At 42.7% G+C, this 72,089-nt stretch overlaps 4 protein-coding genes and 3 long non-coding RNA genes across 7 annotated transcripts in view; 6 read left to right on the plus strand and 1 right to left on the minus strand.

The window, feature by feature from the left end:
• The first annotated feature begins 15,698 nt into the window (after positions 1-15,698).
• Positions 15,699-20,120, plus strand: LOC115550966 (uncharacterized). Its single transcript, XM_030366376.1, has 5 exons — positions 15,699-17,477; positions 18,268-18,344; positions 18,452-18,517; positions 18,629-18,694; positions 19,629-20,120. The coding sequence occupies exons 1-5, from the start codon at positions 16,898-16,900 to the stop codon at positions 19,662-19,664; spliced, it is 825 nt and encodes a 274-aa protein (XP_030222236.1). The 5' UTR covers positions 15,699-16,897; the 3' UTR covers positions 19,665-20,120.
• Positions 20,121-24,224: 4,104 nt separating this feature from the next.
• Positions 24,225-30,144, plus strand: LOC115551263 (probable polypeptide N-acetylgalactosaminyltransferase 8). Its single transcript, XM_030366907.1, has 11 exons — positions 24,225-24,494; positions 25,095-25,422; positions 25,631-25,797; positions 25,987-26,173; positions 26,941-27,138; positions 27,251-27,365; positions 27,517-27,702; positions 27,920-28,057; positions 28,290-28,382; positions 28,471-28,641; positions 29,485-30,144. Exons 1-11 carry the CDS (start codon positions 24,332-24,334, stop codon positions 29,602-29,604), a joined length of 1,866 nt encoding a protein of 621 aa, XP_030222767.1. The 5' UTR covers positions 24,225-24,331; the 3' UTR covers positions 29,605-30,144.
• A 1,868-nt stretch (positions 30,145-32,012) lies between these two features.
• On the plus strand, positions 32,013-34,232 carry LOC115551265 (uncharacterized). The gene is made up of 4 exons (XR_003978016.1): positions 32,013-32,145; positions 32,378-32,470; positions 32,559-32,729; positions 33,573-34,232. It is a non-coding gene; the product is annotated as an uncharacterized LOC115551265 (long non-coding RNA).
• Positions 34,233-36,100: 1,868 nt separating this feature from the next.
• On the plus strand, positions 36,101-38,320 carry LOC115551266 (uncharacterized). Its single transcript, XR_003978017.1, has 4 exons — positions 36,101-36,233; positions 36,466-36,558; positions 36,647-36,817; positions 37,661-38,320. It is a non-coding gene; the product is annotated as an uncharacterized LOC115551266 (long non-coding RNA).
• Positions 38,321-40,188: 1,868 nt separating this feature from the next.
• LOC115551267 (uncharacterized) lies at positions 40,189-42,408 on the plus strand. The gene is made up of 4 exons (XR_003978018.1): positions 40,189-40,321; positions 40,554-40,646; positions 40,735-40,905; positions 41,749-42,408. It is a non-coding gene; the product is annotated as an uncharacterized LOC115551267 (long non-coding RNA).
• Positions 42,409-54,763: 12,355 nt separating this feature from the next.
• LOC115551264 (probable polypeptide N-acetylgalactosaminyltransferase 8) lies at positions 54,764-63,242 on the plus strand. Its single transcript, XM_030366908.1, has 11 exons — positions 54,764-55,012; positions 56,888-57,215; positions 57,367-57,533; positions 57,995-58,181; positions 58,843-59,040; positions 61,005-61,101; positions 61,182-61,367; positions 61,644-61,781; positions 62,502-62,594; positions 62,681-62,851; positions 63,002-63,242. The coding sequence occupies exons 1-11, from the start codon at positions 54,850-54,852 to the stop codon at positions 63,119-63,121; spliced, it is 1,848 nt and encodes a 615-aa protein (XP_030222768.1). The 5' UTR covers positions 54,764-54,849; the 3' UTR covers positions 63,122-63,242.
• Positions 63,243-71,862: 8,620 nt separating this feature from the next.
• Positions 71,863-72,089, minus strand: part of ptprq (protein tyrosine phosphatase receptor type Q) — a 33,096-nt gene continuing 32,869 nt past the window's right edge. The window contains exon 50 of the mRNA XM_030366153.1: positions 71,863-72,089. This exon is cut by the window's right edge and continues 341 nt beyond it. The gene's annotated coding sequence lies outside the window, so the exon portion shown is untranslated.

The raw sequence follows: 72,089 nt of genomic DNA on the forward strand, positions 1-72,089 counted from the left end.
TTGCGAGACAACCTATTGTTATTGTACGAATTCTTATTATTATTATTATTATTATGCTGCCATTGGAGTCAATGGTAGCCCATAGAACCGCTTGGCGAAAAGTTGTGAAATTTGGCACACTGGTTCAGGACAGCCCCATTAGCCCATTAAGCCAATCTCAGGTCGCTAGCCCAACAGCTCTAGCGCCACCAACAGGTCAAATTTGGGCATGCATTCATGTTCATAACTTTCGAGCTATTCGACCAATATTCACAAACCAGGTATCATTGGATTTCTTGAACCAAGCCCAGTTCAACACACCCTATGACGTCATTGTGCCATTACGTATATTTCCGCCATCTTGGTTTATGTCAAAAACCTTTAAAATGCTACTTCTATCACAAATCTTGTCCAATCATCTCGAATCTTGACACACATGATCTTCTGGCCATGCTTGATAAAAAACATCGAATAGATTTGTCAAATTCAAAACCGTTTGTCCGCTAAAGCCAATCAAATTTAACCGCCAAGTTGCCAAACCGGAAGTAAGCCCATATCTCAGAAGCCCTTTGACCTATCATAACCAACCTTGGTAGAGAGACCCATGACCGCATCACGGTGACACTGAATGAATTTGGTGACCCTTGACCTCTAGGTGGCGCTGTTATTAATGTCGATGTGTTTTGACTCCTCTCTCTTCACATGAGTACATTTAAAACTTATTTTCAATGTCTGGTGATACTATCAGACCTCCCCATATAGCTCATATATTACGTCTTGCAGAAATATCCGCGACAGCCAATGATATTCGAGCGCGAAGCCGGAAAACCGGAAACATGCCAATATCTCTGCAGCCCTTTGACATATCATAACCAAACTTGATACATTGACCCATAACATAATCATGGGGACACTCAAAGAATTTGGTGACCATTGACCGCTAGGGGGCGCTATAATTAATGAAGACGTGTTTTAACTCCTCTCTCTTCACATGAGTACATTTCAAACTTATTTTCAATGTCTGATGATACTGTCAGACCTACTCATATAGCATATAAATTATTTCTCATTGCAACATCAGAACTTGGCCGCCATGTTGAAAGTTGTCAAAATCAGTTGTAAATTCCCACAGGCCACAAATTATGTCCAATCTTCATGAAACTCTGCATATATGATCTTCAGACCAAGCTGAACTAATGTGTTAAACAGCTTTCTCAAATTCAAAACCGTTTGGCCGTGACAGGCAATCAAACTTGACGGCGCTCATTAATGGGTAGACACTGCACTCGTGTGGCGATAAGCGGTACTTAATGTATAATGCAACAATGACTATATTTACCATTCCGCCCACTTAAAATATAAACTGCAATTCCCACTGGATCAGATGCTTCACGAACCACCTCCAGAAGGGATGCTTGTTTACATGGTGTCTCTTTTAGGGATATTGTTCCGAATACCCCTATGTATTTGTGACATTTGTTCTGTCAGGCAGACTGCATTGCGCCCTTACCTCTAGGTGGGGTCCTTTTTCCCATTTACTCATCCCACCGGCTGTCGGTATTGCCGATTTCCGAGGCGGTCGTCATGTAGCCCCCAGGCCAATTGCGTCCATCCGGCAGAATTAGCCTACCGAGTCCGATTATGCTTGACACCCACATTGCTGCTCGCAGCTATATTTATTATTATTATTATTATGCTGCCATTGGAGTCAATGGCAGCCCATAGAACCGCTTGGCGAAAAGTTGTGAAATTTGGCACACTTGTTCAGGACTGCCCCATTAGCCCATTAAGCCAATCTAAGGTCGCTAGCCCAACAGCTCTAGCGCCACCAACAGGTCAAAGTTGGGCATGCATTCATGTTCATAACTTTTGACCTATTCGACCAATTTTCACAAACCAGGTATCATTGGATTCCTTGAACCAAGCCCAGTTCAACAAACCCTATGACGTCATTGCGCCATGACGTATATGTCCGCCATCTTGGTTTATGTCAAAAACCTTCAAAATGCTACTCCTATCACAAATCTTGTCCAATCATCTCGAAACTTGGCACACATGATCTTCTTGCCATCCTTGATGAAAAACATCGAATAGATTTGTCAAATTCAAAACCGTTTGCCCGCTAAAGCCAATCAAATTTGGCGGCAAAGCCGCCAAACAGGAAGTGAGCCGATTTCTCAGCATCCCTTTGACATATCATAACCAGACTTGGTATATAGACCCATGGCCTCATAAAGGTGACACTGATTTAATTTGGTGACCTTTGACCTGTAGGGGGCGCTGTTATTAATGTCCATGTGTTTTGACCTCTTTCCCTTCACATGAGTACATTTACAACTTATTTTCAATGTCTGGTGATACTATCAGACCTCCCCGTATAGCTAGTATATTATAACTTGCACAAATATCCGCGACAGCCAATGATATTCAACCGCGAAGCCGCCAAACTGGAAAAACGCCAATATCTCAGTATCCCTTGGACAAATCATAACCAAACTTGATACCTAGACCCATAACATCATTATGGGGACACTCAATGAATTTGGTGACCATTGACCTCTAGGGGGCGCTATAATTAATGAAGACGTGTTTTAACTCCTCTCTCTTCACATGAGTACATTTCAAACTTATTATCAATGTTTAATGATACTGTCAGACCTCCCCATATATCTTGTAAATTATTTTGTTGATATTGTTCCGAATACCCCTATGTATTTGTGACATTTGTTCTGTCAGGCAGACTGCATTGCCCCCTTACCTCTAGGTGGGGTCCTTTTCCCATTTACTCATCCCACCGGCTGTCGGTATTGCCGATTTCCGAGGCGGTCGTCATGTAGCCCCCTGGCCGATTGCGTCCATCCGGCAGAATAAGCCTACCGAGTCCGATTATGCTTGACACCCACATTGCTGCTCGCAGCTATATTTATTATTATTATGCTGCCATTGGAGTCAATGGCAGCCCATAGAACCGCTTGGCGAAAAGTTGTGAAATTTGGCACACTTGTTCAGGACTGCCCCATTAGCCCATTAAGCCAATCTAAGGTCGCTAGCCCAACAGCTCTAGCGCCACCAACAGGTCAAAGTTGGGCATGCATTCATGTTCATAACTTTTGACCTATTCGACCAATTTTCACAAACCAGGTATCATTGGATTCCTTGAACCAAGCCCAGTTCAACACATCCTATGACGTCATTGCGCCATGACGTATATGTCCGCCATCTTGGTTTATGTCAAAAACCTTCAAAATGCTACTCCTATCACAAATCTTGTCCAATCATCTCGAAACTTGGCACACATGATCTTCTGGCCATCCTTGATGAAAAACATCGAATAGATTTGTCAAATTCAAAACCGTTTGCCCGCTAAAGCCAATCAAATTTTGCAGCGCAGCGGCCAAACCGGAAGTAAGCCCATATCTCAGCAGTTCTTTGACATATCATAACCAACCTTGGTACATAGACCCATGACCCCATAAAGGTTACACTGGATGAATTTGGTGACCTTTGACCTCTAGGTGGCGCTGTTATTAATGTCGATGTGTTTTGACTCCTTTCTCTTCACATGAGTCCATTTAAAACTTATTTTCAATGTCTAGTGATACTATTAGACCTCCCCGTATAGCTAGTATATTATTTCTTGCAGAAATATCCGCGACAGCCAATGATATTCGACCGCGAACCCGCCAAACCGGAAACACGCCAATATCTCAGCATCCCTTTGACATATCATAACCAAACTTGATACATAGACCCATAACATCATCAGGGGGACACTCAATGAATTTGGTGACCATTGACCTATAGGGGAAGCTATAATTAATGAAGACGTGTTTTAACTCCTCTCTCTTCACATGAGTACATTTCAAACTTATTTTTAATGTCTGAGGATACTGCCAGACCTCCTTATGTAGCTTATGAATTATTTCTCATTGCATCAGAACTTGGCCGCCATGTTGCAAGTTGTCAAAATCAGTTGAAAATTTCCACAGGCCACAAATTATGTCTGTGTTGTCTCTCCTGGCACTCATTTAATATTCTTACATTGATTTCTTAAATATGTATATGTAAAAACGGATGTGAATAATTACTTTACAGTTAAAATAAGCCAATGTATAAATTCATATTATTTTGCCGTTTTAGGTTTGTTATTATTTCACTTCCGGTTTAGTCACTTCCTGTGACGTAATTTCCTGTTAAAAATCTTACCTCTGTAGAAGGAATGGCAGACATGTGCATCTTCTGATTGTAATCCGCTAGCATCCACATGAAAGCATCTAAGAGGCAATGCCGTAAGTTTGTTTAATCAATGCAAGACATGTTTAAGATAATATATTAGAGTGGATTTATTTAAAAATAATGTTTGATGTGTTGTTAAAAACGTTTTGGTTAGCAATTGTGTACAAACTAAAATCAATGCAATTGGCATCAGAATGTCTTCATGCAGTGTTAGACAGTTCATATTATTATTTACAACTATGTACAACATGCTGTTTAGTCAAATGTACATTCAGTATTTTTGTATTCTTTTATTTGCAGTTTTCACCGTCTGTTCATGAGGAATTGTGACAGTAAATGGTCAACCTTACTACGACTCTGTCTTCATTGGCTACGGTTTAACTCTGTGTTAAGTCAGGGTTACAACACACTGCACGAGAACACTACAATGTCCAATCTTCATAGAACTTGGCAAAAATGATCTTCCGACCAAGCTGAACAAATGTATCAAACCGCTTTCTCAAATTCAAAACCGTTTGGCCGTGACAGCCAATCAAACTTGACGACGCTCATTAATGGGTAGACACTGCACTCGTGTGGCGACAAGCGGTACTTAATGTATACTACAACAATGACTATATTTACCATTACGCCGATTTACAATATAAACTTCAATTCCCGATGGATTAGATGCTTCACGAACCACCTCCAGAACGGGTGCTTGTTTACATTGTGTCTCTTTTAGGAATATTGTTCCGAATACCCCTATGTATTTGTGACATTTGTTCTGTCAGGCAGACTGTATTGCGCCCTTACCTCTAGGTGGGGTCCTTTTCCCATTTCCTCATCCCACCGGCTGTCGGTATTGCCGATTTCCGAGACGGTCGTCATGTAGCCCCCTGGCCGATTACGTCCGCCCGGCAAAATTAGCTTACCGAGTCCCATTATGCTTGACACCCACATTGCTGCTCGCAGCTATATTTATTATTATTATGCTGCCATTGGAGTCAATGGCAGCCCATAGAACCGCTTGGCGAAAAGTTGTGAAATTTGGCACACTTGTTCAGGACTGCCCCATTAGCCCATTAAGCCAATCTAAGGTCGCTAGCCCAACAGCTCTAGCGCCACCAACAGGTCAAATTTGGGCATGCATTCATGTTCATAACTTTTGACCTATTCGACCAATTTTCACAAACCAGGTATCATTGGATTCCTTGAACCAAGCCCAGTTCAACACACCCTATGACGTCATTGTGCCATGACGTATATTTCCGCCATCTTGGTTTATGTCAAAAACCTTCAAAATGCTACTTCTATCACAAATCTTGTCCAATCATCTCGAATCTTGACACACATGATCTTCTGGCCATGCTTGATAAAAAACATCGAATAGATTTGTCAAATTCAAAACCGTTTGTCCGCTAAAGCCAATCAAATTTAACCGCCAAGTTGCCAAACCGGAAGTAAGCCCATATCTCAGAAGCCCTTTGACCTATCATAACCAACCTTGGTAGAGAGACCCATGACCGCATCACGGTGACACTGAATGAATTTGGTGACCCTTGACCTCTAGGTGGCGCTGTTATTAATGTCGATGTGTTTTGACTCCTCTCTCTTCACATGAGTACATTTAAAACTTATTTTCAATGTCTGGTGATACTATCAGACCTCCCCATATAGCTCATATATTACGTCTTGCAGAAATATCCGCGACAGCCAATGATATTCGAGCGCGAAGCCGGAAAACCGGAAACATGCCAATATCTCTGCAGCCCTTTGACATATCATAACCAAACTAGATACATTGACCCATACCATAATCATGGGGACACTCAAAGAATTTGGTGACCATTTACCGCTAGGGGGCGCTATAATTAATGAAGACGTGTTTTAACTCCTCTCTCTTCACATGAGTACATTTCAAACTTATTTTCAATGACTGATGATACTGTCAGACCTACTCATATAGCATATAAATTATTTCTCATTGCAACATCAGAACTTGGCCGCCATGTTGAAAGTTGTCAAAATCAGTTGTAAATTCCCACAGGCCACAAATTATGTCCAATCTTCATGAAACTCTGCATATATGATCTTCAGACCAAGCTGAACTAATGTGTTAAACAGCTTTCTCAAATTCAAAACCGTTTGGCCGTGACAGGCAATCAAACTTGACGGCGCTCATTAATGGGTAGACACTGCACTCGTGTGGCGATAAGCGGTACTTAATGTATAATGCAACAATGACTATATTTACCATTCCGCCCACTTAAAATATAAACTGCAATTCCCACTGGATCAGATGCTTCACGAACCACCTCCAGAAGGGATGCTTGTTTACATGGTGTCTCTTTTAGGGATATTGTTCCGAATACCCCTATGTATTTGTGACATTTGTTCTGTCAGGCAGACTGCATTGCCCCCTTACCTCTAGGTGGGGTCCTTTTCCCATTTACTCATCCCACCGGCTGTCGGTATTGCCGATTTCCGAGGCGGTCGTCATGTAGCCCCCTGGCCGATTGCGTCCATCCGGCAGAATAAGCCTACCGAGTCCGATTATGCTTGACACCCACATTGCTGCTCGCAGCTATATTTATTATTATTATTATTATGCTGCCATTGGAGTCAATGGCAGCCCATAGAACCGCTTGGCGAAAAGTTGTGAAATTTGGCACACTTGTTCAGGACTGCCCCATTAGCCCATTAAGCCAATCTAAGGTCGCTAGCCCAACAGCTCTAGCGCCACCAACAGGTCAAAGTTGGGCATGCATTCATGTTCATAACTTTTGACCTATTCGACCAATTTTCACAAACCAGGTATCATTGGATTCCTTGAACCAAGCCCAGTTCAACACATCCTATGACGTCATTGCGCCATGACGTATATGTCCGCCATCTTGGTTTATGTCAAAAACCTTCAAAATGCTACTCCTATCACAAATCTTGTCCAATCATCTCGAAACTTGGCACACATGATCTTCTGGCCATCCTTGATGAAAAACATCGAATAGATTTGTCAAATTCAAAACCGTTTGCCCGCTAAAGCCAATCAAATTTTGCAGCGCAGCGGCCAAACCGGAAGTAAGCCCATATCTCAGCAGTTCTTTGACATATCATAACCAACCTTGGTACATAGACCCATGACCCCATAAAGGTTACACTGGATGAATTTGGTGACCTTTGACCTCTAGGTGGCGCTGTTATTAATGTCGATGTGTTTTGACTCCTTTCTCTTCACATGAGTCCATTTAAAACTTATTTTCAATGTCTAGTGATACTATTAGACCTCCCCGTATAGCTAGTATATTATTTCTTGCAGAAATATCCGCGACAGCCAATGATATTCGACCGCGAACCCGCCAAACCGGAAACACGCCAATATCTCAGCATCCCTTTGACATATCATAACCAAACTTGATACATAGACCCATAACATCATCAGGGGGACACTCAATGAATTTGGTGACCATTGACCTATAGGGGAAGCTATAATTAATGAAGACGTGTTTTAACTCCTCTCTCTTCACATGAGTACATTTCAAACTTATTTTTAATGTCTGAGGATACTGCCAGACCTCCTTATGTAGCTTATGAATTATTTCTCATTGCATCAGAACTTGGCCGCCATGTTGCAAGTTGTCAAAATCAGTTGAAAATTTCCACAGGCCACAAATTATGTCTGTGTTGTCTCTCCTGGCACTCATTTAATATTCTTACATTGATTTCTTAAATATGTATATGTAAAAACGGATGTGAATAATTACTTTACAGTTAAAATAAGCCAATGTATAAATTCATATTATTTTGCCGTTTTAGGTTTGTTATTATTTCACTTCCGGTTTAGTCACTTCCTGTGACGTAATTTCCTGTTAAAAATCTTACCTCTGTAGAAGGAATGGCAGACATGTGCATCTTCTGATTGTAATCCGCTAGCATCCACATGAAAGCATCTAAGAGGCAATGCCGTAAGTTTGTTTAATCAATGCAAGACATGTTTAAGATAATATATTAGAGTGGATTTATTTAAAAATAATGTTTGATGTGTTGTTAAAAACGTTTTGGTTAGCAATTGTGTACAAACTAAAATCAATGCAATTGGCATCAGAATGTCTTCATGCAGTGTTAGACAGTTCATATTATTATTTACAACTATGTACAACATGCTGTTTAGTCAAATGTACATTCAGTATTTTTGTATTCTTTTATTTGCAGTTTTCACCGTCTGTTCATGAGGAATTGTGACAGTAAATGGTCAACCTTACTACGACTCTGTCTTCATTGGCTACGGTTTAACTCTGTGTTAAGTCAGGGTTACAACACACTGCACGAGAACACTACAATGTCCAATCTTCATAGAACTTGGCAAAAATGATCTTCCGACCAAGCTGAACAAATGTATCAAACCGCTTTCTCAAATTCAAAACCGTTTGGCCGTGACAGCCAATCAAACTTGACGACGCTCATTAATGGGTAGACACTGCACTCGTGTGGCGACAAGCGGTACTTAATGTATACTACAACAATGACTATATTTACCATTACGCCGATTTACAATATAAACTTCAATTCCCGATGGATTAGATGCTTCACGAACCACCTCCAGAACGGGTGCTTGTTTACATTGTGTCTCTTTTAGGAATATTGTTCCGAATACCCCTATGTATTTGTGACATTTGTTCTGTCAGGCAGACTGTATTGCGCCCTTACCTCTAGGTGGGGTCCTTTTCCCATTTCCTCATCCCACCGGCTGTCGGTATTGCCGATTTCCGAGACGGTCGTCATGTAGCCCCCTGGCCGATTACGTCCGCCCGGCAAAATTAGCTTACCGAGTCCCATTATGCTTGACACCCACATTGCTGCTCGCAGCTATATTTATTATTATTATTATTCCAGCACTAAAAGTGCTACTACAGCCCAAACCGTAAATGGTGCACACACGCCAATTACATGACTAGATCCAGGTACGTGAAGACTATGCAGACGACAAAATCCAGACATGCCGGCCACTAGGTGGCGCTATACCAAGGAATACGCGTTTGGGGCTATAACTCCCACACCGAACCTCCCACAGTCAAAAACTTGTACGCACATATTCACTGGAGTCTGCTGCATCTTTTGGCATAGGCCACGCCCATTTGCGTCCATAATTTTTTTTCGCAAAATCGCGAAAACCGCAAAACTGTTTTTTCCCTACTCCTCCCACATTTCTCGACCAATCAACACCAAACTTTGCACACGACATCATCAGACGGAAACGAAAAGAAAAACTCAAACACTTTTTGATCTGACCTTCGATTACGAAACGGTAGCATTTTGAATATTTGTTTATTAGCTACGTTTTACGTCGAAACGCAAAAATTCAAAAAATACCAAAATTAGACATCGGATCAAGTCCAAATTTTAGACACATGTCGGTGCTACCCTTAATGCCGTTCAATAAAGATTTCGGAATATTTCGCCATTAGGGGGCGCAATAAACGAGGAAATTGTATATCTTCTAATTGGCCAAAGGAATGTTCTTCAAACTCAAGGGAAACCATCAAGGGGCAAACCTGAATCTATATAGAAAATATGGCCAAGAATTATTAATGTGGGCGGGAGTTTTTGGCAAAGGAAAATTGTCTTGGGAAAATTTCGCCAACAGGGCGGCGCCAAAAAACGACGACATTGTCTATCTCCTATTTGGCCAATGGAATGTTCTGAAAACGCGTTTTAGGCTATAACTCCCACACCGAAGCTCCCACAGTAAAAACCTTTATATCCACATGTTGTTCACGGTAGCGTTTTGAATACTTGCTTCGCGTTGTGCCGGCGAAATGCACATTTCTTGTCGCGTTGTGCCGGCGAAATGCACACTTCTTGGACCCCTGCATAACTGCTTGCAGTTCTAGTTAGGGGTCCAAGCCAACAGGTTGGATCCCTATTGTTTTTGTAAGGATTTTTCTTCCTATTATTATTATTCCCAGCTAGAAGTGGTACCACAGCCCAAACCGTAAATGGTGCCGACACGCCAATAGCATGACTAGATCCAGGTCGGTGAGGTGACGGCAGACGACAAAATCCAGACATGCCGGCCACTAGGTGGCGCTATACCAAGGAATACGCGTTTGGGGCTATAACTCCCACACCGAACCTTCCACAGTCAAAAACTTGTACCCACATATTCACTGGAGTCTGCTGCATCTTTTGACATAGGCCACGCCCATTTGCGTCTATAATTTTTTTTCGCAAAATCGCGAAAACCGCAAAACTGTTTTTTCCCTACTCCTCCCACATTTCTTGACCAATCGACACCAAACTTTGCACACGACATCGTCAGACGAACACGAAAAGAAAAACTCAAACACTTTTTGATCCGACCTTCGACTACGAAACGGTAGCGTTTTGAATATTTGTTTATTAGCTACGTTTTACGACGATACGCAAAAATTCAGAAAATACCAAAATTAGACATCGGATCAAGTCCAAATTTTAGACACATGTCGGTGCTACCCTTAATGGCGTTCAGTAAAGAATTCGGAATATTTCGTCATTAGGGGGCGCAATAAACGAGGAAATTGTATATCTTCTAATTGGCCAGGGGAATGCTCTTCAAACTATAAGGGAACCATCAAGGGGCAAACCCGAGTCTATATAGAAAATATGGCCAAGAATTATTAATGTGGGCGGGAGTTTTTGGCAAAGGAAAATTGTCTTTGGAAAATTTAGCCACAAGGGGGCGCAAAAAAACGACGAAATAATATATCTCCCAACTGGCCAATGGAATATTCTGAAAACGCGTTTTAGGCTATAACTCCCACACCGAAGCTCCCACAGTCAAAACCTTTATATCCACATGTTGTTCACGGTAGCGTTTTGAATACTTGCTTCGCATTGTGCCGGCGAAACGCACATTTCTTGTCGCGTTGTGCCGGCGAAATGCACACTTCTTGGACCCCTGCATAACTGCTTGCAGTTCTAGTTATACTTCCCGCGCTAAAAGTGGGCCCACAGCCCAAACCGTAAATGGTGCCGACACGCCAATTGCATGACTAGATCCAGGTCCGGCACCGCTACTCAGATAACAAAATCCAGACACGCCGGCCACTAGGTGGCGCTATACCAAGGAAAGACGCGTTTGGGGCTATAACTCCCACACCGAACCTCCCACATTCAAAACCTTGTACACACATATTCACTGGAGTCTGCTGCATCTTTTGGCATAGGCCACGCCCATTTGCGTCTGGAATTTTTTTTCGCAAAATCGCGAAAACCGCAAAACTGTTTTTTCCCTACTCCTCCCACATTTCTTGACCAATCGACACCAAACTTTGCACACGACATCTTCAGACGCACACGCAAAGAATGCATAAAAACACTTTTTTGATGCGTCCTTTGATGACGAAACGGTAGCGTTTTGAATATTGGTATATTAGCTAAATTAGACGTGGAATATCAAAAATCCAAAGAAATCCAAAATTAGACATCGGATCGAGTCCAAATTTTACACACATGTTGGTGTTAACCTTATCGTCGTTCGATAAAAAATTCGGAAAAATTCGCCATTAGGGGGCGCAATAAACGAGGAAATTGTATATCGTCTACAAAATTTCGCCGCAAAAACGCTACACTGACTTCTCGCTACTCCTACCACAGTCAAATCCTTTGTATCCACAGGTTCAGGGTAGCGTTTTGAACACATGCTTCGCGTTGTGCCGGCGAAACACACATTTCTTGTCGCGTTGTGCCGGCGAAATGCACACTTCTTGGACCCCTGCATAACTGCTTGCAGTTCTAGTTTTTAATTGTATTCTTATGTCACTTATTTTTTGAACTTTTCGCTTTCAATGGATGCTGAAAATGTATAACTTTGTGTCATACATACCTAGAAGTATTAGTTTGGAATTCTATGAATGCATTTATCTATGTGCCTTATTGACTCTATGATGATAAGACATGATGATTGTATGACACGTTGGTTATATGTCTACTGTTGTATTGCTGACAGTGGCCTGTGTAAACTATGAGACCCACCAAAGTGAATGCCGTTCCATAAATAGGTGAACTTGATGTTGTTTTACCTCCATAAGAGTTTTCCATCTACTAATCGGTTGGTGGTGTTGATGATTTTTTTCTATTTTGACTTTTTTTTCGGTGTGGTACGTGGTGTTTATTGCTTAGAGAATGCTCATCTGAGATGAACAAGGAGGGAATTGTGAATTAAATAAGCATGTTAGCTGTCATATCCTAACATAGCCACAATCGAGCAGGACAAACGTATAAGCTGTAATAACTGCACATAGCCACAAGGGAAGCAGCTGTAATAACTGCTCATGGCCGCAAGATGGCAGCATCACCAGAAATATGAAGAAGCCAGAGGCGGGCTCTCAAGACCATAGCCAATCAGAGCACGTACTACATCATATAGGCCACGCCTACTTCATATCTATACAGAGCAGGACCCAGAAGGAGAAGCCCCTGACTGCAACCCGCAGACGGAGCCCACATTGAGGGGCGGGCACTCAGTCCATATTGAGGGGCGGGCAATCAGTCCTCTTTGGGGGAGAAGCCCCTGACTGCAACCCGCAGACGGAGCCCACATTGGGGGGCGGGCACTCGGTCCTCATTGAGGGGCGGGCACTCAGTCCTCATCGAGAAACCGATTTAAACTACAGTTGGTCCATTATCCGCACAGACATGTTCGTAAATGAAGAATACCTGAATTAACGTCTTCAAGACGTTATAGGCTCACAAGCATTTATCAGTCCAACTGCAAGATCACCCTGAATGCAAACCCTGTGCCTTGGTGTTTTCTTTTGTCTTCAACAGACAAGAATTTGACAGCGGATTTTCCATCCTCCGGGGTGATGTCGAGTGCTACAGCAGACCAGGTTGGTGTAAATCTGTCTCATCTGAACACAGTATATCTTAGCCAGCGCTTGGTCTGATTGTGCTATACCCTGGTTTTCAAAGTCAGTCTGAGTTTGATCCAAGGGTTATTGTCCTCCTAAACCTGTTCTGTGTCTGTGTCACACACTCAGATGTATTCTACGTATGCACTGGTTTTTAAAGTCTTTCCGAGTTTGATCCTAGGGACATTGTCCTCCTAAACCTGTTCTGTGTCTGTGTCACACACTCAGATGTATTCTACGTATGCATTGGTTTTTAAAGTCTTTCCGAGTTTGATCCAAGGGATATTGTCCTCCTAAACCTGTTGTGTGTCTGTGTCACACACTCAGATGTATCCTATGCACTGGTTTTCAAAGTCTTTCTGAGTTTGTTCCTAGGGACATTGTCCTCCTAAGCCTGTTCCATGTCTGTGTCACACTCAGATATATTCTAATTATATATATTTATATATACACAGTGCTGGTTGAAACTTTGAACCTCTTGAGCCTTTTAGAGTTCAGTTCAACCATTATTATTGTAACACCTGTATTTTTTATCTGAAATAACAGTTGTTTTCTTCCGGAAATCTATTGCGTAGTCATAAGAATAAAATGATACAAATTATTTGCCAATTTTTATATTTGCCAAGGTTAGTGAACCATGAGCTCCATTGCTGAAATCGATCAGGTAAACACAATCAGGTGGGACAAATTGAGTGATGAAATGGACCAATGTAATGAGAGATCTTTATTGAACAAATTGGGCAGCACTATATAAAACAAAGATATATTATAAACTTGGTGTAATATTTTAAGTAAAATAAGGGAATATCTCTATATAACTAGTAAAAATCACTAGTCACTTAGTCTTCTCTAATTCATTTATTTCTATATGAAGCCTGTTGATGGTATTCTGGGGCTTAAACCAGAATTCTCCTTTAAGTTAACCTTTACTCTGAGGAATCTAAAATTGTGGATTCGATTTCCAGCTGCCATCGATGTGCCCTTGAGCAAGGCATATAGCCCTAAGTTGCTCAAGGGTAGACTGGCCCTGAAATAATTACAATATTTTGAATAAAAGCGATAGCCAGATGTATAAATAATGTTCAGTCCCGAATGCAGACATTAATGTCCTTTGCAATATCTGTGTTTTAGGTTGCAGCCACGCTCTCTCATATAGACTCTCCTGAGCCAATTAAAATGCCTGAACCTGAACCCTCTTCATCCTCAACTGAACAAATAACAGGTCCGTCAGTCTTCATTGACTAATCCAACTTCATTCCCTAATCCCATCCGTCATGTTTTCAAAATTAGGCAAAATAAAATCCTAGGAGCTCTACTTAAAGTAAACTGGGGTAGTGGTGTAATTATTGAGACCGTGTAAATAGTGATCACTGCTATAATGGTCCCTATACTCATTTTTGCTACTACAGAGGAAAGCTTCAGATCCAGTGGTCAGACCTCCAGTATGACACAAGGCAACCCGCCATGTGAGGTTGGTGTGAATACAATTATGTCTATTTTTGTAAGAATCTTTATGGGATTACTATGGACTTTTTCCTGATTTAAAGGGATCTTGAGTTTTGGTTTGAAGTCTTGATCTGTATGCAATATAACTGACTGAAAACATTCAAAAACCCTTAAGTCACCTCTGTCTCATTGTGTGTGCTTTCACAGCATTTTTTAATTGTATCAGCTTTAAATGGAGGTATAGAAAGGGCAGGACTAAAATGGGGTCTGCGTAGGGATGGGCAATATGGTTTAAAATCAATATTTTTGGACATAATCCCGATGCACAATATACATTCACGGCCACTTTATTAGGTACAGCGGTTACATTTCTTGGTAACGCATATAATTTATCAGCCAATCACTTGGCAGCAACTCATTCACTATGATGTTTGTTAGTGATGTTTGTAGTGTGAAATGGAAGGTCTTGCAGTAGTCTGAAACAGTACATAATGAGAGCCTGTTTGTGTGTGTTATGAATTCATGTATTGCACATTTTGTTACTGTCTTAACAGGTGCATAGACTGTGTCATGAAGTAGTTCGCATTGACAGATGTTGTTTATACTGTTCACCCATGCCCTCATTCAGATGTCAAGGCCTGAGATGCAAAGGTGATTGTGTTTATATGCGACATCCACACATCCACATGCACACACACACAAACACACACACACACACACTTAAGACAGTGATAGCAGACAGGCCATTATTCACATAATGGTGTATGAATAAAGCTAAACCACCTAAAATAATTGTAATTTCTGATCTAGAATGCCGTCGTGTTTGGCACAAATCCTGTCTCCTTAAGGCCTCTGAAGACTGGGACATGTCTGAAGTAAGAGAACGATTGAGTATAAAACATATATTAGTAGTGGAATCATCAATGATTAAGTGCCAAATCATAATGCGGTGGTTTGGTTACTTTGGTTTGGCTCCTTTAACAAGAATTATTGAATGTAATGAATCTAAACTGAGTTTTACTTTTTTAACTTTTACTGAGGAAAAAAATAGGTTTTTAATGATATTCAAATTGTTTGACCACTTGTATTTTATTAGACCGATATCAGCTCTTGCCACCTTTTTTAGGCAGTCTTGTAATTATCCTGTTGTGTGCTTTATAGAGTGATGCGTCTTCTGGGGAGCACTACAATCCCAACAATTCCTCTGAGAGTTCTGATGCGGAATCAGAATCCGATGCTGAATCTAAGACTCCGCCGGATGTAGATGAAGACTCGGATGAACATGGTGGAAGTAATGGAAAACGGCAATTGAAAAGCCAAATCAATTATTGCTTCATTTGCAAGAAACCCCAAACAAAATTTGCTCGGCACTTAAAAGACATGCACACCAGAATGCAGATGTCGCCAAGGCGTTATCACTAGCTCCAAGTTCATGTGAGAGAAAGACAATTTTGGAAAAATTGCGGAATCTTGGTAATTTCTCACATAATACAGAAGTCAAAGCCACTGGATCCGGGGCTCTAAAATTTAAAAGAGAATCTAAAACAAGCAATGTCTCTGAGGCATATGATTTCTGCACCCACTGCAAAGGGATGTTTTCCCGTAGATAACTATGGAAACACATGAAGCGATGCCTGCTCAATTCGGCAATGAATGAGGAAACAAGTGCAGGAAGGAAAAAAAATACAAGTTTGTCTAAATATGGAGCATCTGAAAGTGCATATCAAGAGCTCTTGGCATTGATCGAAAAAATGCACAGAAATGAAGTGTATGACGCAATCATACATGACTTCTTTGTTCTTCGGTTTGGGAAAACAATGTACAACAAACATGGACTTGACTAGTCTAAACACGACTACATCCGCCAGAAACTAAGAGAATTAGGTAGATTGCTTGTTGCTTTGAGAAATACGTGAACTATAGACTCAGCAGTCAAACCATCCAATTTCATGACTTATTAAGGCTGTGAAGAAGGTCGCTGGCTTTGATGAAGTAACTGGAATCTACAAATCACCCAGTTTGGCCCTTAAAATTGGGCACTCCCTCCGGCGGGTTAGTGAACTGATTATGTGCCAGTTTCTTATGGATGAGGATGACGAGGGGGTCGAGTCAATCAGAAGGTTCCACAAATTGTACGACACCCAGTGGTCAGAATTTGTTTCCCACTCAGCCTTGACAAATTTGAGCGATGCTAATTACAATAAGACACAACCATCCCTCTAGCAGAGGATGTTCAGAGACTTCATCTCCATCTTCATCAGGAGGCAGATTTCGCTACAGAGAACCTGAACAGTACATCATCCACAGGTACTTCTGCAGCCCTGGCTAAAATAACACTATGCAAAGTCATTCTATTCAACAGGAGGATGTCTGGTGAAGTCTCAAAGATGACTTTAAAACATTTTCTGGATCGGGATAACTCAAAAATGAACGATGACATAACCACAGGACTGAACGAAATCGAGAAGAGACTTTGTCAGCAGCTCAATAGAGTCGAATTGAAGGGGAAAAGGGGACGCAAAGTCGCGGTCCTCCTCACACCCGACATGACTGCTTCATTAACTCTCCTTGTCAGCAAAAGCAAAGAGTGTGGAGTCGATGATGGCAATGGACACCTCTTTGTAATTCCCCACTGTCAAGGTTTCTTCAGAGGACAAGACTGCCTCTGTAAAAATGCTCGTGCTGCTTGTGGAGCTGTTAACCCGTGCAGTTTGACCTCAACTAATCTGCCCAAGCATATCGCCACAATTAGTCAAGTCATGAATCTAAAAGACAATGAACTGGACCAGCTTGCAAACTTCTTAGGCCATGACATACGGGTGCATCGGGAATACTACCGCTTGCCCCAGTCGACGATTCAGCTTGCAAAAATATCTAAGCTGCTGATTGCCATGCAGGGCGGGTGTGTGAAAGACATCCAAGGGAAGTCACTCCACCAGATAGGCGGTATGTAGTAGTCCTTATTTACTTTTGGTGGTGGGGGGTACGGGATTTCGGGCACAGATGTAAATTGGACAATGGTCAGACTGCTCCCACCAGATTTCACTTACCATGTTTAATTATATATTATTTAGTGTGAGACAGAATGTCCAAAGTCCTCATACTCAGTTTGTTGATGATGTCTCAAACTTCTGCTGAGACACTTGTAAATGTATGTCAAACCTTGACCTGTTGGTGGCATCAGAATTTGACCCTAAAGCGTGTGTATGTAAAACTACCACTAAAAATGCTTGTATATACCAAACTTACCAAGCTTCTTCAGTAGTACAAATATAATCCCTACACATAAAACAAGATATTAAAATGTTTGTAACTATACCAGGTGTTTATTTAACAAGATGGATACAACACTTGCCTTCTGGCATCAAATTTCTGCTGCTAGTGCTGTCTCTACCCAGAGTCACTTCCTTGATCAGTAAAATTCCACTACAGAAAGCAAGTGCTCTCATGTAAACACATGCAATGTATTGCTAAAATCAGCCAATTAGTAATGTATTTCCATGGACTATCCACAAACTTTTTCCATCAACTGAATTTGAGGTGTTTTGTAGAGGCTTTTACTGGCTTTCCCAAATAAAGGAAGTGACGCTGGACTGAGAAAACACTGGTCAGGTTATCAGTGTAGTTAATAGTATATTTATACAATTTCAATAAACATGAAACTGCTGTGGTCCCTTCACAGCTTTGCTGCTAGACCCCCAATAACCAATTGTAAATATATGTTACGATGTGCAAGATGATTTTCAGGTGATGTGGAAGATTTCGCCCCTACTCCCAATCATCCAGGTCCTCCTCCTGAAATTTGCATCCAAGGTATAGTCAGTGAATTCCCATCCCTGCCACTGCCCTCTGCTGTTTTGCTGCCAGGCCCCAAATAAAAACATCTTAATGTCTGTCCTTATAATCTAAACTATTTATAGGTGACATGGAAGAATTTGCCTCTGTTGCTGATGAATCTGGTCACCCTCCTAAAACCGGCCTTCAAGGTATTGTCATAGTGAATCTCCATGCTAACACCTGTCCTGTGCTGCTTTGCTGCTAGGCCTCTGGGTACCAGTTCTGAATGTTGGCATTGCAATCTAAAATATGATTTTCAGATGACATGGTTGATTTCGCTCCGGTGCCTGTTCAATCTGGTAATTCTGAAGAAACTGGAATCCAAGGTACTTAGTTTCCATGTCCACAGCAGTCATATTGTAGACCATGTGCTGTACACTTATTCTGATGAGGGGTAATTAAATTCTTGATCTGTTTCAATATAATGCAAACCCTCGCTCAGAGCTCACTGGTATCACGAAGGCGGTTATCAACCTCCTATGTTGAACTAGGGTTTCAGCTTCAGGCTCTGCACGTCCCTATGAAAAGGGGCGTTTGAAAGGGGGGGCGTTTGACCTGTCATTTGTCTCTGCTTCCAAACGAAATGGACTGATCCGCTAACTTTACACAAACGGACTGATTGCGAACAGCTGACAAAAAAAAGTGTGTCGCTGACTTAATTCAAGAGGAAGATTTTGTCAGTCTGAATTATCACAAAACAGCCGAAAAAAGAGCCGAAAACAAACGCTTAAGGAGAGTTGAATGCTGTCAGAAAATTAGGCTACTGAATTAATTAATTTATTTTACCGATCATTCCCGCATTGCGTAACATGATGCAATTTAACGGTAAACTCGGATTTAAAAACATTTAAACACCATTTAGCTTAATTGATTTATAGGCTACTTTGCTATATTTATAGAAACACGCCTAATAGTCCCACACATAAGAATTTAATTTAAGTCTGAAACTGTCCCCAAATGAATAGCCTATGTGGAAAATCACTTTAGTTTTGAGCCACATCAAAATGAAGACAATTTTGATTTAGGCTAAAAGTCTTTTATTTGTGTTTGGTTATGATCCTAAGAAATCATAGAATGTATTTTTGTATGACAACTATTTACAGCAGCCAATCTCTGATTTCCCCAACAATGGGTGTTTTGCCCCCTGGGTACTATGGAGATAACCTAAAGATGTTTTAACTCAATATTTGAACTTCAACAGACAGGACCTGGAGCTACCATTGTATACAAAGTTAAGATTTGTTGCTCTTTTCAATACAGGTAAACACATTCCATCCGAGGGGAGGCGCTGTGTGAAGAGACCGTGGTCGGAAACTGAAACAAAAGCTGTGATGAAGCACATGAAGCCATACATTCTGAACGGACTTCTGGTCACGAGCGCTCAATGTGCATTCTGCAAAGAACACCCTGCATTAGAAGGACGCACAATTCAAAATATTCGTGATTTTGTAAGAAATAATGGCCTAAAGAAAAAATAAGTAGTATTCACACATGGAATAGTTGATGTTTTGCAGTTGTTTCAAGAATCAAGCTAAATTCAGACAAGTTAAGTTACGTTTTTTGGTCGCTGGTGGTTCGCGGTTTTGAGTGACTTACGTTTGAGATGTGTTCAGTCTGATTTTATGAAGCTTTTCTTTGAGAATTGTCAACACTGCTTTAGTATCCTCACAATCCTGTTTGCAGTCTGTGTGTCAACTAGTGTCCTTGAAATAAAGGCCTAAAGAATAAAAAAAGATATTCACACGTGGAATAGTTGATGTTTTGTACAGTTTTTTTCAAGAATTTCAATGTCAATCAAGCTAAATTCTGACATCAAGTTAAGTTCTCCTTTTTTTCGGTCGCTGGTGGTTCGCGGTTTTGAGTGGTTTGCGTTTGAGATAATGTGTCCGATTTTATCAATCTTACCTTTGAGAGTTGTCAACACTGCTTTAGTGTCCTCACAATCCTGTCTGCAGTCTGTGTGTCGACTAGTGTCCTTGCAGGCCTGTTCTAAAACTTGGTCTGTGTGTCAACTAGTGTCCTTGCAGGCCTGTTCTAAAACTTGGTCTGTGTCGACTAGTGTCCTTGCAGGCCTGTTCTAAAACTTGGTCTGTGTGTCGACTAGTGTCCTTGCAGGCCTGTTCTAAAACTTGGTCTGTGTGTCGACTAGTGTCCTTGCAGGCCTGTTCTAAAACTTGGTCTGTGTGTCGACTAGTGTCCTTGCAGGCCTGTTCTAAAACTTGGTCTGTGTGTCGACTAGCGTCCTTGCAGGCCTTTTCTAAAACTTGGTCTGTGTGTCGACTAGTGTCCTTGAAGGCCTGTTCTAAAACCTATGTCCTCACAAGCCTGTATGGGGAATAAGTCCTTGTATACCACCAAAATGTCTGTGTAAATCTGTGTGTCACTATCTTTTGAAATATGAGGAAACGTTCCTTTTTAAAGTCAGATATATTTTTGTAAAACAAAAAGAAAAATTTTGATACATTTTTTATAGCTCTAGCACCTCTGGAAAGGGGTGTCCCCGTAGGCCTGTACTGAGCATCATTTGCAGACATTTTTCAAAAGTGTCCTTGTAATCCTCCGTACCTGTGTGTGTGTGTGTGTGTGTGTGCAGGCCCATCGCGAGAAGGCAAGCAAGCCAAGCAATTTCTTGGGGCCCCGAGCGCAAAGCTCAAAGCCGGACAATGATGTCGTAGTAAAACCCTCAGGTCTACTCCGCATGTATTAACTGTGGCTAAACATCAACTGCACTGAAGTCATCATAACTTCAGAAGTTCTCATTTTCAAATGATTATGAATACTATTATTGTTATTTGAAGCCGTGTCAGTCTTGACTGTGGGTGGTGTGGTCTGATAGTGTCTATAATACAGTAATATTTTTGTCGACATTATCAAACGGAATAACTTTTATTTTGAAGAGCACAGGGCAACGAAGCACACTAGAAAATAAGAGGACCCGCCCACCGGAAACCAGATATTGAGTGGTAAATTCCTTTTGTTAGGTAGGAAAGAAAAACGAATAAACAAACTGAAATCTTGATTTTCGTTTTTTTGACAAAACGAAAAAACTGCCTGTTTTCTGGTTTCTGCTTGTGTCAATTATTCCCAGAAAACAGAGTAATAAAACCTACCTTGCTCGAGTTAAGCGCCCGTGGTCGACTCGCTCGTTGAAACGGGGATCCGTGTGTGTGCCACGGAACATCAGTGTCATTTACTTGCATTGGAACGAATTCCGTGGCCACATCACGGAAATCAACGTGTTTCCGTGATGATCCCACAGATTTCGATTTAAGCGTCCGTGGTCATTTCATGGATTCCTGTGAGACCAGGTTGCATTAAATTAACAGGGCACAGACGGGATGATTGTCATATTATAATAAAGATATTCGCAATACATACATTATATTCACATTTAAGGGATTTAAGTTGCATTAGTAAGGTTGAAGGCTTAAAAAACATTTTCCACTGCTGCAGGACACGCTTTGACCCTGCCGCCCTTGGTTTCAAGCGCTGTTGAGAACTGGCTTGGGTCCCACACTGGATCGACTGATAGAGCTCGATCTCACTGATGAGTTGTTACTCATTCGTTCACCATTCGTTCATCATTCGTGAAGCTTTTTGAATCATTCGTTCACCATTCGTTTACCAGCAGTGATGGGCAGTAACGCGTTAGAAGTAAGGAGTTACTGTAATCCAATTACTTTTTTCAAATAACGAGTAAAGTAAGGGATTACAATTGCAAAAATAGTAATTCGATTACTTTTACTTTCCTGCAAGCAGCCTCCGTTACTGCGTTACTAAACCGTGATTTATTTTTGCCATAGACAGTAAAATAATTTGGGATTTTGCCGTGTTTGCTTTGTGAAACTGTCTCATGACAATGACGTAGCTTATAGCAGTCGACGTCTAGAAGTAAACAACAGACACGTGTGTGCAAGACTCTTTCTTGTGTTAGGCGCAGATGGCTAATTTGCATACGCGCACAGGATTTGCTGGCTCCGCAAGACAAATAATATAACATATTTAATACTCTCTATCCATCTATCTATCTATCTATCAACGCATGGGTCTAGTTTTAATGTGTATGTATTTTGTGTATGTCCAGTTAGACTTGTTGTCTCCCTTGTTATGTGTGGTCTTGTAGGCTATACTGTGTGAGCCGAATCACCGTCCTAAATGAATTCCCGACGTGTAGTTTGGTATTAATAAAGACTTGACTAGGCTATTTATCTATCTAGGCTATTAGTCAACAGTTATCCGCCTAAGGCGAAGTGAATAGTGGGGAATAGGCGACGAGACCGAAGGTTTATTTGTTGTTATCAGCTGACATTTTGCGATGAAAGAAATATAGAGTTTGAGATGTCAATCATGGGATATTGCCAAACATCCCGAGATAGCGAACCAATCAAATTGCGCCATCTTAGGAGGTTCACGTGTAGCATATACCTATAAATGATATCTATGTATTTATCTATGAAACACATCCTTCCACACACACACAGTTCAAACACATACTCTTATTTTACATTAGAACAGCCTAAATGTGGCATGCAACAGCATTTTCTGTTTTGGTTAACGCATTACTCCTCTCTGCACTGCAACTGTTAAAAGTTGTAAATGTTAATAGAGACTTTGGTTTTAATTATTTTATGGCTGTATTTTATTTACATCTATTCGAATGAAGGTTTGTATACACACCAAAATTATTTTCTTTAAATGAGACTGTTGCATTTAATTTATTTTTTGTTTGCAATGTGCATAGTTAAAATGATTGAGATTAATAAAACAAGTTTTATAAAAGAATATTCAGGTTGTGTATAGCTAGTGTGTTTTTGAAAAGTAACTAAGTAAAGTAATTAGTAAAGTAACTAATTACTTTTGAAAATAAGTAATTTGTAAAGTAACTGGATTACTTTCTTGGATGAGTAATCAGTAACTAATTACTTTTTCCAAGTAACTTGACCAACACTGTTTACCAGTAGTGAAGCTTTTTGTGTACCTTCATGTAAAGTCATGCGTCAGACTGAGTTGTTACTCTTTTGCGAACCATCATTCACCAGTAGTTAAGCTTTTTGAATCATTTGTTTACCAGTAGTGAAGCTTTTTGTGTAGCTTCATGTAAAGTCACGCGTCATACTGAGTTGTTCCTCTTTCACAAACCATTCGTTCACCAGTAATTAAGCTTTTTCAATCATTCGTTCAGCCGTAGTAACGCTTTTTCAATCATTTGTTCACCATTCGTTTACCAGTGATGATTACAGTAGTCCCCTAGTCTGTTTACCAGTAACTCCTGAGTAGTTACTGAATAACTGTCACTTAGGGCCCCAATAAGGGCCCCAGTTAGGGCCCTGGTCTTTCATCATTCATTACTCATTCGTTCCTCAGTAACTACTGTGGCATCCCGCCCCGTAAACCTCGGCCCGGACCAGCCCGAGGGTTGGTCCTGGATGGCCGTTACCACCGTCACCCACCAGCCGGCGACGGAGAGCACCGACCAAACCCCAATCAGCTTGATTGGGGGACACCTGGCCGAAAGCCGAGGAGCCACTATAAGAGGACTGACATTTGGGCAGACCAGAAACGGGAGCGAGGAAGGAGGAAGCGCTCGTGTCCGCGAGAGGCCAGAGGCTCACGGAGGCCCTAGAGGCCGCGTTTACTTTGTTTGATTTAAGTTGTCTGCAATAAATGCCTTTAATGGCTTAACCCACACTGCCAAGCGTGTTTTATACCTGGAACCCGGCTCACTCGAGGAGCGGGTTGCCACACTACCCACGTTATTGCGTACCTTATTGTAAGGTGTTGTTGGCTTAATTTCAACAGCCAGATCAAGTCAGTGATAGAATTGGCCTTATATTTTCTTTAACAGAACAAGACCAACAGGATGGTTGACAAAACATGGGACGCCAGTTCAAGGACAAAACCAACCTGTAAGTTAGGAATATTATGCATACTGTATTTGGCCATTCACAATATTTTAAGTCACAATGAAGGTTGTGTGGATAAAGCGCTTCCTCCTGATACTGGCTGGAATATGTTCTATATATTACATAGTTCCATCATTTATTAACCGAGATGGTACAATTGAATCATTTGGACATGGCAGTCCTGGAATGGTTTCTGATTCGGAGCAAAGTGTTAAAGATCTGTGTAAGTGGACTCTTTACATGTCTATAGCCAGTGGCGATGGTAGCATTTTGTATGGGGTGGAAAAAAAGTGGCATTATGAAATTTAAGGGTGGTGTGATGTGCACGTTGTTTTTGTGGATTATGTGTTGTAGCTACAGTATATCATTATCACTCCAGCACAATAGAGGTTCTAATCATTATTCTACGTGTTTGATTTGTATGGAAGGCCAATTGAGCAAAAAACGTCTCAGAAATCTCCGCCCCCCAACCTCCGCCCCCCAAACACACAAACCAAAAGACACGGTATAACTTATAATAATGGCTTGTATTGTGTAAGGCTTTTTTATTCACATAAGGGCAAGCACAGTACAGGTGCGGCTTTCAGTCACCACTTGAAACTCGTACATTCCACACGCTGGGCATTAAGCCAACTAGGGGTACAGGTTAGTGATAGAGCCAAATGGAACTGTCATGGCAATATCGCAGCGACTTAGGTGGAGCATAGGGGTTAAATATGTACGTCTATGCTGAATGTGAATGCCTGAGGCACTCTTCCTTATTTTTCTTTCAATGCCTTTGTTCAGCTTATCACTAACTCTTACATTTTCTCACGTCATACAGTTAATTTGGTAAAAAAACTCCATCAAAAACAAGAAGCCATGCAGAAGCTTCTTGAAGAAGATCTAGACAGACAGAGAAAAATAGAAGAAAAACCAATTGCAGTGGTCAAAAAGGAGGACGAAGAAAAACCTGGGAAAATTGAACAGCCAGGAAATAAAGGGAATAAACTTTTCCCAAAGTCTCCCCTGTTCCAGAACTGGGGTGGAGAGAATTTGTCAGAAGACGAACAAAAAGAGGCACAAGCTTTTTTTGAGAAATATGGATATAACGTGTTTCTCAGCGATCGCCTACCCCTTAATCGACCTCTTCCAGACACCAGGGACCCAAGGTTGACCTTTTACTTATTTGAATGTGGAATATAAAGTGTGTGTGTGTGTGTGTGTGTGTGTGTGTGTGTGTGTGTGTGTGTGTGTGTGTGTGTGTGTGTGTGTGTGTGTGTGTGTGTGTGTGTGTGTGTGTGTGTGTGTGTGTGTGTGTACATATGTGTGGGAGTGCATAGGAGTTTTTTCTAAATTATGTTTTGGATGTTAATCTAGATGCTTGAATAAGACCTACCCAAAGGATCTGCCCAGCATTGGAGTAGTCCTTATCTACCTGGATGAGGCCCTGTCAATCCTCAAGAGAGCCATCCGAAGTATTATCGACCGCACTCCGAAGTCCTTGCTGAAAGAAATCATATTGGTGGATGACCACAGCACCAATGGTTTGTCTCTGTTTTAGGTTTAAGAAATTATAGACAATTAAATAACTACTTCTGTAAATAAATGTTTATGGGAATAAACATTTATAGTTGATGCAATATAGCCCTTGCATCAACTACATTTCTAATTATTAATTCAGCAGTATTATCAATAGCTGTTATTTACACAGAGATTACCCCCCTCCCCCACAGACGACCTGAAGCAGGACTTTGACATGTACATCAAGACCATTGAGGACCAGAATCCAGGCCTCCTCATGACCAGAGTGAGTCACAGTGAGCAGCTGGGACTGACCACGGCTAGGATCTCTGGATGGAAGGCCGCCACGGCTGACGTGGTCGCCATCTTGGATGCTCATATTGAAGTCCATGACCTGTGGTGAGGGGGTACCAAGTCACTATCATATGACGTATATAATTGTGTAGTCTGACTTTGAGTGCTGCTGGAGTGGGGATCTGTAAGCTTGTAACCAGTGGCGGTTTTAGCAAATTGGGGGCCCAAGGCGAAGATATGTATGGGGCCCTCCGTGTCCGGTCTTTAAAAGAGAAAGGAGAAAAAAAAAATACTGACCTAATGGTGGATAGGCAGGTAAAGCTAATCTAGGTGGAAGTAAAGGTTGGAGATGAGAAAATAGACCATCCCCTTTAAATACACCTTCATACACTTCTTTACGCCAAAAATAAAATGGAAAGCAGAGAACATCAAAAGTGTAGCACTACACAAACTAATAGTCACAATGATCAAAGATGAGTTATATTTGAAACAGTATGCTATGATACACAGAAATTTGTCAATAAACCTATTGAACTGGACCTCCAAAGGTTTGTTTTTTTCGGTAGGGTGGCAATCATTTTTGGAATTCTCCAAGGAAATCTTTCAAAATTTTCAAGATTTTACATTTCAGAAAAGTGGTCATCTTTGTTTTCAGGTGAGCGCAAGTCTTATTCAGGGGAGCTCTGCTACAACCTGGCTACTTACACCCTGATTAAATGATTGAATTTAAACAACAACACATCAATGGCAAAGTCTATCAAACCAATGGAAAAGGACTAAGAACAATGAGTCATCCTGTGACCAAGTTCTGTGTCAATAACTTTTGTAAGTAATCTTTTGTTGTTTTATCTCAATCTATTTCTGTGCTGCAGGGCTGAACCATTGCTGACGCAGATTAAAGGGGATCGGAAGCTGATTGTGTCTCCGGTGTTTGACAGAGTCAACTACTATGATCTTGAGATTGTAACATACTTGCCTGCATCCCATGCGTTTGACTGGGCTTTGTGGTGCATGTACGAGAGATTTAGGCCTGAGTGGTACAAACTAAATGACCCCTCCTTGCCTGGGAAGTAAGTTTCACCTGAAAATAGCTTTTCTTGATCTGCATTAACAAATATATCTGCACTAACTCAATCCTGAACAATGACATATTGAGCCATTTCATCGGTTTGACCTTTTAAGGAGTCCTTCCATAATGGGTATCCTAGTCGCAGATCGGACGTATCTTGGTGAAATTGGAGTTCTTGATGGAGGAATGAAAGTATACGGTGGAGAAAATGTTGAGCTTGGGATTCGTGTAAGTATACCACAGGAATACCCAAAGTTTGCTTATGAGGAAATAAGTCGATAAAGCCTACAAGTGATTAACTGACGTACAGTATGTTACTGGGTTAATTATTATATCGGGAATGGCTGAATTGTAACAATGCCCATTAATTATTTCGTAGGTTTGGACATGTGGGGGAAGTATTGAGGTTGTTCCATGCTCCAAGATAGCCCACATTGAGAGGAACCATAAGCCATACATGCCAGACCTCTCCATCACAATGAAAAGGAATGCTTTGAGGGTAGCAGAGGTTTGGATGGATGAGTACAAACACAACGTCAATCTGGCATGGAATCTGCCCTTCAAGGTACAACAGTTTAACCTAAAAGGTCATACCAATTTAGACTGATCTGCGAACATAATGTACAGTGTATTTTAGACTTTGTTTCTGACTTCTTTGATGAACTTTGTTAAAAAAAGTTCATTAATCTTAATAAAAATGTATTAAGATTAAGACAAAAACACACATTCTTTGGCTTCACTGATGAAGGCTTATTATCAAACTAAACGCTTTTTTTCTACAGGATCACGGTATTGACTTTGGGGATGTGTCTGAGCGAAAAGAACTAAGAAAACGGCTGAATTGTAAACCTTTCAAGTGGTACCTGGACAATGTGTATCCACTGCTGGATAGCTGGGACGATATCCTGGCCTATGGAGGAGTGAGTTGTCTTAACTATATGAGGGACAGGGTTGAACATGTGGAGAATTTTAGAGCCAAAGAGATATTATGAATCATCTCTGGTGGAAGAATGATTATGATGAAATATCAGAAGGTATTTCCTCTGTCTGTTACAATAGTATTTTCCTTTGGGCAAGGTTGATACTGAGGCCTACTTGCCACTGCAGTATCAAGCCTTTGAATAAGGTTAGACGTATTTCTCCCATGTTTAGCTGAAGAACCTCGATGCCAACATGTGTGTAGACCAAGGTCCAGTTCCAGGCCACACACCGATTGCATATCACTGCTACTACTATATGCCTCAAGTGAGTCAAAGGACGTACTATTAATATGTTGGATGAAGTATCTCATGAAAGTGATGACATGTTTTCTTTTGGTTTTCTTTCTCATCAGTACACATATTTCCGAGGGACTGGTGAGCTTTACATTGGTGGGATCAAGTCCCATAAGTACAATGCTAATCGCTGTTTGACGGACAGTGGTAACAATGACAACGAGCCTGGCCTGAACGACTGCCACGATGCTCTTCAGAAACAAATTGCAATTTACTGGGACTTCACCCAGGTACTTATATTGTGTTGTGGGTGATTTATTGTGAAAGATGTTGTTTCGGCAGAGAAAACTTAATACACATATTATATGCGGTAACTGTGGTTCTATTTAATGATCTATGCAATACATTATAAACATAGTTTCTTAGCAGTATTGTATGCATTATCGTTATCGACTTGTGTTCCTAATATGCATGTGTCCCCCCGTTTATATACATTGCCATGGACTGTATTATGCGTTATGTGTTTAGTTTACGTGTGTTTAAACAGATGGACGCACACACGAGCGCACACATTCATTCATTATTTTACGCATACACAAACGCGCGCCCGCATTCATTCATTCTTTTTAACACTCACTCGCGGTAAAACAATGTTTTCCAACGATCAAATACTCATCAATCCTAAAAGTTATGAGCATTTACATGGTGTCTGTTTCAAGAAAATATGTGTTTGCTGTACGTTGTTTGTGTGGCTAGGTAGATGAGAGAAGCAAAGTGTATGCGCGAGGTGCACAAGCAACATGCATGCGCCCTTAAAATAGCATCTGAAGAACGCGCCACTGACTTTAAACCAGGTATTTCCTGGTTTGCGGCGCAAGTGATTTCTGAAACTGCAAAATAGCACCAGGGAACGTTTGCGCCAGAACACGCCTCCTCCTTTTGCCGAACCGCCCCTTGGGGCGCAAGATCATTCCCTAATTTACCGACGTGTGGCGCAGTAGGGAAAACAACGCTCTGCGCCAGTTGCAAACTAGCAACGACACATGCGCCAGTGAGAAAGTCAATTGAGCCGGATGCAAGATATGGCCCACAGTGTTCCCTGATGTGTTGTTTTGTTTCTCTCTCTTTTTCAGGGTAAAGAATTGAAGAACAAACAGACAGGGAGATGTTTGGAAATTGTAAAGGGCAAACTCTTGTTACAAGAATGTACAGGCCAAAGATGGGAAATCCAAAATGTTATCAAACCTTTCTAATATATGTCGTCAATGTGGACTGCAACTACATTGATGATCATTAATAAGCCAATTTACAAAAGTCCATTTACTACTATCCACTATGCTGTATGCCAATGTATAACCTTTTTTTATAATACTCTTATGTAACTTTGACACAAAGAAAGAATGTAAATTTTTCTATGAATATATAATACATTTCCAAAAACACTGTAATCTCTTTTTAAACAGATGATTTGTTTCAGTTAAAAAGTGCCTTATATTGTTGAAATGTTTGTATTTGCTATAAAGCTGTAACAAGCGATGTGATAATTGGTGAACCTATCTTGAAAAGCTGGGGGCTTTCCAGCTTCAAGCAAACCGTGGCTATGGGGTCCATAAAGGTAGCACCTGTCTGAGTCAGAACCAATGATATTGCAGACGCTCACATGCCTTTTCCTAAAGGAGGAGTTTAAGTTGGGATAGAAGACAATATTTTCTTGCTCTATTTTAGGGGCTCCATGGGACATCTACTTTTTTTATTAAATGTATTGATTCTTCGGTAAACCTAACTTGATTGAATTCTCTTCATGTTTTCCCTTATTTTGTTAAGAGTTTATTCCTTGTAGATAAGTACACACAATTCCTTCTCATCAGCACACATATTTCCGTGATTCTGGTAAACTTTTACATTGGTGGGATAAGTCAAATGATAATTGTACGTTATACGGCAACACTGTATAACAACAAGATTTTGCAACACTGCAAAATCTCCTTCTACCATCTCAAAAACATCGCCAAGCTCCGCCCCACTTTAACCCTGCCAGATGCTGAGAAGCTCGTCCACTCCTTCATCTCCTCAAGACTGGACTACTGCAATTCACTGTTCACTGGGATCACTGGCAGGAACATCCAAAAGCTGCAGTACATCCAGAACAGCGCTGCCAGGATCCTGATGAGAGTCAGGAAATACAACCATATAACCCCCATTTTACACTCACTGCATTGGCTCCCTGTCTCATCCCGCGTCAACTACAAAGTCCTCCTACTTACCTACCAATGCATAAACGGTCATGCCCCCCCTTGCCTGCAAGAACTCATCATTCCCCAAACATCAACCCGCCCCCTCAGATCCAATAACAGTCTGTCCCTGCAGATCCCAAACACCAGGCTACGCACCATGGGCGACCGAGCCTTCGCCGCTGCAGCCCCTCGACTGTGGAACAGCCTCCCGGACCACTTAAGGGCAACACAAACACTAGCCTGTTTTAAGACTGGCCTAAAAACCTTTTTATTCATAAAGGCATTTCCTACTTTTTAAAAATAAAAAAATTGTATACTAGCACTCTGAGATTCTGCTAGAATGAAGAGTGCTCAACAAATAAAATGAATTATTATTATTATTACTGACAGAGAACAGCAACAAAGACAACAAACCTGGCCTGCTGACAGCTGCCAAAAATCTCTTCAGGAAATCATTCGATATGACTGGCACTTCACCCAGGTACATATAGCCTATTGTGTTGAGGGTGTCTGAATATGAAAGGTGTCATTCGTGAATGAAGCAGAACAAGATTTGACTAACGTTCATGTACAACAATGGCATGCAGTGTTCTCTGGTTTATGGCTGTTTTCTCTATTTTTTAGGGTAAAGAATTGAAGAACAAACAAAATGTTAGTTACAAATCTATTTAGATTTAATGTCTAAAGCCTGACACCTAAACCAAGGGTTTTTTCCACACAAATCGGTTGTATTTGTAGAGAACAATGAGAACTAGGATTGGGCACGCAAACCCGCATGGGGTTTGAAATGTTCTTTCTGATTGTATAGGGCAGGCCTATTCAACTAGCGGCCCGTGGGCCAAATGCGGCCCCTCTTAATTTTTTTCTGGCCCGCAAGAGGTTGCATGCAAAAAATAAATTAAATAAAGGAGAAACATAGTTGCATGCAAATCAGGTTTCCGTGTGTAGGCGGTGATACTAGCCAGTATCAGTACCCCACAACCAGGAACTGGCATCACTTATTCTGACAATGTTTGGCTCAACCGATACGTGTGAGTCTAGCTTTTCTCATAGGAATGCCATCAGAACAAGGGAGTGTCTCAGGATGAACCAAACTAGGCAAACCAGTCGGTGCAATCTTTCTCACTGACTCAGTGGCTCAAAATGTCTCATCTGTACAGTAGTTCTGTTTTGTGATGATTCAAACAACATTGTTGAATTCTAAATACGTGTCCAAAATATGTGAGAACAAATTTAATTTAGACTGATCTGCGAACATAATGTACAGTGTATTTTAGACTTTGTTTCTGACTTCTTTGATGAACTTTGTTAAAAAAAGTTCATTAATCTTAATAAAAATGTATTAAGATTAAGACAAAAACACACATTCTTTGGCTTCACTGATGAAGGCTTATTATCAAACTAAACGCTTTTTTTCTACAGGATCACGGTATTGACTTTGGGGATGTGTCTGAGCGAAAAGAACTAAGAAAACGGCTGAATTGTAAACCTTTCAAGTGGTACCTGGACAATGTGTATCCACTGCTGGATAGCTGGGACGATATCCTGGCCTATGGAGGAGTGAGTTGTCTTAACTATATGAGGGACAGGGTTGAACATGTGGAGAATTTTAGAGCCAAAGAGATATTATGAATCATCTCTGGTGGAAGAATGATTATGATGAAATATCAGAAGGTATTTCCTCTGTCTGTTACAATAGTATTTTCCTTTGGGCAAGGTTGATACTGAGGCCTACTTGCCACTGCAGTATCAAGCCTTTGAATAAGGTTAGACGTATTTCTCCCATGTTTAGCTGAAGAACCTCGATGCCAACATGTGTGTAGACCAAGGTCCAGTTCCAGGCCACACACCGATTGCATATCACTGCTACTACTATATGCCTCAAGTGAGTCAAAGGACGTACTATTAATATGTTGGATGAAGTATCTCATGAAAGTGATGACATGTTTTCTTTTGGTTTTCTTTCTCATCAGTACACATATTTCCGAGGGACTGGTGAGCTTTACATTGGTGGGATCAAGTCCCATAAGTACAATGCTAATCGCTGTTTGACGGACAGTGGTAACAATGACAACGAGCCTGGCCTGAACGACTGCCACGATGCTCTTCAGAAACAAATTGCAATTTACTGGGACTTCACCCAGGTACTTATATTGTGTTGTGGGTGATTTATTGTGAAAGATGTTGTTTCGGCAGAGAAAACTTAATACACATATTATATGCGGTAACTGTGGTTCTATTTAATGATCTATGCAATACATTATAAACATAGTTTCTTAGCAGTATTGTATGCATTATCGTTATCGACTTGTGTTCCTAATATGCATGTGTCCCCCCGTTTATATACATTGCCATGGACTGTATTATGCGTTATGTGTTTAGTTTACGTGTGTTTAAACAGATGGACGCACACACGAGCGCACACATTCATTCATTATTTTACGCATACACAAACGCGCGCCCGCATTCATTCATTCTTTTTAACACTCACTCGCGGTAAAACAATGTTTTCCAACGATCAAATACTCATCAATCCTAAAAGTTATGAGCATTTACATGGTGTCTGTTTCAAGAAAATATGTGTTTGCTGTACGTTGTTTGTGTGGCTAGGTAGATGAGAGAAGCAAAGTGTATGCGCGAGGTGCACAAGCAACATGCATGCGCCCTTAAAATAGCATCTGAAGAACGCGCCACTGACTTTAAACCAGGTATTTCCTGGTTTGCGGCGCAAGTGATTTCTGAAACTGCAAAATAGCACCAGGGAACGTTTGCGCCAGAACACGCCTCCTCCTTTTGCCGAACCGCCCCTTGGGGCGCAAGATCATTCCCTAATTTACCGACGTGTGGCGCAGTAGGGAAAACAACGCTCTGCGCCAGTTGCAAACTAGCAACGACACATGCGCCAGTGAGAAAGTCAATTGAGCCGGATGCAAGATATGGCCCACAGTGTTCCCTGATGTGTTGTTTTGTTTCTCTCTCTTTTTCAGGGTAAAGAATTGAAGAACAAACAGACAGGGAGATGTTTGGAAATTGTAAAGGGCAAACTCTTGTTACAAGAATGTACAGGCCAAAGATGGGAAATCCAAAATGTTATCAAACCTTTCTAATATATGTCGTCAATGTGGACTGCAACTACATTGATGATCATTAATAAGCCAATTTACAAAAGTCCATTTACTACTATCCACTATGCTGTATGCCAATGTATAACCTTTTTTTATAATACTCTTATGTAACTTTGACACAAAGAAAGAATGTAAATTTTTCTATGAATATATAATACATTTCCAAAAACACTGTAATCTCTTTTTAAACAGATGATTTGTTTCAGTTAAAAAGTGCCTTATATTGTTGAAATGTTTGTATTTGCTATAAAGCTGTAACAAGCGATGTGATAATTGGTGAACCTATCTTGAAAAGCTGGGGGCTTTCCAGCTTCAAGCAAACCGTGGCTATGGGGTCCATAAAGGTAGCACCTGTCTGAGTCAGAACCAATGATATTGCAGACGCTCACATGCCTTTTCCTAAAGGAGGAGTTTAAGTTGGGATAGAAGACAATATTTTCTTGCTCTATTTTAGGGGCTCCATGGGACATCTACTTTTTTTATTAAATGTATTGATTCTTCGGTAAACCTAACTTGATTGAATTCTCTTCATGTTTTCCCTTATTTTGTTAAGAGTTTATTCCTTGTAGATAAGTACACACAATTCCTTCTCATCAGCACACATATTTCCGTGATTCTGGTAAACTTTTACATTGGTGGGATAAGTCAAATGATAATTGTACGTTATACGGCAACACTGTATAACAACAAGATTTTGCAACACTGCAAAATCTCCTTCTACCATCTCAAAAACATCGCCAAGCTCCGCCCCACTTTAACCCTGCCAGATGCTGAGAAGCTCGTCCACTCCTTCATCTCCTCAAGACTGGACTACTGCAATTCACTGTTCACTGGGATCACTGGCAGGAACATCCAAAAGCTGCAGTACATCCAGAACAGCGCTGCCAGGATCCTGATGAGAGTCAGGAAATACAACCATATAACCCCCATTTTACACTCACTGCATTGGCTCCCTGTCTCATCCCGCGTCAACTACAAAGTCCTCCTACTTACCTACCAATGCATAAACGGTCATGCCCCCCCTTGCCTGCAAGAACTCATCATTCCCCAAACATCAACCCGCCCCCTCAGATCCAATAACAGTCTGTCCCTGCAGATCCCAAACACCAGGCTACGCACCATGGGCGACCGAGCCTTCGCCGCTGCAGCCCCTCGACTGTGGAACAGCCTCCCGGACCACTTAAGGGCAACACAAACACTAGCCTGTTTTAAGACTGGCCTAAAAACCTTTTTATTCATAAAGGCATTTCCTACTTTTTAAAAATAAAAAAATTGTATACTAGCACTCTGAGATTCTGCTAGAATGAAGAGTGCTCAACAAATAAAATGAATTATTATTATTATTACTGACAGAGAACAGCAACAAAGACAACAAACCTGGCCTGCTGACAGCTGCCAAAAATCTCTTCAGGAAATCATTCGATATGACTGGCACTTCACCCAGGTACATATAGCCTATTGTGTTGAGGGTGTCTGAATATGAAAGGTGTCATTCGTGAATGAAGCAGAACAAGATTTGACTAACGTTCATGTACAACAATGGCATGCAGTGTTCTCTGGTTTATGGCTGTTTTCTCTATTTTTTAGGGTAAAGAATTGAAGAACAAACAAAATGTTAGTTACAAATCTATTTAGATTTAATGTCTAAAGCCTGACACCTAAACCAAGGGTTTTTTCCACACAAATCGGTTGTATTTGTAGAGAACAATGAGAACTAGGATTGGGCACGCAAACCCGCATGGGGTTTGAAATGTTCTTTCTGATTGTATAGGGCAGGCCTATTCAACTAGCGGCCCGTGGGCCAAATGCGGCCCCTCTTAATTTTTTTCTGGCCCGCAAGAGGTTGCATGCAAAAAATAAATTGAATAAAGGAGAAACATAGTTGCATGCAAATCAGGTTTCCGTGTGTAGGCGGTGATACTAGCCAGTATCAGTACCCCACAACCAGGAACTGGCATCACTTATTCTGACAATGTTTGGCTCAACCGATACGTGTGAGTCTAGCTTTTCTCATAGGAATGCCATCAGAACAAGGGAGTGTCTCAGGATGAACCAAACTAGGCAAACCAGTCGGTGCAATCTTTCTCACTGACTCAGTGGCTCAAAATGTCTCATCTGTACAGTAGTTCTGTTTTGTGATGATTCAAACAACATTGTTGAATTCTAAATACGTGTCCAAAATATGTGAGAACAAATTTAATTTAGACTGATCTGCGAACATAATGTACAGTGTATTTTAGACTTTGTTTCTGACTTCTTTGATGAACTTTGTTAAAAAAAGTTCATTAATCTTAATAAAAATGTATTAAGATTAAGACAAAAACACACATTCTTTGGCTTCACTGATGAAGGCTTATTATCAAACTAAACGCTTTTTTTCTACAGGATCACGGTATTGACTTTGGGGATGTGTCTGAGCGAAAAGAACTAAGAAAACGGCTGAATTGTAAACCTTTCAAGTGGTACCTGGACAATGTGTATCCACTGCTGGATAGCTGGGACGATATCCTGGCCTATGGAGGAGTGAGTTGTCTTAACTATATGAGGGACAGGGTTGAACATGTGGAGAATTTTAGAGCCAAAGAGATATTATGAATCATCTCTGGTGGAAGAATGATTATGATGAAATATCAGAAGGTATTTCCTCTGTCTGTTACAATAGTATTTTCCTTTGGGCAAGGTTGATACTGAGGCCTACTTGCCACTGCAGTATCAAGCCTTTGAATAAGGTTAGACGTATTTCTCCCATGTTTAGCTGAAGAACCTCGATGCCAACATGTGTGTAGACCAAGGTCCAGTTCCAGGCCACACACCGATTGCATATCACTGCTACTACTATATGCCTCAAGTGAGTCAAAGGACGTACTATTAATATGTTGGATGAAGTATCTCATGAAAGTGATGACATGTTTTCTTTTGGTTTTCTTTCTCATCAGTACACATATTTCCGAGGGACTGGTGAGCTTTACATTGGTGGGATCAAGTCCCATAAGTACAATGCTAATCGCTGTTTGACGGACAGTGGTAACAATGACAACGAGCCTGGCCTGAACGACTGCCACGATGCTCTTCAGAAACAAATTGCAATTTACTGGGACTTCACCCAGGTACTTATATTGTGTTGTGGGTGATTTATTGTGAAAGATGTTGTTTCGGCAGAGAAAACTTAATACACATATTATATGCGGTAACTGTGGTTCTATTTAATGATCTATGCAATACATTATAAACATAGTTTCTTAGCAGTATTGTATGCATTATCGTTATCGACTTGTGTTCCTAATATGCATGTGTCCCCCCGTTTATATACATTGCCATGGACTGTATTATGCGTTATGTGTTTAGTTTACGTGTGTTTAAACAGATGGACGCACACACGAGCGCACACATTCATTCATTATTTTACGCATACACAAACGCGCTCCCGCATTCATTCATTCTTTTTAACACTCACTCGCGGTAAAACAATGTTTTCCAACGATCAAATACTCATCAATCCTAAAAGTTATGAGCATTTACATGGTGTCTGTTTCAAGAAAATATGTGTTTGCTGTACGTTGTTTGTGTGGCTAGGTAGATGAGAGAAGCAAAGTGTATGCGCGAGGTGCACAAGCAACATGCATGCGCCCTTAAAATAGCATCTGAAGAACGCGCCACTGACTTTAAACCAGGTATTTCCTGGTTTGCGGCGCAAGTGATTTCTGAAACTGCAAAATAGCACCAGGGAACGTTTGCGCCAGAACACGCCTCCTCCTTTTGCCGAACCGCCCCTTGGGGCGCAAGATCATTCCCTAATTTACCGACGTGTGGCGCAGTAGGGAAAACAACGCTCTGCGCCAGTTGCAAACTAGCAACGACGCATGCGCCAGTGAGAAAGTCAATTGAGCCGGATGCAAGATATGGCCCACAGTGTTCCCTGATGTGTTGTTTTGTTTCTCTCTCTTTTTCAGGGTAAAGAATTGAAGAACAAACAGACAGGGAGATGTTTGGAAATTGTAAAGGGCAAACTCTTGTTACAAGAATGTACAGGCCAAAGATGGGAAATCCAAAATGTTATCAAACCTTTCTAATATATGTCGTCAATGTGGACTGCAACTACATTGATGATCATTAATAAGCCAATTTACAAAAGTCCATTTACTACTATCCACTATGCTGTATGCCAATGTATAACCTTTTTTTATAATACTCTTATGTAACTTTGACACAAAGAAAGAATGTAAATTTTTCTATGAATATATAATACATTTCCAAAAACACTGTAATCTCTTTTTAAACAGATGATTTGTTTCAGTTAAAAAGTGCCTTATATTGTTGAAATGTTTGTATTTGCTATAAAGCTGTAACAAGCGATGTGATAATTGGTGAACCTATCTTGAAAAGCTGGGGGCTTTCCAGCTTCAAGCAAACCGTGGCTATGGGGTCCATAAAGGTAGCACCTGTCTGAGTCAGAACCAATGATATTGCAGACGCTCACATGCCTTTTCCTAAAGGAGGAGTTTAAGTTGGGATAGAAGACAATATTTTCTTGCTCTATTTTAGGGGCTCCATGGGACATCTACTTTTTTTATTAAATGTATTGATTCTTCGGTAAACCTAACTTGATTGAATTCTCTTCATGTTTTCCCTTATTTTGTTAAGAGTTTATTCCTTGTAGATAAGTACACACAATTCCTTCTCATCAGCACACATATTTCCGTGATTCTGGTAAACTTTTACATTGGTGGGATAAGTCAAATGATAATTGTACGTTATACGGCAACACTGTATAACAACAAGATTTTGCAACACTGCAAAATCTCCTTCTACCATCTCAAAAACATCGCCAAGCTCCGCCCCACTTTAACCCTGCCAGATGCTGAGAAGCTCGTCCACTCCTTCATCTCCTCAAGACTGGACTACTGCAATTCACTGTTCACTGGGATCACTGGCAGGAACATCCAAAAGCTGCAGTACATCCAGAACAGCGCTGCCAGGATCCTGATGAGAGTCAGGAAATACAACCATATAACCCCCATTTTACACTCACTGCATTGGCTCCCTGTCTCATCCCGCGTCAACTACAAAGTCCTCCTACTTACCTACCAATGCATAAACGGTCATGCCCCCCCTTGCCTGCAAGAACTCATCATTCCCCAAACATCAACCCGCCCCCTCAGATCCAATAACAGTCTGTCCCTGCAGATCCCAAACACCAGGCTACGCACCATGGGCGACCGAGCCTTCGCCGCTGCAGCCCCTCGACTGTGGAACAGCCTCCCGGACCACTTAAGGGCAACACAAACACTAGCCTGTTTTAAGACTGGCCTAAAAACCTTTTTATTCATAAAGGCATTTCCTACTTTTTAAAAATAAAAAAATTGTATACTAGCACTCTGAGATTCTGCTAGAATGAAGAGTGCTCAACAAATAAAATGAATTATTATTATTATTACTGACAGAGAACAGCAACAAAGACAACAAACCTGGCCTGCTGACAGCTGCCAAAAATCTCTTCAGGAAATCATTCGATATGACTGGCACTTCACCCAGGTACATATAGCCTATTGTGTTGAGGGTGTCTGAATATGAAAGGTGTCATTCGTGAATGAAGCAGAACAAGATTTGACTAACGTTCATGTACAACAATGGCATGCAGTGTTCTCTGGTTTATGGCTGTTTTCTCTATTTTTTAGGGTAAAGAATTGAAGAACAAACAAAATGTTAGTTACAAATCTATTTAGATTTAATGTCTAAAGCCTGACACCTAAACCAAGGGTTTTTTCCACACAAATCGGTTGTATTTGTAGAGAACAATGAGAACTAGGATTGGGCACGCAAACCCGCATGGGGTTTGAAATGTTCTTTCTGATTGTATAGGGCAGGCCTATTCAACTAGCGGCCCGTGGGCCAAATGCGGCCCCTCTTAATTTTTTTCTGGCCCGCAAGAGGTTGCATGCAAAAAATAAATTAAATAAAGGAGAAACATAGTTGCATGCAAATCAGGTTTCCGTGTGTAGGCGGTGATACTAGCCAGTATCAGTACCCCACAACCAGGAACTGGCATCACTTATTCTGACAATGTTTGGCTCAACCGATACGTGTGAGTCTAGCTTTTCTCATAGGAATGCCATCAGAACAAGGGAGTGTCTCAGGATGAACCAAACTAGGCAAACCAGTCGGTGCAATCTTTCTCACTGACTCAGTGGCTCAAAATGTCTCATCTGTACAGTAGTTCTGTTTTGTGATGATTCAAACAACATTGTTGAATTCTAAATACGTGTCCAAAATATGTGAGAACAAATTTAATTTAGACTGATCTGCGAACATAATGTACAGTGTATTTTAGACTTTGTTTCTGACTTCTTTGATGAACTTTGTTAAAAAAAGTTCATTAATCTTAATAAAAATGTATTAAGATTAAGACAAAAACACACATTCTTTGGCTTCACTGATGAAGGCTTATTATCAAACTAAACGCTTTTTTTCTACAGGATCACGGTATTGACTTTGGGGATGTGTCTGAGCGAAAAGAACTAAGAAAACGGCTGAATTGTAAACCTTTCAAGTGGTACCTGGACAATGTGTATCCACTGCTGGATAGCTGGGACGATATCCTGGCCTATGGAGGAGTGAGTTGTCTTAACTATATGAGGGACAGGGTTGAACATGTGGAGAATTTTAGAGCCAAAGAGATATTATGAATCATCTCTGGTGGAAGAATGATTATGATGAAATATCAGAAGGTATTTCCTCTGTCTGTTACAATAGTATTTTCCTTTGGGCAAGGTTGATACTGAGGCCTACTTGCCACTGCAGTATCAAGCCTTTGAATAAGGTTAGACGTATTTCTCCCATGTTTAGCTGAAGAACCTCGATGCCAACATGTGTGTAGACCAAGGTCCAGTTCCAGGCCACACACCGATTGCATATCACTGCTACTACTATATGCCTCAAGTGAGTCAAAGGACGTACTATTAATATGTTGGATGAAGTATCTCATGAAAGTGATGACATGTTTTCTTTTGGTTTTCTTTCTCATCAGTACACATATTTCCGAGGGACTGGTGAGCTTTACATTGGTGGGATCAAGTCCCATAAGTACAATGCTAATCGCTGTTTGACGGACAGTGGTAACAATGACAACGAGCCTGGCCTGAACGACTGCCACGATGCTCTTCAGAAACAAATTGCAATTTACTGGGACTTCACCCAGGTACTTATATTGTGTTGTGGGTGATTTATTGTGAAAGATGTTGTTTCGGCAGAGAAAACTTAATACACATATTATATGCGGTAACTGTGGTTCTATTTAATGATCTATGCAATACATTATAAACATAGTTTCTTAGCAGTATTGTATGCATTATCGTTATCGACTTGTGTTCCTAATATGCATGTGTCCCCCCGTTTATATACATTGCCATGGACTGTATTATGCGTTATGTGTTTAGTTTACGTGTGTTTAAACAGATGGACGCACACACGAGCGCACACATTCATTCATTATTTTACGCATACACAAACGCGCGCCCGCATTCATTCATTCTTTTTAACACTCACTCGCGGTAAAACAATGTTTTCCAACGATCAAATACTCATCAATCCTAAAAGTTATGAGCATTTACATGGTGTCTGTTTCAAGAAAATATGTGTTTGCTGTACGTTGTTTGTGTGGCTAGGTAGATGAGAGAAGCAAAGTGTATGCGCGAGGTGCACAAGCAACATGCATGCGCCCTTAAAATAGCATCTGAAGAACGCGCCACTGACTTTAAACCAGGTATTTCCTGGTTTGCGGCGCAAGTGATTTCTGAAACTGCAAAATAGCACCAGGGAACGTTTGCGCCAGAACACGCCTCCTCCTTTTGCTGAACCGCCCCTTGGGGCGCAAGATCATTCCCTAATTTACCGACGTGTGGCGCAGTAGGGAAAACAACGCTCTGCGCCAGTTGCAAACTAGCAACGACACATGCGCCAGTGAGAAAGTCAATTGAGCCGGATGCAAGATATGGCCCACAGTGTTCCCTGATGTGTTGTTTTGTTTCTCTCTCTTTTTCAGGGTAAAGAATTGAAGAACAAACAGACAGGGAGATGTTTGGAAATTGTAAAGGGCAAACTCTTGTTACAAGAATGTACAGGCCAAAGATGGGAAATCCAAAATGTTATCAAACCTTTCTAATATATGTCGTCAATGTGGACTGCAACTACATTGATGATCATTAATAAGCCAATTTACAAAAGTCCATTTACTACTATCCACTATGCTGTATGCCAATGTATAACCTTTTTTTATAATACTCTTATGTAACTTTGACACAAAGAAAGAATGTAAATTTTTCTATGAATATATAATACATTTCCAAAAACACTGTAATCTCTTTTTAAACAGATGATTTGTTTCAGTTAAAAAGTGCCTTATATTGTTGAAATGTTTGTATTTGCTATAAAGCTGTAACAAGCGATGTGATAATTGGTGAACCTATCTTGAAAAGCTGGGGGCTTTCCAGCTTCAAGCAAACCGTGGCTATGGGGTCCATAAAGGTAGCACCTGTCTGAGTCAGAACCAATGATATTGCAGACGCTCACATGCCTTTTCCTAAAGGAGGAGTTTAAGTTGGGATAGAAGACAATATTTTCTTGCTCTATTTTAGGGGCTCCATGGGACATCTACTTTTTTTATTAAATGTATTGATTCTTCGGTAAACCTAACTTGATTGAATTCTCTTCATGTTTTCCCTTATTTTGTTAAGAGTTTATTCCTTGTAGATAAGTACACACAATTCCTTCTCATCAGCACACATATTTCCGTGATTCTGGTAAACTTTTACATTGGTGGGATAAGTCAAATGATAATTGTACGTTATACGGCAACACTGTATAACAACAAGATTTTGCAACACTGCAAAATCTCCTTCTACCATCTCAAAAACATCGCCAAGCTCCGCCCCACTTTAACCCTGCCAGATGCTGAGAAGCTCGTCCACTCCTTCATCTCCTCAAGACTGGACTACTGCAATTCACTGTTCACTGGGATCACTGGCAGGAACATCCAAAAGCTGCAGTACATCCAGAACAGCGCTGCCAGGATCCTGATGAGAGTCAGGAAATACAACCATATAACCCCCATTTTACACTCACTGCATTGGCTCCCTGTCTCATCCCGCGTCAACTACAAAGTCCTCCTACTTACCTACCAATGCATAAACGGTCATGCCCCCCCTTGCCTGCAAGAACTCATCATTCCCCAAACATCAACCCGCCCCCTCAGATCCAATAACAGTCTGTCCCTGCAGATCCCAAACACCAGGCTACGCACCATGGGCGACCGAGCCTTCGCCGCTGCAGCCCCTCGACTGTGGAACAGCCTCCCGGACCACTTAAGGGCAACACAAACACTAGCCTGTTTTAAAACTGGCCTAAAAACCTTTTTATTCATAAAGGCATTTCCTACTTTTTAAAAATAAAAAAATTGTATACTAGCACTCTGAGATTCTGCTAGAATGAAGAGTGCTCAACAAATAAAATGAATTATTATTATTATTACTGACAGAGAACAGCAACAAAGACAACAAACCTGGCCTGCTGACAGCTGCCAAAAATCTCTTCAGGAAATCATTCGATATGACTGGCACTTCACCCAGGTACATATAGCCTATTGTGTTGAGGGTGTCTGAATATGAAAGGTGTCATTCGTGAATGAAGCAGAACAAGATTTGACTAACGTTCATGTACAACAATGGCATGCAGTGTTCTCTGGTTTATGGCTGTTTTCTCTATTTTTTAGGGTAAAGAATTGAAGAACAAACAAAATGTTAGTTACAAATCTATTTAGATTTAATGTCTAAAGCCTGACACCTAAACCAAGGGTTTTTTCCACACAAATCGGTTGTATTTGTAGAGAACAATGAGAACTAGGATTGGGCACGCAAACTCGCATGGGGTTTGAAATGTTCTTTCTGATTGTATAGGGCAGGCCTATTCAACTAGCGGCCCGTGGGCCAAATGCGGCCCCTCTTAATTTTTTTCTGGCCCGCAAGAGGTTGCATGCAAAAAATAAATTAAATAAAGGAGAAACATAGTTGCATGCAAATCAGGTTTCCGTGTGTAGGCGGTGATACTAGCCAGTATCAGTACCCCACAACCAGGAACTGGCATCACTTATTCTGACAATGTTTGGCTCAACCGATACGTGTGAGTCTAGCTTTTCTCATAGGAATGCCATCAGAACAAGGGAGTGTCTCAGGATGAACCAAACTAGGCAAACCAGTCGGTGCAATCTTTCTCACTGACTCAGTGGCTCAAAATGTCTCATCTGTACAGTAGTTCTGTTTTGTGATGATTCAAACAACATTGTTGAATTCTAAATACGTGTCCAAAATATGTGAGAACAAAATCTTTTATAATGATTTGATTAAAAGTGAAGAAGGAAGGAATGCGTCTGACAAGTTTATTCCATGTAGTAGTACTATATATATTAAGTTAACACTACTTTAAGTAAGATCTATTTGTAGCGATTCATTCACGTAGTTTTACTCTGTGTGACCCATGAACCCCCAGTGGTTTTCCTTTTCGTCCCACTTGTTAAGGAGGTTGAATAGCCCTGGTATAGGGTGTATGCACTAAGCTGTGTGACGTACTTCCTGTTTCAAATAATACAGCTCGGCCGGTTCCGGTGTTACACCGAATTCTGCGACCCGTCGAAATATGTGACCCCAGAGGGCGCTGTTGCACATTTTCTGCAACATGCACGAGTTTGAAGCTAGACTCGGAATGGGTACATTCGTTTTGTGACACCGGGCAATACTTTCTTTCTTGAAAGCGTCTTACTTAGCATCTTATGGGGGAAAGAAGCAACGGCGATTGACCGTACTAAACACCTTATCCATACTATGGGTCTGTGAAATGCTAATGAAATCAAATGTATTTATTAAGCACATTTAATACGGTGTGCAATTATTTATTTATGTTTTTGTTATAATGCCCACCGTTTTTATTTGTATGCCCACCGTTATTATATTTTTTACTGCCGTTTATGAAATAAATATGAACTAATGCCACAATTATTCATGTCTGCGATCATCAGAGTCCACAAGCAACGCAGGTCGCAATCAACGATGCCACAATCAATCTAGCGCACCGTCGAATTCTGCGCCCACTGTAAATGCAGGGAAAATGAGGCAAACCCCAACCAAATGTTTTCAGGTCATTTGTCGTCCTCATATCTGTATTTGGACACAATTATTCATGTATGCGATCATCACAGAGTCCACAAGCAGCAGGTCGCAATCCACGATGGGTCACAATTCATGACAGCAGACCGTCGAAATCACACTGTAAATGCGGGGGAAATGAGTTAAACCCCAACCAAATGTTTTCAGGTCATTTGTCGTCCTCATATCTGTATTTACGTTGTGGTGGTTAACTTTCTGATAACGGTTGTCAATCTGTTTATATGTCACGGAATTCAATTTGGTTCCAATCAGACACATCCAACGTCATACTTGTTTACATGATGAAGGAGGTAGGTAAAGTGACCCATCGTGGATTGCGACCTGCTGCTTGTGGACTCTGTGATGATCGCAGACATTAATAATTGTGTGCACATACAGATATGAGGACGACAAATGACCTGAAAACATTTGGTTGGGGTTTAACTCATTTTCCCCGCATTTAAGGTGTGGTCGCAGATTTCGACGGTCTGCTGTCATGAATTGTGACCCATCGTGGATTGCGACCTGCTGCTTGTGGACTCTGATGATCGCAGACATGAATAATTGTGTGCACATACAGATATGAGGACGACAAATGACCTGAAAACATTTTGTTTGGGGTTTAACTAATTTCCCCCGCATTTACAGTGTGGTCGCAGATTTCGACGGTCTGCTGTCATGAATTGTGACCCATCGTGGATTGCGACCTGCTGCTTGTGGACTCTGTGATGATCGCAGACATGATTAATTGTGTCCAAATACAGATATGAGGACGACAAATGACCTGAAAACTTTTGGTTGGGGTTTGACTCATTTTCCCCGCATTTACATTGTGGTCGCAGATTTCGACGGTCTGCTGTCATGAATTGTGACCCATCGGGGATTGCGACCTGCTGCTTGTGGACTCTGTGATGATCGCAGACATGAATAAATGTGTGTAGGCCTACATACAGATATGAGGACGACAAATGACCTGAAAACATTTGGCTGGGGTTTGCCTCATTTTCCCTGCATTTACAGTGTGTGCGCAGAATTTGACGGTGCGCTAGATTTATGGAGGTAGATTTGTGTCTTTATTATGCAATCAAAAATAATAGGTTTGAGAGCAAAACTTTCCACACTGCAATCAAAAAATAGATTTGAGAGCAAAACTATCGACACTGAAATCAAAAAATGTTTTATTTCAAGATAAATTAATGTGATAAAAAAAATATTAATGGGAATCCAAAAGTTTTGTTCGCAAACCCAAACGTTTTGTTTGCAAATCCAAAAGTTTTGTTTGCGAATCCAAAAGTTTTGTTTGCGAATCAAAAAGCTTTGTTTGCGAATCCTAAAGTTTAGCTTGCGAATCCAAAAGCTTTGCTTGCTGTTGAGCTGAATCTCGTGGGCGGGACCTACACCGAAAGATGTAAGACACGTCTCTATTGGCCAGTCTCGATCGGAGTGACAGCTTGGCAACATCCGAAAAGCCGCTGCCCCCCGACCGCCTCCAGAAGCAGATTGTCGGCCTGACGGACAGGGTGTTCGTTTGTGCCTCTCAATCCGCGGCGGCGGTCAACAACATCTCCCTGCTCTCCTCTGCCATGGTCTCCTTGTCGGCTGACAGGGAGGCCTACGGGATATTCAGGGCGCGCAAGCGCGCGCACGGGACAAGCTCATAAGGCGAAGCCTAGACGGCGTAGCCTACATGAAATAGAACTCCCTCTCTCGTTACTAACTGTGGATGTTGCCAAGCTGTCACTCCGATCGAGACTGGCCAATAGAGACGTGTCTTACATCTTTCGGCGTAGGTCCCGACCCCCTATGGAGGTAGATTTGTGTCTTTATTATGCAATCAAAAATAATAGGTTTGAGAGCAAAACTTTCCACACTGCAATCAAAAAATAGATTTGAGAGCAAAACTATCGACACTGAAATCAAAAAAAAATTTATTGCAAGATAAATTAATGTCCTCATCCTCATCGTCATCCGCTTATCCGGGGTCGGGTCGCGGGGGGAGCAGCTCAAGCAGGGGGCCCCAGACTTCCCTTTCCCGGGCCACATTGACCAGCTCTGACGGGGGGATCCCGAGGCGTTCCCAGGCCAGTGTTGAGATATAATCTCTCCACCTAGTCCTGGGTCTTCCCCGAGGTCTCCTCCCCACTGGACGTGCCTGAAACACCTCCCAAGGAAGGCGCCCAGTGGGCATCCTTACCAGATGCCCGAACCACCTCAACTGACTCCTTTCTAAGTAAAGGAGCAGCGGCTCTAATCCGAGTTCCTCACGGATGGCTGAGCTTCTCACCCTATCCCTAAGGGAGACGCCAGCCACCCTTCTGAGAAAACTCATCTCGGCCGCTTGTACCCGCGATCTCGTCCTTTCGGTCATCACCCAGCCCTCATGACCATAGGTGAGGATAGGAACGAAGATCGACCGGTAGATCGAGAGCTTTGCCTTGCGGGTCAGCTCTCTTTTCGTTACAACGGTGCGGTAAAGCGAACGCAATACCGCCCCCGCTGCTCCGATTCTCCGGCCAATCTCACGCTCCATAGTACCCTCACTCGCGAACAAGACCCCGAGGTACTTGAACTCCTTCACTTGGGCTAAGGACTCATTTCCTACCCGGAGTAAGCAATCCACCGGTTTCCTGCTAAGAGTCATGGCCTCAGATTTAGCGGTGCTGATCCTCATCCCAGCCGCTTCACACTCGGCCGCCAGCCGATCCAGTGAGTGCTGAAGGTCACAGGCCGATGATCCAATGAGGACCACATCATCTGCAAAAAGCAGTGATGAGATCCTCAGACCACCGAACTGCAACCCCTCCCCACCACGACTACGCCTCGATATCCTGTCCATGTATATCACAAACAGGATTGGTGACAAGGCGCAGCCCTGGCGGAGACCAGCACCCACTGAGAACGAAACTGACTGGCTGCCGAGAACACGAACACAGCTCTCGCTTTGGGAGTACAAAGATTGGATGGCCCTGAGGATAGACCCCCTTACCCCATACTCCCGCAGCACCTCCCACAGTTTCTCCCGGGGGACCCGGTCATACGCCTTCTCCAGATCCACAAAACACATGTAGACCGGATGGGCATACTCCCAGGCCCCCTCCAGGATCCTTGCGAGAGTGAAGAGCTGGTCCGTAGTTCCACGTCCGGGGCGAAAACCGCATTGTTCCTCTTCAATCTGAGGTTCGACGATCGGCCGAACCCTCCTTTCCAGCACCTTGGAGTAGACTTTACCAGGGAGGCTGAGAAGTGTGATACCCCGGTAATTGGCACACACTCTCTGGTCCCCCTTTTTGAAAAGGGGAACCACCACCCCGGTTTGCCACTCCTTTGGCACTGTACCCGACTCCCACGCGATGTTGAATAGGCGTGTCAACCATGACAGCCCCTCAACACCCAGAGCCTTTAGCATTTCTGGCTGGATCTCATCAATCCCTGGGGCTTTGCCACTGCGGAGATGTTTGACTACCTCAGTGACCTCCACCAGGGAAATTGACGACGAAACACCATCAACCTCGAGCTCTGCCTCCAACATAGAGGGCGTGTTATTCGGATTCAGGAGTTCCTCAAAGTGTTCCTTCCAACGTCCGACGACCTCCTCAGTTGAGGTCAACAGAGTCCCATCCTTACTGTACACAGCTTGGATCGTTCCCCGTTTCCCCCTCCTGAGGTGCCGGATAGTCTTCCAGAAACACTTTGGTGCCGACCGAAAGTCCTTCTCCATGGCCTCTCCGAACTTCTCCCACACCCGCTGCTTAGCCTCCGACACGGCAGCCGCTGCAGCCCTTCGAGCCTGTCGGTACCTTGCAACCGAGTCAGGAGTCCTCCAGGATATCATATCCCGGAAGGCCTCCTTCTTCAGTCGGACGGCTTCCCTGACCACCGGTGTCCACCACGGTGTCCGAGGGTTACCGCCCCTTGAGGAGCCTAAGACCCTGAGGCCACAGCTAGCCACCGCAGCTTCAGCAATGGAGGCTTTGAACACCGCCCACTCCGGCTCAATGCCCCCAACCTCCACAGGAATGCAAGAAAAGCTCCGCCGGAGGTGTGAGTTGAAGATACCTAGGACGGCTGCCGAGAACACGAACACAGCTCTCGCTTTGGGAGTACAAAGATTGGATGGCCCTGAGGATAGACCCCCTTACCCCATACTCCCGCAGCACCTCCCACAGTTTCTCCCGGGGGACCCGGTCATACGCCTTCTCCAGATCCACAAAACACATGTAGACCGGATGGGCATACTCCCAGGCCCCCTCCAGGATCCTTGCGAGAGTGAAGAGCTGGTCCGTAGTTCCACGTCCGGGGCGAAAACCGCATTGTTCCTCTTCAATCTGAGGTTCGACGATCGGCCGAACCCTCCTTTCCAGCACCTTGGAGTAGACTTTACCAGGGAGGCTGAGAAGTGTGATACCCCGGTAATTGGCACACACTCTCTGGTCCCCCTTTTTGAAAAGGGGAACCACCACCCCGGTTTGCCACTCCTTTGGCACTGTACCCGACTCCCACGCGATGTTGAATAGGCGTGTCAACCATGACAGCCCCTCAACACCCAGAGCCTTTAGCATTTCTGGCTGGATCTCATCAATCCCTGGGGCTTTGCCACTGCGGAGATGTTTGACTACCTCAGTGACCTCCACCAGGGAAATTGACGACGAAACACCATCAACCTCGAGCTCTGCCTCCAACATAGAGGGCGTGTTATTCGGATTCAGGAGTTCCTCAAAGTGTTCCTTCCAACGTCCGACGACCTCCTCAGTTGAGGTCAACAGAGTCCCATCCTTACTGTACACAGCTTGGATCGTTCCCCGTTTCCCCCTCCTGAGGTGCCGGATAGTCTTCCAGAAACACTTTGGTGCCGACCGAAAGTCCTTCTCCATGGCCTCTCCGAACTTCTCCCACACCCGCTGCTTAGCCTCCGACACGGCAGCCGCTGCAGCCCTTCGAGCCTGTCGGTACCTTGCAACCGAGTCAGGAGTCCTCCAGGATATCATATCCCGGAAGGCCTCCTTCTTCAGTCGGACGGCTTCCCTGACCACCGGTGTCCACCACGGTGTCCGAGGGTTACCGCCCCTTGAGGAGCCTAAGACCCTGAGGCCACAGCTAGCCACCGCAGCTTCAGCAATGGAGGCTTTGAACACCGCCCACTCCGGCTCAATGCCCCCAACCTCCACAGGAATGCAAGAAAAGCTCCGCCGGAGGTGTGAGTTGAAGATACCTAGGACGGGGGCCTCCTCCAGACGTTCCCAGTTCACCCGCACTACTCGTTTGGGCTTACCAGGTCTATCCGGAAATTTCCCCCATTCCCTGATCCAACTCACAACCAGATGGTGGTCGGTTGACAGTTCTGCCCCTCTCTTTACCCGAGTGTCCGAAACATGCGGCCTCAGATCAGATGACACGATCACGAAATCGATCATCGATCTTCGGCCTAGGGTACTCTGGTACCAGGTACACTTATGAGCACCCTTATGTTCGAACATGGTGTTTGTTATGGATAATCCATGACTAGCACAGAAGTCCAATAACAAACGACCGCTCGGGTTTAGATCAGGGAGGCCGTTCCTCCCCACCACGCTTCTCCAGGTGTCTCCATCGTTGCCCACGTGGGCATTGAAGTCTCCCAGCAGAACTACGGAGTCCCCTACTGGAGCCCCATACAGAACTCCATTCAGGGTCTCCAAGAAGGCCGAGTACTCTGAGCTGCTGTTTGGTGCATACGCACAAACAACAGTCAGAGTTTTCCCCCCTACAACCCTTAGGCGCAGGGAGGCGACCCTCTCGTCTACCGGGGTAAACTCCAACACCGCGGCGCTCAGCCGGGGATTTATGAGTATCCCCACACCCGCCCGGCGCCTCACGCCCTCGGCAACTCCGGAGAAGAATAGAGTCCAACCCTTATCCAGGAGTACGGTACCAGAGCTGAGACTGTGCGTGGAGGTCAGCCCCACCAGATCTAACTGGTAGCGCTCCACCTCCCTCACAAGCTCCGGTTCCTTTCCCCACAGCGAGGTGACGTTCCACGTCCCCAGAGCCAGCTTCTGCCGCCCGGGTCTGGTCCGTCGAGACCCCTGACCTTCGCTGCCACCCATGTGGCTGCGCACCCGACCCCAACGGGTCTTCCCACAGGTGGTGGGCCCATGGGATGAAGAGAGGGGGGGTGCCACGTAGTTTGTTCGGGCTGTGCCCGACCGGGCTCCGTGGCAAACCCGGCCACCAGGCGCTCGCCATCGAGCCCCCCGTCTGGGCCTGGCTCCAGACGGGGGCCCCGGGCTTCCTCCGGGCCGGGTCACATCTCCTCTTTTACCGTTATTCATTGGAGTTTTTTGAACCATTCTTAGTCTGGCCCCTCACCTGAGACCACTCTGCCATGAGAGACCCTACCAGGAGCACAAGGCTCCAGACAACACAGCTCTCAGGTTCACAGGGACACGCAAACCTCTCCACCACGATAAGGTGACGGTTCCCGGAGAGGTTAAATTAATGTGATAAAAAAAATATTAATGGGAATCCAAAAGTTTTGTTTGCAAACCCAAACGTTTTGTTTGCAAATCCAAAAGTTTTGTTTGCGAATCCAAAAGTTTTGTTTGCGAATCAAAAAGCTTTGTTTGCGAATCCTAAAGTTTAGCTTGCGAATCCAAAAGCTTTGCTTGCTGTTGAGCTGAATCTCGTGGGCGGGACCTACACCGAAAGATGTAAGACACGTCTCTATTGGCCAGTCTCGATCGGAGTGACAGCTTGGCAACATCCGAAAAGCCGCTGCCCCCCGACCGCCTCCAGAAGCAGATTGTCGGCCTGACGGAGAGGGTGTTCGTTTGTGCCTCTCAATCCGCGGCGGCGGTCAAGAACATCGCCCTGCTCTCCTCTGCCATGGTCTCCTTGTCGGCTGACAGGGAGGCCTACGGGATATTCAGGGCGCGCAAGCGCGCGCACGGGACAAGCTCATAAGGCGAAGCCTAGACGGCGTAGCCTACATGAAATAGAACTCCCTCTCTCGTTACTAACTGTGGATGTTGCCAAGCAGTCACTCCGATCGAGACTGGCCAATAGAGACGTGTCTTACATCTTTCGGCGTAGGTCCCGCCCCCCCAGATTCAGCTCAACAGCAAGCAAAGCTTTTGGATTCGCAAGCAAAACTTAAGGATTCGCAAGCAAAGCTTTTTGATTCGCAAACAAAACTTTTGGATTTGCAAACAAAACTTTTGGGTTTGCAAACAAAACTTTTGGATTCCCATTAATATTTTTTTTATCACATTAATTTATCTTGCAATAAAACATTTTTTGATTGCAGTGTCGATAGTTTTGCTCTCAAATCAATTTTTTGATTGCAGTGTGGAAAGTTTTGCTCTCAAACCTATTTTTTGATTGCAGTGTGAAAAGTTTTGCTCTGAAACCTATTATTTTTGATTGCATAATAAATACACAAATCTACCTCCATACCCCCCCAGATTCAGCTCAACAGCAAGCAAAGCTTTTGGATTCGCAAGCAAAACTTTAGGATTCGCAAGCAAAGCTTTTTGATTCGCAAACAAAACTTTTGGATTTGCAAACAAAACTTTTGGGTTTGCAAACAAAACTTTTGGATTCCCATTAATATTTTTTTTATCACATTAATTTATCTTGCAATAAAACATTTTTTGATTGCAGTGTCGATAGTTTTGCTCTCAAATCAATTTTTTGATTGCAGTGTGGAAAGTTTTGCTCTCAAACCTATTTTTTGATTGCAGTGTGAAAAGTTTTGCTCCCAAACCTATTATTTTTGATTGCATAATAAAGACACAAATCTACCTCCATAAAACTCGTGCATGTTGCAGAAAATGTGTAACAGCGCCCTCTGGGGTCACATATTTCGACGGGTCGCAGAATTCGGTGTAACACCTGTTTGTGTGTTTATCGCGCCAGCCAGCTGACGTTGATATACTTTAGACATGAATCAAGAACGCAAACATTTAAAAACGGTTCGTTTTTATAGGCAGGAGAAACCTAGGATCACTGCTGTGTAGCATCAGCCAAATCCAAAGGGGTATTTAGTTTCCATGGCTTTCCAAGCCAAACTGACGTGAGGAGTCAATGGATTGTAAACATAAGCCGGGATAAATATGTCATCACCACTCACTCTAAGGTCTGTAGCAGACACTTTAGTTCTGACAAGATGATTGAGACAATAAGTGTCAGTATCGCTGTCGGGACGATTGAAACACTTGTTACAAAACGCAACAGGAGTCATGTTATCCGGTTGACGTGGTCGTTTTTGTTTAAAATAAATAAAAGTATGTTCAACTGTGTATCCCTAAACATGACTTAGGACAGGGAAATAATTAAATTTAATGCAAATTTAGTCGTCCAAAAGAAGAAAGGTGAGTTTTAATCGAAATGTGCATCTTGACAATTACGCACAATTAGGCCTATACGCACGGGCCAAAAATATATTGTAACCTATTTATACTATGCGGCATTATATGAAATTTTAGCAATGACGAGTACACTACTATGTTGTCCCGAATATTGCATAAAAACAAGAGTAAGTTCAATAGTTTATTTTTAAAACATGCTTCGTTTCATTCGTCCCGCATGTGTGTTTCAAACGTCCCGACTAGGCGGGGCGTTTGAAACAGATGTCAACTTACTTTCAAAGTTAAAAAACAGCTCGATCATCCAACATATGTATTAAATTACACTTGTAACCAAGATGACAAACCTGTGAGTTGTTGATCACATGTTGAATTTATACGTAACGTCATCTTTTAAAAAGACGTTTAACTGAAAAGTGTTTCAATCGACCCGGCTCTCCCTATAGATGGGATGTTTGAGGGATGACATTTACAAGGTATTTATTCATTTCCGATAATGTAATGACGACAAGGATGTTTTGAATGATTGTTATAGTCTTCAGGAGATTTCTCCCATACCAACAACCAGCACCAAGCCAACTGCACTGCTCCTCCATCTGCCAACACTAATATATTCCTTATTCCATATGATTACTTATACATTTATCTAAAATGTTTTTATGTAGGCCTATTGCAGTTTAATACTTTTTTATTTTAAACATATATTTCATAACTCTACAAGGGATTTAATTAGACTGCATAGCATGTTTTAACAGCAATTGTCACATCCCCCTATATAGTAGCTATTACTTTGCAGTCTCTAGGAGAGTTACGACGATGTGTCCTCCTCACCATCATTATGTCGCCAACACCAGGGATCATGGTGGGCCTCATTGAGAGGGGACACATTTTGTAGCGGGATGAAATAACATTGTCATATCATGATGTGTATCTTGTGTAACAGTTGCTAGGAAATAGGAAACCTCAATCTTAACCAAGGTTATTAGATTAGATAAAATAATCCTTTATTAATGGCATTCGCAATTCACGCAATTAATTAACTCGGCGACACTCAGGCTACAGTGGAGTGAAAGCACTTGTTTTGATAGATGCGTGAATAAACTTTGCAAAACCTCGTTGTTAAACTACACTTCTAAATCGATTAATTAAAAAATCCACATGCGTCTATTTAGGTTAAATTCAAGCATAATCTATCTCCACATTCCCCAAATTCATGCGCGCCCAAGTGGCCAAGGACACGCTTCCTGACGGGGGTTCTTCCATTGCTGTGTGAAGACGAGCAGTAAAATGATCCAATAGGAGTAGGCCTAGGCCTACTACAAGGCTATAAATAAGCTATGTGTATCCGAAGAAAATATGACATATAAGCCTATATAATCTTTATATATGTGTCATTATATAAAGATTAGTCTTTTTATTTTCTTATTGCAGGGGAAAAAGGTCACTCTTGTCAAAATTTTAAAAAAATATGATCTACACGCATTTCCTCAATTAAAAAAAACACCCACTGCAGAAACGAAAGCGTCAACGTAGCCTTGAGAAACAATGAGACCAGTCAGTTCAGTTGAACACTAAAACTAATTCGCTGAATAAGGGTTTCCATTCGCGATGAAGGTGTTGCTGGTAAAGCGCATACTCCTGCTATTGGCTGGAATATGTTCAATATATTACATAGTTGCTTTCTGTATTAACCGAGATGATACAATTGAATCATTTGGAGATGCCAGTCCTCCAATGCTTTCTGATTTGGAGCAAAGTGTTAAAGATCTGTGTAAGTGACTCTTTATATCTATATTTGCGATGGTAGCACATTTTATATGGGGTGGCAAAAGAGTGGCAACGTGAAATGATGTAGGCGGCGGCCTACATTGTATTTGTCGATTATGTGTTCTAACTACAATATATCAATTTAAATTCAGCACAATAGAGCATAGCGATGAAATAAATCTTGTAGGACAAACATCAGGCGGCAATTCGCCAAGCATCTCTCCTGTTGCTAGGTTACTTTGTTTTCACCATTATGTTTAATGGTTTGATAGTTAGAAGTTAGAAGTTAGTTACCATGGAGTTACCTCTAGGCCCACTGTTTGGAGTTACCGTTACTATTCCGTTCAGAATTGAATACAGTTCTTGGTTGAGTAAACCCTCGATCAGAAACTGCCTCCGCCTCGTATTTGAGAATTTTACAATAATATATAGGCCTAGACCAATAATATATAGTCAATATAATACAACTTTGAACTCAAACAGCGGCAGGTCTTGCCACTGTTTGACAAACAGAGCCCTTGATTTCTGTCTGATGACGCGCGGTATTCACATCCCATCACTACACATTACCCGCATCGATTAAAAGACTGGAGAAGCGTTTCACAGGTAAACAATTTAACTATGTTTGTCGCCGGGAGGTGACAAACGCCTCCCGGGTGAAAAGCCCTTTATGGCACATGGAGTTCTGACCGGGTTCGGGTACCCGACGGGTGACCGGCACAATTTGGATGAAACGGGTGAAAAATAATGTTTTGTGTCGGACACGGACGCGGGTCGGACGCCTGAACGGCACGGGTCGGACGCGGGTTTTGCAATTGCGAGCAAGACTTCCCCGGTGCTGAATATGTTATTCAGGAGTGGAGGAGTCGACTAAAACCGTCAACAGTGAATGTGCTTTTTTTGCAGAGCAATTTAAAGCACCAGGCCAAGCACCACATTCCCCGGCGTTCCGTGTCTATTTTTCCTTCGGATGCGGGTCGGGTGTTGATATCCATTTATAGCGGGTTTGGTCGTGAGCTGAATGTAATTCGCGCCACTGTCGAAACAAGGGTCGGATGCGGTTTTAAGTAGCCTACTGCGGGTGCGGGTTTGCAAAATAAGACCCCCGCAGGACTCTAGCACTGGCACACTAGCCGCAGGTCAGAAGAACAAGTCAACAGTTGGCGAATGGTTCAAACACACGTAGCAGGTTGTGAAATCTTTCTCCTTCTCACGTTTAGAGACGGTTACGCACGCTCAATATTTAATCCCTAGTACCCTCCCCCTCACAAAAATTTGCCACTAACAGTGGCCATTTCCTATCCTTCTCACAATCATTGGCCCACTCCAGATTCCGGATTCGTTGACGAGACCTTCCCCATTTAACGTGTAAAAAAAATTAAATAAAAAAGGGCAAATTTACTGGTCGCACATGTGGGACCAGATGTAGTCTTGCAACATGCGTCTGGGTCGGAGTTGTTCTTGAATGCCCCCTTCAGGTTACCCTGGATGAGCTATAGGCCCAAGCATCACCTGATCTGAAGATAATGTTCATGTTCGATGTTGCAAGATTGAAGCACTGTGCATGTTTTTGTTTGGACGAAGCCATCAGAAACACCATGTCTGGTGGCTGTGTGCAGAGCATCTTCCATTGATTTTAATCGTAGCGTTTCCAAGCCCAATGCAAAATGTTATGCAACGTTCATTAGATGCAAGGCTCACTGGTGGAGCTGAGGGGTTAGCAATATTACTCATATTTCACCAACAGCAGAAATGAAATACTGCATGTAAAGGATGTATGTCTATGCTGAATTTTGGAGCCTGAGGCTTCTTTGATTTCTTGCTTTTTTACTCTGTCCAGCTAATCAATAACTCACATACATTTTTTCTTCTCTTACAGACAACTTGATAAAAGCCCTTAATCAAAAACATGAATCCATGCAGAGGCTTCTTGAAGAAGATATAGACAGACATAGAAAAATAGAAGAAAAACCAATTGCAGTGGTCAAAGAGCAGGACGAAGATAAACCTGGGAAGATTGAACAGCCAGGAAATGAGGGGAAGAAACTTTTCCCAGAGTCTGCCCTGTTCCAGAACTGGGATGGAGAGAATTTTTCAGAAGCCGAACAAAAAGAGGCACAAGCCTTATTTGTGAAATATGGTTACAACGCCTTTCTCAGCGATCGCCTACCCCTTAATCGATCTCTTCCAGACACCAGGGACCCAAGGTTGACCTTTTTTCTCTTCTCAGTGTGTGTGTGTGTGTGTGTGTGTGTGTGTGTGTGTGTGTGTGTGAGTGTTTGTATTTGTGTGTGTGAGTGCATGTTTTTGAGTGCTAATTTCCAAAAAGTATATAAGGTGTTTTTGATTTGAATCTAGATGCTTAATGAAGACCTACCCAAAGGATCTGCCCAGCATTGGAGTAGTTCTTATCTACCTGGATGAGGCCCTGTCAATCCTCAAGAGAGCCATCCGAAGTATTATCGACCGCACTCCGAAGTCCTTGCTGAAAGAAATCATATTGGTGGATGACCACAGCACCAATGGTTTGTCTCTATTAACAGGATTATTCTAACAGATGATAGACATAGTATAAAACATCACTACTTCAGTGCAAAACTTTCTTTATGGGAATATTTAAAGGGCAGGAAGATCCACCCTCTCACCGCATATGATACATGTGAAACCATCTCCCAGTTCTCATGATCTTTATGTTGCAGATTAAAGCATGCAATTTTCCAATTTCACAATCAAGCAGAGAATTCATAGGCATCATGTTCAAATGTATAAAGTCTTAATTTTCTGCCTACAAAGCTTGAGGCATGGATCTGTTACATTCAAACAAGTCACTTTTTTTTTTACTACGTATCTATTTGACCAATCTTGTTAGTAACTGACAATATATGATTCTAATGTAGCCCTTGCATCAACTACATTTCTAATTATTAATTCAGCAGTATTATCAATAGCTATTATTTACACAGAGATTACCCACCTCCCCCCACAGACGACCTGAAGCAGGACTTTGACATGTACATCAAGACCATTGAGGACCAGAATCCAGGCCTCCTCATGACCAGAGTGAGACACAGTGAGCAGCTGGGGCTGACCACGGCTAGGATCTCTGGATGGAAGGCCGCCACGGCTGACGTGGTTGCCATCTTGGATGCTCATATTGAAGTCCATGACCTGTGGTGAGGGGGTACCAAGTTACCATCATATGACAGATATAATTGTGTAGTCAAAATCCGATATCAGATGAGCACCAATCTGGGTGAATGTGGCGTTTCACTCTCCTTCGCTTCAGATTTTTTTGATCCATCATTTTGCTGGATGGGGGATCTTTCAGCTTGTAACTGGCTATGAACAGCGAACCCACACTTGGCCAGAACCGGTAAACTATAAAAAAAAAAAAAAGGGTCTGTAGAGGTCCCAGAATAATCATTTGTGGGGGTTAGAAATATCGTTCTCAGGGAGAAACAGGAACAAAAAGCGGGTCTGTGTCAGTGTTCATGCACACAGCATGCTCAAATGCAAAGCTTTACTAAGCTTCCTGTCATTGTCAAATTCCAAAATAACTATGATTTCCCTGAAGCACTCAATAAACCAATAAGCGAATACGCAGGCATTATTACCAACCAGAATTCTGATCCCCTTTGTTTCAGGTGAGTCTCATTCAGGGGAGCTCCGCTACTCCCTGGCTCCCCTGTATTCACACCCTGATTATGTTATGAGTATAAACAACCACACAAACTAAAACACATCAGTGGCGAAGGGAATTCAGTCACTTGATCACTTGTGCCAATTACTTGAAATGTTTTTTTAATGGGATCTCAATCTATTTCTGTTTTGTAGGGCGGAACCATTGCTGACGCAGATTAAAGGAGATCGGAGGCTGATTGTGTCTCCGGTGTTTGACAGAGTCAACTACTATGATCTTGAGGTTGTAGAGTACATCACTGCATCCTATGGGTTTGACTGGGCTTTGTGGTGCACGAACGAGAGCTTCAGGCCTGAGTGGTACAAACGAGATGACCCCTCCTTACCGGGAAAGTAAGTTTCACCTGATAATTGCTTTTCTAGATCTGCCTTAAAGATCCCATGGCATGAAAATGTCCCTTTAGGAGGTTTTCTAAGATTAATATGAGTTCCCCTAGCCTGACTATGGTCCCCCAGTAGCTTGAAATGGCGTTAAGTGTAAAACGAACACTAGGTATCCTGCTCTGCCTTTGAAAAAACAAAGCTTGGATGCGCCGATTTGGATTTTCCCGTATCTCGTCATACAGGAAAATGTTACCTCCCTCTGCTTTGCCCTCCCAGAGAATTTGGCCCGTGAATGAGAAAATGAGCTACCACTGTTGTACAGTTCTTTGTTATTTGGATTACCATTCTGCTGTTGGAGTTAAGGCAGATAACACATCGGGTTCATTGGCGTCTCTAGTGTTTCCACAATGAGACTCGTAGTGGGGGTTATCTCAGCCATGGTGGAGAAGGAATTGGGTTAAAAGGAACTTTGGCTTTGACTCCCTGAAGTACATGAACCGTGACATGGAGGAGAAAGGGATTGTTGCCCACGTTTGTCTCCCACAGGAGCCCCGCTGCCAGCTGCCACGAGGCACTGCAGTATCAGCGCTGCCCTCTTCCGAGACAGTGTCAAAGCGAACGAATCAAAACGAACGAATCAAACAAACGAATCGTTATAGTGAACTGAATTGAAAGAACTAGTTCCCGGAAAATAATCATTTTGCCCATCCCTAGTTTCGAAAGATCCATCCTGAGAATGATCGTATGAGCGAAGATCCATCATTGTCGGGAAACTGGGCCCTGTTCAACCAAAAATAAAACAATTCTAATCTAGGATATAAATCTCCCCGTCAACTATAAAAAAGGATGGGTTTATGTTTATTGTAACACAAATACACTATTTCAAAATGTATAACCTTGTCTTTATAAACATCTACCTCGGACATGGCTCAACGCATTCGCCGGCTTCTTTGAAAACAGATGCACATGTCTAGCGTAGAAGTGCATGGGGAAGGGTCGTCAACGAGTTGTTACGACAGAGTTGTAAAATATCTACTACGAAGCTGTGGGGGAGCTGTGTAGAGAAAAGTCTGAGCGCAAACCGAGAAAACGGCGAAGAAATGGCAGATCCATGCATAGTGGGCCTTTAAAGGAGACATATTATGATGTTTTCCCAACAAGTAAACATAGTATTTGAGTTCCAGACAACATGTTTTTGAAGCTGTTTGCTGGAAATAGCTTTTAGGAAAAAAAATATCGTCTACCGCTATGCCCCTCTGTTTCAGTCCCTTCAGAATGAGCTGTTTCTGGTGTCTGTAGCGTTGATGAAAATGATCTGCTGCCCATTGACCAATGAGCTGTCAGACTGAACCACCGCATGGAGGAGAAGGGTTTGTTGCCGTTTGCTGACTCCTGGAGCTCTATGTCTATATTATATAATGTAACATAATAATAATATTATATACGGGTATTTATATAATCGATCTAATATCACGGCCAAAAGCTATGTGCGCCTCGGATGATATTATGAATAATAAAGACTGTGTCTGACGTCTCTGGTACTTCCACAAGTAAAGACTCGTAGTGGGGGATATCTCGGCCATGGTTGAGAAGAACTTTGGCATTGACTCTCTGAAATCCATGAACCGCGACATGGAGAAGAAAAGGTTGCACTCCGGGAGCTGGGCTGCCGGATTGCAAGAGGGGGCGCCGAAACTGACTCGCTCGTTTGGTAGGTGAAGGCGGGCTGCTTCCAGAAATGCGTATCTCACTCAAAAAATCATGTACAGACTCATTTCAAAGTTTGTATGCGTGTGGGAGCACCATCTACCCACAACAACACCCCAAATCCCAGGAAAAGTGCTGTTTTCATAATATGTCCCCTTTAAAGCATCCAAAAAGTAGCATGCCATTGGACCTTTAACAACATATCTGCATTAACTAAATCCTAAACAATGACGTATTGAGCCGTGTCGTCTGTTTGACCATTTAAGGAGTCCTTCCATAATGGGTATCCTCGTCGCAGATCGGAGGTATCTTGGTGAAATTGGTATAGTATACGGTGGAGAAAATGTTGAGCTCGGGATTCGTGTAAGTATACCACATACGTTACTGGGTTAATTATATTAGGAATGGCTGAATTGTAACAATGCCCTTTAATTATTTTGTAGGTTTGGACATGTGGGGGAAGTATTGAGGTTGTTCCATGCTCCAAGATAGCCCACATTGAGAGGAACCATAAGCCATACATGACAGACCTCTCACTCACAATGAAAAGGAATGCTTTGAGGGTAGCAGAGGTTTGGATGGATGAGTACAAACACAACGTTAATCTGGCCTGGAATCTGCCCTTTGAGGTACAATTGTTTAACTTAAGATGTCATGCCAATTTACACTGATCATTAAACATAATGTCTAGTGTATTCTAGACATTTTCTTTGTTTCTTTGATATGGTTTAAAAAATGTTGGGAAAAATGTGTGTGCAAATAAAGAAATACAGGTAAGATGTTGAAACTAAACCAGACTTAACAATGATGTCCTATTTGGCTTCATTGTTTAAGGTTAAGACAGAAACTCATTCTTTGGCTTAACTGATGAAGGCTTCTGATCAACAAACACTTCTGTTCTGCAGGATCACGATATTGACTTTGGGGATGTGTCTGAGAGAAAAGAACTAAGAAAAAGGCTGAATTGTAAACCTTTCAAGTGGTACCTTGACAACGTGTATCCACTGCTGGATACCAGGGACGATATCCTGGCCTATGGAGGAGTGAGTTGTCTTAACTATATGAGGGACAGGGTGGAACATGTGGAGATTTTTAGAGCCATAGAGTTATTCTGAATCATCTCTGATGGAAGAAGCATTGTGATGAAATATCAGAAGGTATTTCATCTGTATAGTACCGTTTTTTTATTTGTATTTTTGGCAAGGTAAATACTTACAGGGGACCTATTATGCTTTTTCGACTTTTATGACCTACAAACGTTGTTATATTGATTGATAGTCATGTTTAACCATACTAAAGTGTCAAATAATGACGTACATGCATTTCGACGTATTCCCTGCTGACAGTCTGGGGTGGCTGTGCAGAGCGCTAAACACTCGGGATAACGTTTGCGATTCAGTTGTTCACATTTCCGGGAAATCATCTACGTAGATGTACTCCTGCCGCGCCCCCATATGCCTGGTCAAACTGCCCGTGCGTGCGCTTCAAGGAAGGTAACCAATCACAACAGAGTTGGGTTGGCAGGAGGGGGCAGAGGACGAAACCGAGCGTTGACAGAGAATGCTGAAAGCGCCCAGTTGAGAGGAAGAGTTTCCCGAAAATCAACATCGTTTTTTGTGTATGGTTAAACATGACTATCAATCATTATAATAACGTTTATAGGTCATAAAAGTCGAAAAAGCATAATAGGTCCCCTTTAAGCCTACTGAACACTTTAGTATAGTGCTTTTGAATCAAGTTAAACATATTTCTCCCATATTCAGCTGAAGAACCTCGATGCCAACATGTGTGTAGACCAAGGACCAGTTCCAGGCCACACACCGATTGCATATCCCTGCCACTACTCTATGTCTCAAGTAAGCCATAGGTTGTACTATTAATATGTTGGATGAAGTATCTGATAAAACTGAATGTTGTTTTCTTCTGTTTTTTTTCTCATCAGCACACATATTTCCAAGAGACTGGTGAGCTTTACATTGGTGGGATCAAGTCCCATAAGTACAATGTTAATCACTGTTTGACGGACGATGGCAACGAAGACAACGAGCCTGGCCTCAACAACTGCCACAAATCTCTTCAGAAAATAAATGGAATTGACTGGGACTTCACCCAGGTACATCTACTGTATTGTGTTGTGGGTGATTGATTGTGGACAATGTTGTGTGCGAATGCAGCAGAGAAGGATTTGATTCACGTTGGATGAATTGTGCAATAATGACACACAGTGTTCCCTGATGTATGCCTGTGTTTCTCTCCTTTTCAGGGTAAAGAATTGAAGAACAAACAGACCGGTAGATGTCTGGAAATTATAATGAGCAAGCTTTTGGTACAAGAATGTACAGGCCAAAGATGGGAAATCCAAAATGTTATCAAACCTTTCTAAAAAATCTTGAGTGTGTATAACTGTATTATAAGGATCTATTCTGTAATATAGGAAATTGCACACATTTCACTGATCTGACTGAATTTGAACATGCCAAAGGAACTAAAACGATCTCAAATGTAAGAATGTCAGTCGTGTTTTTTTTATTCAAATAAACAGACATTCATTGTAAGTGATTTATTTTTGAAAATGAACATTTTGCTTCATTAATCATGCCATAAATATGTCTATAATCCTAAAGGTTTAGTGTGAAGATTTATTAGCGGTGACGTTACAGTTGGTAACCTCTGATTACCCCACCCCTCCCTTTCCAACGACTACGGCGACCTGCACTTGCCTGTATTGTGTAAGGTGCCAGTAAAGCACCATTAATTATTCTACTTTGTTTAAGAGTGCTTGATTCTGATGGGCTGGGAGGAGGGCATTATCCCGGCAGATGGCCCGGTGACTTGCCGGTTGTACTTGCTGCTGACTGAGCACCGTCTATATCTATACATTCTGACACAGACCCGCTGTTAGTATGTCCCTGAAAACACCCACATATGATGATTATTCCGTGATGATAGGATACTGGTTTACTTGTGTATTTCTACAGCGGCCATGTCCACAATATGTTGATTCGATACCTCGACAGACCCATTATATTTAACTAGTGCTGGCCAAGTGTGTGTTTGCTGTATTCGCTATTACAAGCTTACAGATTCCCACTCCAGCAACATGATGGATCAAAAAATTACGAAGCACTGGAGAGGGAGGCGCCTGTTTCACCCAGATTTATGCTAATCTTCTATCAGACTTTACAGTATTAATCTGATTAGTGAGACTACAGAAGTATAAATCGCATATGCTGGTAAACTTGGTACCCCCTCAACACAGGTCATGGACTTCAATGTGAGCCCCCAAGATGGCGACCACGTCAGTCGTGACGGCCTTCCATCCAGAGATCCTAGCCGTGGTTAGCCCCAGCTGCTCACTGTGTCTCACTCTGGTCATGAGGAGGCCTGGATTCTGGTCCTCAATGGTCTTGATGTACATGTCAAAGTCCTGCTTCAGGTCGTCTGTGGGGGAGGGGGGAAATCTAGCTATTGATAATACTAATGATCTAATAATATAATATGTAGTTGATGCAACGGCTACATAAGTATCATATATTGTTGGGTTGTGGTCCATTCAATGGACCACAAAGCAAGCCAGCTAGGTACAATTCGAAAGAACCAAACCCGTTAAAGGAGACATAGTATGGTGTTTTCCCAACAAGTAAACATAGTATTTGAGTTCCAGAAAACATGTTTTTGAGCTGTTTGCTGGAAATAGCTTTTAGGAAAAAAAATATCGTCTACCGCTATTCCCCTCTGTTTCAGTCCCTTCAGAATGTGCTGTTTCTGGTGTCTGTAGCGTTGATGAAAATGAGCTGCTGCCCATTGACCAATGAGCTGTCAGACTGAATCATAGCATGGAGGAGAAGGGATTGTTGCCGTTTGCTGACTCCTGGAGCTCTATATCTATATTATATGATATAACATAATAATAACATTATATACGGGTATTTATATAATCGATCATATATCACGGCCAAAAGCTATGTGCGCCTCGGATGATATTATGGATAATAAGGACTGTGTCTGACGTCTCTGGTACTTCCACAACAAGAAATGACTCGTAGTGGGGGATATCTCGGCCATGGTTGAGAAGAATTTGGGGGAAGGAACTTTGGGATTGACTCTTTGAAGTCCATGAACCGCGACATGGAGAAGAAAAGGATTGCACTCCGAGAGCTGAGCTGCCAGACTGCCTCCGAGCTCTCCGCACCGGAGCTGCCGGCTGCCGTCGAAGCCGTCCGGCCGCAGTCCGGCAGCTCGTGCGGTGTACTCCGGGAGCTGAACTGGCGCCGAAGCTAGGTGGCAGCTCCAGCGGACTAGCAGCTCCGGCGGACGAGCAGCTCCGGCGGGGTGAGCTCGGCGCCAGAGAAAGGGATTGTACTGCCAGAGCTTAGCTGCAGGGCTAGCGCCGAGTTCCCCCCGCCGGAACTGCTCGTCCGCTTGTCCACAAAATCTTAGCGATGCTCTGATTGGAGGGGAGTGGGGAAGTGGGAGGTAATATTCAAATGTACCCCCTTCCTACGTAGGAGGGGGCGCCGAAACTGACTCGCTCGTTTGGTAGCTGGAGGCGGGCTGCTTCCAGAAATGCGTATCTCACTCAAAAAATCATGTACGGACTTATTTCAAAGTTTGTATGCGTGTGGGAGCACCATCTACCCACAACAACCCCCCCAAATCCCAGAAAAAGTGCTGTTTTCATAATATGTCCCCTTTAAGACAATTGATCGGTTTAATAACATCGATAGGGAAATGTCATGACCTCCCTACTAAAGAATATGCCCATGTTAATGGATATTTTAGTGTGACCAGGAGAAAAGGCATAATCACCCAGAGCGGTATTGTCCTTTAGTAATGGGAAACATTTGATCATCAGTCTTTATCAGTTCTATTTTTAGAAATTGGAAAAATGCATGCTTTAATATGCAAAATAAAAATAATGGGAATTGGGAGATACTTTCACATGTATCATGTGAGATGAGCGTGTGGATCTTTCTGCCCTTACATATATTCCCATAAAAAAAGTTTTGCACTGAAATAGTAACGTTGTAGAAGAATAAGCCTGTTAAAAAGAGACAAACCATTACTGCTGTAGTCATCCACCAATATGATTTCTTTCAGCAAGGACTTCGGAATGCGGTCGATAATACTTTGGATGGCTCTCTTGAGGATTGACAGGGCCTCATCCAGGTAGATAACAACTACTCCAATGCTGGGCAGATCCTTTGGGTAGGTCTTCATTAAGTATCTAAATTAACACCCCAAAAAACATACATGAATTTAGGAAACACACACAAACACACACACACACGCACACCGTTCTGTCTCTCTTTATCTTACACACACACACACACACACACACACACACACACACACACACACACACACACACACACACACACACACACACACACACACACACACACACACACACACACAAACACTGAGGAGAGGAAAAAGGTCAACCTTGGTCGCTGAGAAACAAGTTATATCCATAATTCTCAAATAAAGCTTGCGCCTCTTTTTGTTCGTCTTCTGACACATTCTCTCCACCCCAGTTCTGGAACAGGGCGGCCTCTGAGAAAAGTTTCTTCCCTTTATTTCCAGGCTGTTCAATTTCCCCTGGTTTATCTTCGTCCTCCTTTTTGACCACTGCAATTTGATTTTCCTCTATTTTTCAATGTCTGTCTAGATCTTCTTCAAGAAGATCATGGATTCCTGTTTTTGATGGAATTCTTTCACCAAGTTGTCTGTAGGACGAGGGAAAATGTATGAGTTAATGATTAGCTGGACGGAGGCAATGAAAGAGAGATATCAAAGAAGCCTCAGGCTCCAAAATTCAGCTTAGACACTCATATTCTATATGCTGTATTTCAGATTTACATAAGATTCTGCATCAGGCTTGGAAACTATGCAATTAAAATCAACGGAAGATGCTCCGCACACAGCCTTTCATTTTCTTTTTTCACGCTTCTTCTGTTTGGAGGGTTTGATTGTTGAAAGAACTCTGGATGGCTCCGGTCGAGCTGTGGAGTAATAACATTGTGACTGAGGGGATAAGTGATCTAAATTTGCTATGTCTGATTCCAGACTCTGCACTTCAGCAGCGTTTTGAAAACACGCGTTTTGCCCATCAAGCCAAGAAGGACATTGACTCATCCGCCTCCTCTGTTCTGGACTGTTTCAAATCCAACATTCACATTCTGACCACCCTAATACAGATTACTACATTCCCTTATCACAAGCCATAGATGAACAGAGAAGTAAGACTCTTGCTGAAGGCGATGAACATCTTCTTCAGATCCGGTGATGCTCGGGCCTATAGCTCATCCAGCGTGAGCCCTCAAAAAGGCCAAGCAAAGATACAAGCTAAGGATTGAGGAGCCCTTCAAGAATAACTCTGACCCCCGACGCATGTGGCAAGGCTTCCAGGCCATCACCGACTACAAACCTGCTCACACCATCCCCCCATCCAGCGACGCCTCCCTACCTGAGCTTAATCACTTCTATGGACGGTTTGACAGGGACAACAAGGAGGTGGCCATCAAGGCGGATTTCCCTGTACACCACCAGCCCCTCTCACTCTGCCCCGCCAACGTGTTTGCAGCACTGAGCAGGACTAATGCCCTGATTGTATCCCCGGACGTGTCCTCGGGGCCTGTCCTGTGCAGCCGACTGAGGCCTGTACTGACATATTCAACCTCTAACCAGCACAAGTAGGTATCCCCACGTGCTTTAAACTCACCTACATAATGCTTGTTACGGCAGTAGGGGCAATGTGCCACATGGGTGTTGTACCCTCCTGGTTTTCTTTCGCTCCCTCTCCTGTTTACTCTTTTATTCAATAGGTCCTGAAATCTTGATTGGAGTATCCTTATCTTTTACTATTTGCAAGTCAGTCATGCAGAATTAGCCATTGTTTAGAGACACTAGCTAGTTTGGTCGCTGCCACCCGTGTTATCGTTTTGGCAAAATATTTTAGATAAGCCAGGTAGGCCTTTTTGTTTTTTATTTTTGAGATATAGAAGAGAGCCAGGCCATGTTTTTGGTTGTCGTGTTATTGTCTCCCAATTTCCGCCATGGAGACGTAATAATGTCGGTGCCAAAACACTACTGTAGCAAGCCTTGATGACCTCCAGCCGGTTGCACCCACCGCCTCCCGATAAGGAGCACAGATAATGCCATAGACACGGCACTATACACTCCGTCCTTGCCCACATTGATAACACATGTGAGAAGGCTGTTCATCGACTTTGGTTCAGAATTCAACAAAATGATCCCGTCCAACCTAATCACCAAAACTCAGTGACCTTGGCATCAACACCTCCCTCTGCAACTGGATACTGGACTTCCTAACCAACTGACCGCAGTCTGTTAGGTTAGGTAACCACAGCTCCTCAACCCGCACCCTGAAAACCAGCATTCAACAGGGCTATGTGCTGAGCATAGCCCAAAGTAGCAAGCGGCAAAACCTGGTATGGATTTTCAGAGCGGTGGTTACCTTCGCAAAATGAAAGCAGAATGTATTCCTTTGGAGAAGTGACTTGTGAGGTTATTGTCTCTAGGACGGTTAAACTTGTTTCTGTTCATATTTGCATTTGCGCAACCTAAATGATTTGAGGTAGGATACTGTAGCTCTTAAAATTGCTGATTGTTGGCTGGTTTACCGATCGATCGACAATAGCAGAGGCGGAGCGGCCGTCGGGACGATCGGGAGATTTCCTGGTCGGCCGGCCGGCCAGCGAGGTCAGGTGGACCGGCCCACAATTGTTGTGAGTGGCCTGCGAAGTCAGTTGGACCGGCCCACAATTATTATGAGCGGCCGCGAGACGTCTTCAAGCCGGTGTGGGTACCAGATTGACTCGGCTGCCAGATCGACTCGGAGACCTGCGCTTAAAGATGACGTATCGACACTTGACGTATCGACACAAGCCAACGGTCAAAACCCGGAAGGGTTGTTTATAAACGGGGCTCAATCATGGACTTAAAAAGAAGGCTCAAGGCTAGTTTTGATTTCATTGAACGCAGCCCGTTCTTTCGCACAAACCAAGCCATTGGAAACACGTCTAAAAGCACTGATGAATGCATATGTAACCCAGTTCCTGTTAGGGACCCTTATTCTGAAGGAGGAGAACGGAAGTGTCTGCGTGTGGGTTGCTGTTTTGACTCTGTGCTGGGAGCTCTGGAAATAAAGTCAATCGCCCCGTTCGTGAATGGAGTTAACCGTTTCTTCTTTTATATATAACTCAAGTATAAGCAACAATAATTTGTACATTAGATTATTATTCATAGATTAGAAAACAAAAGGAGATTGTTAATACATGGGAATAACATGGGGATGAATGAAACGCGCATGCGCATTTAAAAGACAGCGTTTACAGTAGGTGCGTCATTATTGCGCATCTAGGACCCCGAGTCGATCTGGCAGCCGAGTCAATCCGACACCCACACCGGCCCTGAGCATAACAGAACTTTCATGGTCATAAATAAAAAATACGAACTACAGTTTACTTTAATTTCTTTGTTCTTGAATTGACGTAGAATGGAGCAAAGACTCCTGGGATTGGGAAATGCGTTTTTCCAATAAACAGCTTGCAGGTCAAGTCCATTTTCGGAAATGTAGGGGGATATATGAGCGGCCCCACGTCTAATGGCATGTCCCTAAAGACACGTCAGAGAGAGAAAGCGAGCAAGCTTGTGGTTGCTTGCTTTTTGTGGCACTCATGGAAGGCAATAAGAGAAAGGAGAAAGGGAGGGCTGAAAAGGCCAGAATAAAGAAGAAACGGATGCTGGAGGGGGATGCATCTAAGTGCTCAAAAATAACGGATTTATTTCGAAGTCAGGCATCAACGAGTCATGCAGGTGAATTGACAGAAAAACTGTAAGCTAGAGCTCAATCATTGACGTTATTGCTAGGCGGGAGCTAGTACAAGCTGCTAGTCAAATGTGTATGTGCTGGCTGGTATATTTCAGACGAATTACTGACTTAACTGATCATTCTCTTTTAATGGATGGAGAATATGTTGTTGCGGGCCAGTGGGTGTGGGGTTTCCATGCTACCAAGTTGACTAGATGAAATGACACAACACACAGAGCAGGTCAAAAGCCGAATGGTTCATTTGCCGAGTAAATCAAACCAGGGTGGGAAAAGGGTCATCCACCTCTTATATGATACAGTACAATACCTTCCACCTATCTCTTTCCCTCAGGCCGTTCCGTGCTTCCAGGCGATCACACAGATCCTGCCTGTCCTGTCCTGTCCTGTGCTAGCCCTAGCCCTAGCCCTAGCCCTAGCCCTAGCCCTAGCCCTAGCCCTAGCCCTAGCCCTAGCCCTAGCTCCAACTTCTCCCTTAGCCTTCCTTCCCCTTCACGACTGTTTGCTCGCCCTCTTAAGGCCAAACATCCCTGCCTAACGATCCCCAGGCTTGCCTCGTTAGAGGGAGGAAGTCCATATATGGCTTGGGGGTGGAGCCAGCAGGTTGCCAGACCTACCACTCCCCTCACTCCTCCCTGGCGTCTGCCACAATGTTAACAGATTTGGAACATGTAGGCCTATTTGCCAAAGCCCACTTTGAAACAATTTTGATGTTGAATGTTGATGGCGCAGTGGTTGAAGTAAACAGATTGATTTCATATAAATCATAAAAGCCTCTCCCTGTGTCATTGTGTGTGCGTGTTTACGAGGTGCTTGCGGGGTTCTTGATTGACCGATTGGCGTGTGTGTGTGTGTGTGTGTTGGTGCAGAGCGTTCTTTTCAGGCCCGTCGCTATGGGCGGGCCATAAGGGGGCCGGGCCCGCCCCCCACAATGCTTGTGCCCCCCAACTTGAGGCACAGATCCCAATTTCCGCCATGGAGACGTAATAATGTCGGTGCCAAAACACTACTGCAGCAAGCCTTGATGACCTCCAGCCGGTTGCACCCACCGCCTCCCGATAAGGAGCACAGATAATGCCATAGACACGGCACTATACACTCCGTCCTTGCCCACATTGATAACACATGTGAGAAGGCTGTTCATCGACTTTGGTTCAGCATTCAACAAAATGATCCCGTCCAACCTAATCACCAAAACTCAGTGACCTTGGCATCAACACCTCCCTCTGCAACTGGATACTGGACTTCCTAACCAACTGACCGCAGTCTGTTAGGTTAGGTAACCACAGCTCCTCAACCCTCACCCTGAAAACCAGCATTCAACAGGGCTATGTGCTGAGCATAGCCCAAAGTGTAGGCCTATCTGCCTAAGCCCACGTTGAAATCATTTTGATGTTGAATGTTGATGGCGCAGTGGTTGAAGTAAACAGATTGATTTCATACAAATCATAAAAGCCTCTCCCTGTGTCATTGTGTGTGCGTGTTTACGAGGTGCTTGCGGGCTTCTTGATTGACCGATTTTCGATGTTATTATACGAATATTGAATAGTATTTTTGCCAGAAATGCACATCCCCAATTAATACCAGTATAATTTTGATTTTTCACAGTTAAAGTTTTTTTGTTGCGTTTAAGATATTGGGCCCTATCTTGCATCCGGCGCAATTGACTTATCACTGGCGCATGTGTCGTTGCTAGTTTACAACTGGCGCAGAGCGTTCTTTCCGTATGAAACACAATCTTAAGACATGATGATGCTACAGAGATGAGCCGAGTAGAGCGGGTCTTGTAAACTGGAAGGTGGCTAGTTCGATCTAATCCTAACTGCTCTCGACAAGCTGCCTTGCATGGTTGACTCCGCTGTGGGCGTGTGAATGTGTGTACCTGATAAATGTAAAAGTAAATGCGACGATATTGTCTATATACGCCATGAGGTGGAACTTTAACATGTTGTGGGAGTGATTGTGGTGTAGTGGTGTCTAGACGACTACACTGCTGCTTAGGGATTCCATTCACACACACTCACTAACAAAAACACAACCACCTGCCTAATGTTTTTGTCCGTCAATTTGTATATGGAGCATTGTCGATATTTTGTGCTTAATACCCTTGCCTAGATGGACAAACTTTCACCTTTGCTTTATGTCATTGCAAAATGTACTACGTTTGAGTTGTTAGGATAAGGTGAAGTGACAAAATGGACTTGACCTGCAAGCTGTTTATTGGATAAACGCATTTCCGAATCCCAAGAACAGTGCACAGTACACACAATTGTGGAACAAACAAAATATTGCTTTATTTTACTTAATCACGGCACTCTTTAGGAAAAAGTACACCAAAGAGAAGCCATCAATTACCAGAGGAAAACATTTAAATGCAGAACAAACAAACACTTTTGGCTGAATAAATTATCTTAGAAAATACAAAGATTGTTTAAATAACGATATCACTGTGACAAACGATACACATTGAAAATACTTGTGCAGAGTACTTGTGTGC

The sequence above is a fragment of the Gadus morhua genome, chromosome 9 (genome assembly GCF_902167405.1).
Source record: "Gadus morhua chromosome 9, gadMor3.0, whole genome shotgun sequence".
NCBI lineage: Eukaryota > Metazoa > Chordata > Actinopteri > Gadiformes > Gadidae > Gadus > Gadus morhua.

Bases quoted from the DNA above. Each gene is read 5' to 3' on its own strand.
- LOC115550966 (XM_030366376.1), top strand. From the start codon at position 16,898: ATGTCTGGTGAAGTCTCAAAGATGACTTTAAAACATTTTCTGGATCGG. The intron at 18,518-18,628 runs GTATTGTCATAG...TATGATTTTCAG, and splicing joins TCCTAAAACCGGCCTTCAAG to ATGACATGGTTGATTTCGCT. The intron at 18,695-19,628 runs GTACTTAGTTTC...TTTTCAATACAG, and splicing joins TGAAGAAACTGGAATCCAAG to GTAAACACATTCCATCCGAG.
- LOC115551263 (XM_030366907.1), top strand. From the start codon at position 24,332: ATGAAGGTTGTGTGGATAAAGCGCTTCCTCCTGATACTGGCTGGAATA. The intron at 25,423-25,630 runs GTTGACCTTTTA...ATGTTAATCTAG, and splicing joins CCAGACACCAGGGACCCAAG to ATGCTTGAATAAGACCTACC. The intron at 28,383-28,470 runs GTGAGTCAAAGG...CTTTCTCATCAG, and splicing joins GCTACTACTATATGCCTCAA to TACACATATTTCCGAGGGAC.
- LOC115551264 (XM_030366908.1), top strand. From the start codon at position 54,850: ATGAAGGTGTTGCTGGTAAAGCGCATACTCCTGCTATTGGCTGGAATA. The intron at 57,216-57,366 runs GTTGACCTTTTT...ATTTGAATCTAG, and splicing joins CCAGACACCAGGGACCCAAG to ATGCTTAATGAAGACCTACC. The intron at 62,595-62,680 runs GTAAGCCATAGG...TTTTCTCATCAG, and splicing joins GCCACTACTCTATGTCTCAA to CACACATATTTCCAAGAGAC.